The sequence below is a fragment of the Felis catus genome, chromosome C2, assembly GCF_018350175.1.
Source record: "Felis catus isolate Fca126 chromosome C2, F.catus_Fca126_mat1.0, whole genome shotgun sequence".
Lineage (NCBI taxonomy): Eukaryota > Metazoa > Chordata > Mammalia > Carnivora > Felidae > Felis > Felis catus.
Window position 1 is genome coordinate 110693144 of NC_058376.1, and position 72089 is coordinate 110765232.

The following is a 72089-nucleotide window of genomic DNA, read 5'->3' on the forward strand; positions in this document are numbered from 1 at the left end:
AAATCATTTCAGGGCCTTAGAAGAAAACCATATAGAAATCAGCATTGCCATTGTATATTTTTCATTCTGTAAGTAAAAGTAAGTGAAAAGTATTTTAGACAATATTTTTGTAAGTTTAATTGTTGGGAGCGTCTAATACTTGTGAAAACTGGCATTAAATAACACTTGTAAAATCTGTTTTAGGGTAATACTAATTAAATGTGAGAAACTTTTGTAGGACTTAAAAGATTAGGGATGGAAGATAGGAAGTGAGGTTTACATTTAAAAATGCAAAATAAAGAATAAAATTTTATTTAGAAAAAATCCAGTTTCCTAACTATGATTCTGCATCTTAGGATAGCCACCGTCTGATGGAATATCTTTAAGTTAAAGTGGCCAAAACTTTATTTTCTGTATACACGAACTTCCAAGTTAAATATTAGTATACAACTCATAAATTTCTACAACAGAAGATTTTGGAATTACACAAACACATATTTTAGGTCAATCCATAAAAAGTCAGATATATACCTGATTTAATCAAACCTTAAGTTAGCAAGGAGTTAAAATCCACTCAAAATAAACTCTGCCATTGAAGCTTAATAGTATATTCAGACCCAGCTAAAGATAGAATTGTTGAACTAAAAAATAGATAGGACTAGAGAGTCCTGAATGCAACACAGGAGAGAGAGCTATGATACCACAAAATACGGAGATCAAGTAAGATCTAATATATTTAAACAGAACTTAAGGAAAAGTGAGACAAATGAGATATTTGGAAATGTAATACATGAGGGTATTCTACAATGGATGAAAAAATACTAGTCAAAAGATTTAAAAATACCAGTAAGTCCCTAGCAATATTAAAAAAAAAAAAAGTCTATACCAAGACAATGTAGTAAAAGTGGCAAAACAAAGAACTTCAAAGTGGCCAGAAGAAAGGGTATTATGTATTAAGCTTAGCCCTAAGATATCTCTGTACTATGATCTTCCAGCCAGTGCGCTGACACTTTGTAATTTCTAAGGTTGACTATTTTCAGGTAATTGTAATAATACTCTAGGACAACATAGACCAAGTCTAGGCTTCCTTCATGGGATAATCTGTCAGATATTTAAAGACAATTATCACTTACTGACCATATATATTTTTTTTCAATCTTCAGATTCTATAATTAGCTTACAAATAGCAGAAATTTAAGGGTTTACATTAATCTGTCGCTGTCTTTAAGCTGAATATTCTGTTGTTAAAGCACCCAGTACAGAACACAAGTGAACACCAGTTTCTTGGCAAGGTCTGGTCAGGGCAAAGGTCAGAGGGAAGAGCATCTTCTTTGCTCTTACCACTCTATTTCTATAAAGTCACCTTGAAAAGTTGGCTGTTTTGTGGTAACCACATCATACTTGTACTTGTCACACTTGGGTCAAAGACAACTAAAGATTCTAAGTACTTTCCAGATAGGGTACTAAGTCATACCTTCTAGACTTGAGAGTTACCTTGGGGAAACAAGTGAAACTTGAGATTGTCAGTTTCCTGAAACAAATGAAATAATTACTTTCACAAGAATGTAGCTCAGTGTCTGGCGCGCGCGCGCGCTCTCTCTCTCTCTCTCTCTCTCTCTCTCTCTCTCTCTCTCTCTCTCTCTCTCTCTCTCAGCAGAGGGAGGGGCAGAGATAGAGCGGGAGAGAAAGGAAATCCCAAACTGGCTCTGCATGGTCAGTATGGAGCCTGGCACAGGGACTTGACCTCAGGAAACATGAGATCAGGGCCCAAGCTGAAACCAAGAGTTGGACGCTTAACTGATGGAGCCACTCAGGTGCCCCCAAATCACTCAGTATATAGGCATTATTACTGATTATATTAATGGTCCTGTCATTCTGCATTCTGCAGAGTGACTCTCATAATGCCATTTCACTACCATGTGGTAGGTTGTATCATCTTAACGTGGGGGAAGTAGAACTCATAATGGCTAAAGGAATATACCCAGTAAAAGATCTGGATTGACCGTCACCACCATATACCTTTTAACATCTTTTCTGATACAGTCCATTTGCTGTTCCTTTCGGCTTTGTAGTGAATTTATTTCATAAAAAGTGCAAAATTCTTGTCCAAGTTAGCAGGTAAAATTACCTTTACAATCCCCCCAAATCAGTAGTCAGAACCAAGTTATTTAGACCCTTTCCCCATATCTTCCATTCTGCTTCTACACATTGCAACAAATCCTTCTAGGTTTAAGCATGTCATACTGCTGTAAGTGAGGGGATGTCAACACATAAGCACAGCTGAACTTGAGCAAGGCATCTGCCAGAAATATGTCACAGTGTTGTCACTGATAACTAGAATAATTTAAAATCTGTGGGATCAAGCTTACTAGATGATAGTTCAGTTTACTATTCTCCAAGAGGTGTTACTGGATTTTTTTAAAGATCAGCATTTTCAAAAGAAGCAAAATTTGAGGCAATATTATGGCCAAAGATATATGTTTTAAATAGGTAGGTCACGGTCACTCAAAAGGCACAAGTCTTCCTTAAAACAACTAGTTAAAGCTGTATACATATATCAAACCAAAGAGAAGATAAAATTTTAGAATTCATGTTTTTAGTATGTCTCAAATTTGGTGTTAGGGAAAGAGATCATTTGAATTTTTACTTGGTTTTAATACTAAGGTGGTTTGATAGGTTGTGGTGTTTGGCTTATTAACTATCAAAAAGGAGATTCTGTAATTAATACATATTCTTCAATATCACCTAAAGTTTTGAGCAGATTGTCACTGTTGCAAAACACGTCCTTTTATAATGTTCATTTTCAAAATTCAACTGGTATACAAAATGGGTGTGCTTAACCTTGGGTTTAATTGCTAATCTCTACCACTAATCAGACTAAAAAAAATTGTCTAGGGGCTCCTGGGTGGATCAGTGGGTTAAGCATCCGACTTCAGCTCAGGTCATGATCTCATGGTTTGTGAGTTTGAGCCCCGCGATGGGCTCTGTGCTGACTGCTCAGAGTCCTGGAGCCTGCTTCAGATTCTGTGTCTCCCTCTCTCTGCCCCTCCCCTGCTCACACACTCTCAATCTCCATTCCCTGCCCCCCTCAAAATATTAAAAAAATAAAAAGTAAACATTGTCATTATACTAAATATTCCCATTTGTGTGGTAACATCCTGGAATAGGTATATAAATGTCACCCAGGCAACTGTCTTCGCAGGGAATTCATGAAAGAGAGGAAAATCTTGGTGATAATTAGAGGGGCTTCTTTTACAATCAGAAAAAGGGGATGCTTTCTGAAGTGACTTAGCATTATTAAATATTTCTAGGTGAAGAACAGTGAGGGAAGAAGCAAAGGAGTGAGAGATAGGAAGAGATGTAAGGAAAGGAGTGAGAGATAGGAAGAGATGTTTGTGAGTTAGAACTTCTCTATCTCTTAAGAGGAATAAAGCAAGAAAAGTCATTGTTACTATCCCCTTAGTTTCCATTGGGACCAAATAAATGTGTGTAAGGCATTCAGAGTAGAATAGAAAAATCATTGGAACATTCATCCATGGAAGAGCAGCAAGGTGATGCTGTACCAGAAATCCTTTTTATATAAGGGTGACGGGTCATCCTAGTTCTGTTTCACTTCATGAAGAATCTGTAGATAAATGTTATATTCTAGAAAAGGTTTAATTTATGTAATTTGTGGCCTTTCATAATAATGAGTCACATATAAATAGGTTTCAATATGATTTATCTCCATTTAAATAAATGAGATCCATGAATTTAACCTTTAGTTTGTACCTAGACAATGCTGATGTTTTTTCTGAGGACCCAAAATGTTCATTTGTCCTTTAAGTTACAATTTAATATAAAGCTTCCGTTATCATTTAGAGTTGTTGGATGCCTGAAGTTTTCCCTTGGTTGCCTTCTGCTTGATAACGGTCTCCTAATACACCTTTGCAAAACCCCGGTTCAACTCTGACACTTAAACATACATCCAATCTTGAAACTCATTTCCTTCTCAACTTGGCAGCAGGAAAGCCTGGGGTGAGAAACGGATGAACAGGGCACAGAAAAATACCACTTAGATGATTTGCCAGTTTGCGATGATTACCTCTAAACCAGCCTTTGAAATGTCAGATTCCTCTATTTTCTTGTAGCTTCCCTTAAAACTTTAGAGAATGACATGATACTTTCCTGCCAAATTTAGAAAACATTGCTATAAATTCAAAACAATATCTTTTTCTACCAACAGGTAATCTTCAAAGATTATTTTTAATGGGAAAATACAATTTTTATTACTCCTTGTTAAACCACAGTTATGAAGTATATGAAAGTTTGCCAAAGGAAAGGAATTGAGAAGTTGTCATCTGGAAAAAGCAGTTTTCCTGTCTAAATATTAAACATTATTGATACAAATAACAATCACCTTGCACATGATGCCAAGAAACAAAATCAAAATTTGTGTAGCTCATTCCTTTGCATCCTGAGAGGGTGGGTTTTGAATATGCAGTTAAATTATACTTTAGAAGACTTGTTCAACAAAAGTTTTTCAGACTAAGAATGTATTCTGTTTTGTAATACACAAAGAATTACCTTTGATATCAAGAATAGACTTCAAGATTCTTACACAAAACATTCTGGAAAGATGGATAGTTCCTTGCTTTTCTGAACAGACCATACAACTTCATTTTGAGTTTCCTGTACTCTTTGGAATTACTTTAAAAAAAAGTTCTTAAGACCCATAACCATCACCTCTGCCTTTTCAGTAGATGAGAAATGAGAATTATTGTTCAGCCTGGCATTCATGTAGACATATCTGCGCTGTTGTAGACAGGAAAAAAAGTTCCCATCAAAGTTCATTGAAATCTTGTTTAAAATTATCTGCACTTGGCAACACTGCGATACTATGAGAAGATCTGCAACAACATTTGAAGCATGTGCTAAGGGAGGAAAAAAGCTTAAATATTACACTAGTAATAAGACTTATAAACCAATTTTAATTTTGAATTTCATCTTAATTGTTAGAGCCTCAAAAATAAGTCTGGCTACTTGGCCCTTGATTTTAATAAGTCATTAATTAAACTGTCATACTATATTGTTCTTCTCTTTCATTGGTCAAATGGTGAAACTGGAGGAAGATGTGTAGTTATCAGAATGATTTCCAGTCTATTTTCACTTTATCACCTCTGCTGCTCTACAAATCTGAAGGCTGTGGCAGGTTAGTTAAAATCTGATGTCTGAATTATTATGGAATCTTCTTACTCAGATATTGAATTAATAATGTTTTTCCAGAAGTAATATACTCAAAATTGGACTATCTGGAATGGAAATAGAGTTGATAATTAAGATGTTGAAAGAATTTGCCAATAAACTAATCACAGGTTTAGCGATTGAGATAAGTTTAATTGAAGTATGTAACAGGTGGCTTTAGCATTGATTTCTGCATTTATGACCAGAAAATTAGCGGACATTATTAAATGATTCTTCTATTGATAAGTTTATTCAACACATGTGAAGGAAAAACTGAAATTAAGATACATTTTTGAGCACTGCTGGGAGTCAGAGGACCAGGATGGTACTTGTTTTTCAGACGCTTATTGCTTCTGTAACCCTTTGCAAGTTTTGTTGTTGGTGGTGAATGCCTGTCCATGCCGACACTTATCCCAAACACCTTTGCTCCAGATCAGCTGTACCCCGTTTTTCTGAGCTTCAGCTTGATCCAACTATGGTTATGTTGACATGGGTTAGAACAGTCCAAATGAAGGGAACTTCAAATGTTCAAAGAGTAAAATGTCTGGGACAGTAGAGCAAAGGGTCTAAGATCTTAAGCTCCAGAAACAGGCCATGATTCAAATACCAAGGTGCCTTCTTTCAAACTAAGTGAACTGAGTCTGGGGGTCTTGGAGCCTCGGCTTCCTCTTGTTTGAGAGGAGGTATGGTGATATTAAAAACAAAAATGAGTAACAGATACCGGTGCTTATTATGTGCCAGGCACTATGCTAGATTCTTCATCCATTAAAGTACTTACCCTAGAGGTCTGTTGGGAAGTGTTAAATGAGATAACCTGGAACACAGAGGAGGCACTTGATAAATAGTTAACCTTTTCTACCACGATAACGTCTTAGCTGGTGCTGTGGCTCTTCCTCCGCCTCCTTTTCTTCTTCCTCCAGATAATAGGTCTAACCGGAAATAGCCTTCTCAATAGGGTTGCCGGATAAAGTACCGGGTACCCAGTAAATAAAATTTGAGATAAACAAGTAGCTTTTTCGTGTAAGTATTGAATGGGATATACTGCTACTCTATTGCATGTTCGCATGGGACGTGAAAAATTTACCTGAAATTCAAATTGAGCTGATGAACTTTTACTTTCTTTTGCTAATCTGGCACCCCTACTTCTCAAATATGTGTGTAACTTGTCTCAATCGTGGAAGATTGAGGATTGTTAACATAATTTAGTCATCAGCTCTGTTTAAAAATACATACCAGAACATTTCCTAAGTTTGGGAGGGCAGTGGCATCCGCTGAATCCCTAGGGAAGAGATGGGGAGTGTATCTCATTGGGTTATGACTGGTTTATGTACAACGTATTTCCTGGGTGAATAGAACACCTTTTCAAGGATATAGACTCTATTCCTGGCTATCTGGGTCACTACTTCCATGCAGTAGTTTTATGTGGATGACTATGCATGAATCAGGAACGATAAGAAATAATTATTAAAAATACATTGAAGGATTTAAACAACTGTTCTGAATTCATTAAGCATTTCAGAGAAATTCTCAACTTTTTATGTGGAATCCAAATTTTTACCAAACAGAATCTTGTGATTATAAAATGCATCTCTTTTAAGGAAACTTAAGTCTTCTGCTAATTTCTAACCTCATACAGAGGTAAAGCTGAAAGATAAACTTTAATGTTTTTTAAACCTTTTGAGTTTTTTTTGTCTACTCTCCATCTTTTTCTAAATTTTAATTCATGTATTGCAAAAAATGTTATATTCTTACAGCACGGCAGAAGACTATATATGAGGAAAGGGTGCTGATGTTCAAAATTGAGACACATTTCTACCCTTTCTTCAATGTCACACAATAAAGATAAGGCATTCCTCACACACTATTTGGAAGTTATTCTACCAAATGCCAGAGTTGAAAATTAACAGGATGTACTTTTATGTATAAAATCATCATTTTGAGCATTAATATCCGTCTAGGTAAGCACTTTTGAACATTGCCATGGTATTGCTGTTTTAATATTTCATTAATTTGTCAACTAGTTGTAAACCAAATGAACACTTTTTCTAAATAATAAGCTTAAAAAATGACAAACTTTTATATACTTCTTAAAGCTCTTGATAATAAAACATTTATCATTATTATCCCATGCTTCCCTTTTGGAAATTAGTAACATTTATGGCATTCTCAAATCAATTCCATCTTTATTCATTTGCATGAATGAGAGCACAATCACGAAGTGAATTAGTTTGGCCTCTCATGACACTCTCCCACATATCTACGACTTTGTTTCTTCTCCTTGACACTTTCCCAAACACTGGTGGGAGGAATGAGCAAATGAATATTGAAGCAATCAGATGGCCACTGTAGAGACCATAAGTTTCAGGGTGACTGGCAGTGCATAGTATTTACTCTTTTGCTAAGACAACTGTCTAGGATGGACTGAGGGAAAGAGTAAAATATTCATCACTGGAACCTCTTTTGTCACCTCTAAGAACTGGCTGGGGGAAAGCATTTTCTAAACAGTATAGGTTCTGTTTAGATTTCTAAAAGAAATGTCTTTGCTGCTATGTGAAGAAATCTCATAGCAGTAATTATTATCATCTGTTTGATATTTTATATTTCATAAGAACTTCTACCAAACATTTTGGGGGAATTATTAGCCAAAGAGCAAGAAAAACACCCTCTCCCTGTGAGACTCTGAATTAGTAAAAGGTTTTATTTGCTTTGTTTTTACATTTGTGTTAAATAAGATAGGAAATGAGAGATTTAGAATCTCAAGGGACATAGAGCAGTGAAAAATGTCTTTTTTATGTCTTTTTAAAATTTTTCCGAAGATGATAAAAATGAGACACTTACCCTCAGTCCTCTGCTGATGTTGGTGTTTTTATTTCAAAGAAAGAAGAGTGAAAAGTCCCTTGTTTCCTTCTCCCTTATTGGGGAAGAGTAGAAGGATCGAACAAGAAAATTCAGCCATCGATGTAATCTCTATGACACCTTGTCACAATTTCCAAGGTATAGGGTGGCAAAATATTTCTTCTATCCCAGGAAACTGATAGTGATTATATTAAAAATTGGCTTATTTAGGAGGCACTTAAAGATGCTGTCTGTTACTCTTTAAAAAGAAAATGCTTGAAAGAGTACCATGTTTAATTTCTCGAGACAGGAAGTTAAAAATGTTAATGGAGCATCTCAAACTTCATGAATTACGAATTGCATTTTAACAAGATTCCAGGTAATTTAAACTTTGAGAAATACTGTGTTAGCACAAACTGTATTATATTAAAGCCTTGCAACAAACCCATGAGGCAGATTATTGCTGTTATCCTTAGTGTGGTTTTAAGGGAAACTGAGGTATTAAGATGTTACTTAAAATAATCTGAAATTCATCAGGAATATAGCCTTTAGTAGTAATAGAAAGAATAATACAACAGTTAAGAAAAAAGCAGTAGCAGCATAATACACAAGTGGCTAAGGTTCCTGGCCCTGGAGTCAGACTTCCTGGGTTCAAATACTCACCAAGTATAAAATCTTGAAGTTGCTCAATATATGTGTCTTGTTTTCTCAATAGTAAAGTGGGTGTTTTGAAAGCACCCACCTCATGGTGTTGGGGGGGGGGGGTTAAATGAATAAATTTAAAAAAATTGTTTAGAACCATGCCCAGCATGTAGTACAAACTCTATATGTTAGTAGTGACGGTAGGAATCATAGTAATTGTAATAGTAACATGTTTTCCAGAGCTTACATATGTTTCATCAGATTCCTCTAAATAACCTGACTGTCCTCCCTATCCTGTGGTGGAGGGGCTAAGAGGCAGTGTGGCCTGAAGTCACACAGCTGGTGAATAGCATGCTGGCATTGAAACCTCAGGACCATAATGCTACTCGAGGAGTGCCTTAAATATAGGTCTTTTTAATGTAAGCTGTCTGTTTTTCCACCAACCTGTCTTCTCGCCAGTCATAATGACCAAGGACTCATTAATATTACTTGATTCAGAATGTAATTAGCAGAACTTTAGATCTGCCTCTCTGTTTTGCTCCAGCTCCTGTTCCTTCCCTCTTTGCTCTGGCCCTAGAGAACAGTCATTCTTTGCTTCCCTCAGGTTTCAAATCAGCATCAAAATAATAATAGAAGGTAATCGAATCCTGAACTTAGAGTTCCAGCCTCCCCTGGATTCTTCCTAACAAATAGCCTTGTAGCATGTCCCTTTCAGAGCTTTTTGAGGGAAATTTGCATTTTGATAGAGAACTCCTGAAGATGAAAAGCTTTAACGTAGGAATGACTACCTACTGACAGAGCACGGCCCTCTTGTACCTGATATCCCCTTGGATAAAACACAATTAAAGAGGAATAAAGTTTTTCTGGAGAGCCTGTGATCTCAGCCTGTAGGCAAATGGTGCCCCAGATAATAGCACACCTGCAAAAGGCTTTACAAAGCAGGGAAGTGGAACATAATAACCTACACATCTTGGGAGGTGGCGATTCTGATTATTTGAACCTCGCTGGTGGTTTTCATAACTAAATATTCACAAATTCTCTGTGATGGTCTATTAAGTTGAAAATGCTGCCTATATCTGTACATGATTGAATGTGGATGGACTTAAGCATGATGAGAGCGTATGGTTAGGCGAGCAACATAGATACTACTTGCTACCTTAAAGAAAAGGTAGTCTGAATTGACAAGAGGCAATACTCTGGGAACCCAATACTGTCCTAGAATGGTTGTACAATTTTAGGAAATCTGGAATTATTGGCATAATGGAAACATACACACATGTAAGTACCTTTTCTAATGTTTCATAATACGATGGACTTAGAGGTCTGGGGAAGTGATACATTTGGTTGGTCTTAACAAGTACATGTATAAAAGAGGCTTGGTTATGTTGGAAAACTCACTTAAAAATTTATAGAGTATTAGTGAAGTACGAGCTTTTTGTTATGTTAGATTGAGGTCTTTGACCAGACTGAAATTCTAAGTCCTTGAATAAGATGGAAACATTATCTGTTGAATCTTGAAAATGAAAGCCATCTACTGTCTGGATACTTTTTTGTTTGAAAGGATGAGAAATGGAATTAGGCTAGAGGTCTTCATTTTATAACTACCTCTTTTTAGAGCGTCAGAGGTTTCTCTCTCTTGGGTAAGGCAAAAGAGATACTATAGGTTGGTTAATGAGATGTATTGGCCTAAAATCAAAGAAATGAGTATGTGTATGCCTTTAGGGGCCAATGTTCCAGAAAGGAATACTCCCCAAAAGGTCTAGAAGATGTGCAAAAATACATGGCAACAAAAGAAAAAACAGCTCCTAACAAACCTGGTTAAAAAGAAAAAGAGACATTGGATCCAAGAAAATATGTAGTTAATTGATGATTCATTTTCACACAGTAGCTCAAAACTTGGAATAATGGAAAATCATGACTGGTTTTTCGTTTGCTTTATCTCCACACATTTTCTAATTTCTTTTGTGGAGCGAGTGGGAAGTGATATAGAGGTGGCTATTGGAGGGGCCAAGGACAGGCCACCCCAAGATGGGCCACGTTGGCATGAAGATTATTTTGAGTTAAAAGGCAATTGAAATCTGGCAGATTCAGGAAAAGCTTTTGAGCTCCCACTCAACTGCCTAAAATGAATTTAGATAGTTCCTTCCTGGAACTATCTCCATCACCATAGATAAACTATATTATGTGATTTGAACTAGGTATGGTAGACAGGAACCTAGCAAGACCTGCTTGCTTGATCAAAGTCTTCTATGTCCCATTGTTTCTGAGTGGCCCAGCAAACACTTGTTTACCAAGCATACACTCTTTTTGCATTTTCCCATGAACTGCATTCCTTCTCTTTGAAGTCTCAAACCCGTACTACCCCTTTCTCCTCAGGTGTGGATTCCCTCCAAGTTCACTATTATATTTGATTTTATCCTGTTACTTGGTTTCATGTCAATTTTTTTTTTTTTTTGTATTACTTTGAGGGAAGGAGAGTGAGAGACAGACAGACAGACAGATAGAGGATCCGGAGCAGGCTCTGCACTATGGAGAAAGTTCAATTTGGGACTCAAACACATGAACCTTGAGACCATGACCTGAGCTGAAGTCAGACCTTTAACTGAACCACCCAGGTGCCCATTTCATATCTGTTTGATTCTTAGTCTGGCTATAGAAGGAACTTAACAGGGGCAAGAAGTTCTTGTTCCTCAACACTGTAGTTACTAACTTTTAATGAGTTTGGAGTCTGTTCAACCAAATAGCTCTTTCTCACTCAAAAATTCTAGAAGGTTGTAAAGGGGATATTTGTGACTGAAAAATGACTTAACACAAATACAGAGAAATCTTAAACAGGTAAGAAACAAAATGGTAATTCATTGAACCATGGTTTATTCAAGTCTGTTTTGTCCAGTGTATGACTCAACGATGTTTAATACTTCTTGAGTAAAACGTATTTAATCCCTTAAAACTGCGTTTTTTTTTTTTTTTTGGTGTTGCAACTGTATAACACTTAGCATACTTATTAATGATCAGGAGAACATCATAAAAAACGCCGTTTACAAAAGTCAAAATATACCAGCACTTTACAAACAGAAATAGTCTGGGAATATTTAGCTCCTCAAAATTTCATACTACCTTTGTAATTAAAAAAAAAACAAACAAAACACTAAAATTGACCAAATTATATCACAGGGTCAGGGTCATGATCTCGGGTTCATGGCATTGAGCCCTGCCTCCAGCACTGTGCTGAGCATGGAGCCTGCTCAAGAAACTCTCTCTCTCCCCCTCCACCCCCTTCCCCTGTTGGCTTTACTCACACAGTTTCTCTCTCTAAAAACACCCAAGAAAACAACAGCAACAAAAAAAACCACTACAGACTTGGAGTGCAGGAGTGAATGAAGGATGAAAGTGTCAAACTGTCAGAATCTTAGGAAACTCAAGGGAGGATACATTGAAGTAATAAGGATGATTTCATGTACCTTTTATGTTAATGACAAAGACACTCAGTATATTGGGAGACCTACAGAAAAATTAACAAGGAAGACAAAATGAGAGGAATTTGGCCAAGATATATTTGAAATATTCATGGCAGTAGACAATAGCTTCTTAAACTGGATTCCTAGTACAACTCAGTAAATTCCATTTAATTATCCCTCTTTTAAAGTAAGCCCAACTGTAAACCTCACTATATTCATGGCTTAAATTAAGAATGCTTATGTACTAGTGTAACATGGAAATATTTCCATAAATATTCTATTGCTTAAAATAGTTCCAGAACTATGGTAACACTATAAAAATGACGTTTAGGCCCACTTCTCAGCAAGGAACATTCTAAAACAGTTAAATGTAAGACAATCTACCTTAAAAAGTTAAAGAAGAGAGTACCACTTGTAGCAACTGGGGTTTGCTTGAAACCAAAGCAAAAAAAAAAGTATATAATTTAAAATCTTCATGTACTTTGGTTTTATACAGAAAAGTATAGCCTTTTATAGGGAAGTTTAATTTGGTGAATGTGAATAAAGTTTTTAATGCGTGTGTGTGTGTGTGTGTGTGTGTAAAACCTGCTTGTTTCTGATGTCAGAACTATGACATCCATGCAATAGTCACTAGTTACAGTAAGAAATGAGAGGTCCTATAAAGGCAAGCTACATACCAAATCACAAGACTTACTACTGAAAAATACATAAATATAAAATACCTCAGTTTTTATATCGATTACATTTTAAGTTGGTAATGTTTTGGATGTATTGGATTAAATAACCTATTACTCTGATCAGTATCCTTTTACTTTTCAGTGTAGCTACTAAAACGGTGGAAATTAATATAGGTGGCTCAACATTCTATTTCTGCTATGTAATGCTAACTTAGACCATAGAAATTCTTAAATAAGAAACTCTTGGTTGCAAGGTTAGCTATTTGGACAGTTTTTTCCCCTCTCTGAGAAACAATGTTAGGTAAGTTTATGGGGTTCCTAAGAAAGTTGGGAAACCCTGCTTAGCCTTTATTGTACCAGAAGCATAATACTTCACGTCACTACCATAGAACAATAATTGATCAAGTTATTTACGTTAGAGCAAAAAAAAAAAAAAAACAAATTAATAATTTTAGGTGGGACAGCAGTGGCACTCATTCCTGGGTTGGAAGTGTTTGGGCCATGGTGTTGTATGTAAATGCATGTGTCTGTGTGTGGTCACACGTGTGTGTTAGGCATGACTAGAAGAGTAATACATGAATAGATGGTGGCATCTGGATTAATAAGAGAAGGTAGTTTCTACCTCTCTCTGGAACTGATAAGAAAACAAGTATTGATACTTCTATTTCGAGAACACAAGTCTAAGATGGAAGTGATGGGTAGATCCTATAGGATAAGATCGGGCAGAATTGTACTAGATCTCTCCCCCTTAATTTTTAAAAATGTAGGAGTGCTTCATACATTTATAATTAAGTATGAATTGCTGGCTTGATGAGGAATTACTTAGAAACCATTTTTAAGTTAGCAATTATCTACTTAAGTTCTTTGGCATAATGAACACCGAGAAGCAAATTTCAGGGAATTAGAAAATGCTAATTGGCCTGAATGGAAAAATGTTACACATAAGAAATTTACATTTCTCTGATTATCTGTATGCACAGTAATTAAAGTTTATTGAAAATCTCTAATCCAGCGGGAAAGCTTAAATCAGTAGTTCTCAGGGTTTAATGTGCATCAGAAATATCTGGGGAGTTTGTTAAAACATTGGCTACTGGGTCCCATGTCCAGTTTCTGACTCATAGGTCTGGCATGGGGCCTGAGAACTTGTATTACTAAATTTCTCAGGTGCTGCTCTGGGGATGGCAACCACATTTTGAGAACTACTAGGCTCATATTTTTTCGCAGTGATCGAAAAGCATATCAGTAAAAAGTTTCCCTTTATGTTCACCGAGTTTTACAAAAACCCATAAAAGATAATAGAAAAAAATTACATAAACAAACACCCATTCTAAAACTAAACATTATTACCTTAAAAGCATTGTTGCTTAAGGAATTCATCTCTCAAAACAATGTGTATGTAGTTTTTTGTTAACAGCTTGTTGTCTTTAAAAGCTGCTGTTTATTTCCAACAGAAAAAGGATGCCAAAATAATTCTTGCTGCATTACATGAACAAAATTAGTTTTAAACTTCCTATGTTGAGAAAATACACAATTTTATCATCGTGTGAAAGGAATTAAATTTCCTAAAGCAAAAAAAAATGTGATTTATATTAATGCCATTTTCTCAGTTCATAACCAAGACTAATGACACTTTGCTTCAGGACTTCATCACCACTTTATTGCTTGAAATTGAGGTTTTTGTGTGAGCTTAATAGTTCTAAGGTGAAATCACTTAAATCTCTAAAACACATGAAGAAAATAAACCTGTCATTTTCAAAAATCGAATTCATGAAAGTTACAGTGTTGTGCATTTTTACATGCATTCCCACTGAATAACTTTTTTAGAAAATGATACTGCGAAGCCATTTTGCATTCTATATATGTTAGCCGAAATATCATTTTGACAATCATTCCATTTACATCTACTTTCAGTGCTCAATATTTAGTACTTAACTGTTTCACTTCACAGCTGTTAACATCTACGCTGCCAACGTCTAAACTCACTCTTCTTATTCCAATTACTCTCTGATCTGAACTTAATCCATTTGCTCGTAATTATTTCCTCAATATAAACCTTTGTGAACTTGGTTCACAGACCTCGAAATCTGCCTTGTGTTTTCTTACCTCTGAGCCTCAGTATGAAATTTCCTTCTTTTTCCACTTGTCATACATATCCTAACTCAACTTCCTCCACAAAGTCTTTCCTTAATAAATTTGGTCCCCTTGAACACCCAATATCGGACATGTACTATTAGCTAATTTTGCCTGTGTTAATAAATAACTACCGTTTGTGTATTACTATTTACCAAAGCCTAAAACGAGTCATTGGTCTAGCATAATCATCCAAAGGATGTGTAGATACTATTACCATACCCGTGTTGATCTTGAAAATTCAAGCTCAGAGAGGTGAAGTAGCTTGCCCAGTCAAGTACCTATTCAGTAGTAGAGCTGAGTTTTTGCTCCAGATCTCCATATCTTGTAAAGTCAAGTAGCACATGTAACCAACCACCATCTTACATTACATGGCAGCTTCCAAATTAAATATGGGCTATTAAATTTTTTTAATGTGCAAGGATTATTTTAGTATACAGAAAAGCATATATACAATGACTTGTGCTTTGGTTGAAATTAAGCCAATTAAAGTTTTATATTTAAGAGGTATATAATTCTTAAATCTTAAAGCTCAAACAATTGTCTCTTATTTTTATGAATCTAATAATTTTGTGTTGCAACTTACTTAGGTAAATACCAAATTAGTAAACTGGGTAGATGAAATTTTCTGAGATAACATTTACAATGAAGTTTAATTAAATTTCCTTAGCCATTTCAAATTATAGTACCAGATGAATCTGACTTTTTTTAAGACCTTCCAACAACAGGATAGATTGGTACATCTATACAGCTATATTCTTCCAAGCATGTAAGCAACTCTTAGAAATCTAATGAAGAAAACTTCAAAATTCAGTAACTCCTATCCTCCTGAATGTGTATCTAAACATGTATGTACTTAACCCCCTGCCCCAACTAGTTATTTATCGGTTCATTTTTTTTCATCATTACATATTTTTACACTTGAAGGAGTTAACAAGATTATATATGGAGATAGCCACTTAGCAAAATAAAAAGGAGGTTTGGCAGGCAGAATGGCCATCTTGGCAGGACTGAGACCACTTGATTGAAGATTCAGAACCATGATGGATTCAGTGATGCTTTAAAAGTATGGACTGGAGGGGCGCCTGGGTGGCGCAGTCGGTTGAGCGTCCGACTTCAGCCAGGTCACGATCTCGCGGTCCAGGAGTTCCAGCCCCGCGTCAGGCTCTGGGCTGATGGCTCCGAGCCTGGAGCCCGTTTCGGATTCTGTGTCTCCCTCTCTCTCTGCCCCTCCCCCGTTCATGCTCTGTCTCTCTCTGTCCCAAAAATAAATAAAAGTATGGACTGGAAACAGGCTGGGGGAGTCTTTCAGGATTGTTTGACCTGAGCTGGCACTAATGGAGCTGGATCTCTTATTTTGGAAGTACAAATCTTCAAATTCCCTGTGCTTCATTTTTTTTTTTCTTACCATCTAGTATACTGAGTATCCTCATCTATTCACTGAACCATGTCTTTTATAGATTTTATTAAGAAATTTGAGTTGAGATTGTACACTACCCAACCACATTGTCATTTTTTTTTAAATTTTGAGATAGGGAGAGAGCATGCAAGCGAGTGCCGGGGGAGGGGCAGAAAGCAAGGGAAAAAGAGAATTCCAAATGGGCTCCATGCCATCGCCATCAGTGCAGAGCCTGAAGAGGGGCTCAGTCTCAGGAACCATGAGATCATGACCTGAGCTGAAATCAAGAGTTGGATACTTAAACAACTGAGTCAGCCAGGCACCCCCACATTGTAATTTTTAAAATCCATGTTATGTGAGATTTTTTACCCTGAAGGGATTTGCAGCCTAGGTGTTTCTTTACAGGTGTTTAGAAATTCATTTGTGCCTTTTCTTTAGCATATCTCCTAGTACTTGTCATGATCTTACACAGAATTATTGCTCAGATTATCACAGTTCAACCGTGAAAATCCCTTTAACTCCTTCATTGCTTTATGTTAGCAAAATGTCCTGGAACTATTCTTATTTTCATCCCAGGGAGCTATGCAATCTGCTTTTCTCCAAGGAGCTCTGATTGTAGTTAAGATTAGCATTAGAGGCCAATATTTGGGTGCTAAAGTTGAGTACCCAGTGAGGGCTGTTGGTAGACTCTAGATGCCAAGGATACTCCATGTCAGTAACAGCTAAAGAAAGTAAATATTTTGGGGTGCCTGGGTGGCTCAGTTGGTTAAGCATCGGACTTCAGCTCAGGTCATGACCTCAATGGTTTGTGAATTTGATCTCCGCCTCGGGCTCTATGCTGAGAGCTCAGAGCCTGGAGCCTGCTTTGGATTCTGTGTCTCCCCCTCTCTCTGCCCCTCCCATGCTCATGCTCTGTCTCTCAATAATAAATAAACAAAAAATTAAAGAAGGTAAATATCTTATAATTTGAGTCTACATCAGCTTTACTAAGCTTTAGTGAAATCATGTTTTAAATTACAGTCACATTTATTTTTTCTCTTTTTTGAGCTAGTCGTCTCTGTTCTTTTACCAACTTGAACATATCATGCTACTTACATGACACATCTGAAGCTACATATTGATTATAAATGTTCTCTAGCCCCTCTTTGAAGTGTACTGAGATCATGAACATCTCACTGTGGCTGCAGTCACTGTTTTCTCTCTTAGAACTTTTGTGTGTCTCAAGCATCATTCTGTAGGCATTACATTGACAAGATAATTAAAACGGGATTTGTAAGTCATTTGTTCTTACAACTTATTTCCCAAACAGTTTTATAAATGGTTAGATTCCAAATATTCCATAAAGGTCTACTTAACCCATATTGTAGGTTTGAAGCCATGAGACTGTGTCCTGAGCCACTGGGTTGGAGGGAAGAGATGGAAGAGAAAGTTTTATTTCCCTTCTTCCAGATATAGAAATTGGTCTTGAACACAATTCTGAAAATCCAATAATGCTTTGGGTGTTATTCAGTCTTTAATCACTTACTCATTTAACAAGTATTCTTTAATATCTGTTAGACACTATGAAATTGGGGACAGAAGAATTGAGAAGTACTACTCTTTACCCTCAAAATTCCAGAATTGTCACTGAGGCATAATTCTGACCAGCTGATGTCCTTAAGCAGGTGAGAAGGACAGACACAGCGCACATGCCCAAAATGTGGTGCTAGACAGAAGTACTGATGTTCTGTCTAAGATAATTGCCAAAAAACAAAGAGGTGGGAGTGCAGATCCCTGTATGTGGGGTCATTGTAGCAGGAAGTAGTTCTCCCCTACTCAAGCTATCTACGTGCATAAAACTATTGGACTCTCTATTCCACTGTCATCTTTTTTTTAATTCTTTTGCCTATATTGCATTTTCTTAAATTTTACAGTGTTACGTTTTAGTATCCGGTAGTGCAAGCTCTTCACTCCATTCTTTTATGGGCATATCTTGAATATTCTTGATTTTTTTTCTTTACATTTTAAAAATGTAATGTTTGTAATGTTACCATACTACAACGTTGGAATTTTTTCATTGGAATTGCCTCTCTAGATCTCCTGGCAGAGAATTGGCTTCCCAACAATACAGAATCTTTCTATCTAGGTGATTCTCAAAATGGTTAAGCACTCAGTCCTAGACGTCAACTCATTGGAATTGCCTCTCTAGATCTCCTGGCAGGGAATTGGCTTCCCAACAATACAGAATCTTTCTATCTAGGTGATTCTCAAAATGGTTAAGCACTCAGTCCTAGACGTCAACTCATCTATTCATGCCAGAACAATCAGAGTCGATAGTGCCTGTATGGAACTGGCCTTAAGGCATACTGAATGAATGTTTCTCCTCATTACTTTCGACAGGCAATGAATTTTTACTGTCCTTGAAAATAGCTTCTGTGTGTGCACAAGATTACTTAGATTTTTGCATTGATTTTTCCATTTATTAAAAACTCAGTTCTTTATTCTGTAGCTACATCTTGTAAATATGATTCTATTTCTATACCTAGGAAATACCTAAGACACTTTTGATTAATGTGTGGCTCTTCTATAAACTGAACCAAGTCCTATAAACATTCCAAGTCTAATATATAGACTTTATATATTCTATGTAAGTATTTTTATAGGTTAACAATAAAAACATGCCTAGTACTTCAGTAATTCATACAAATCTAATAAATAGGATTCTTTTGTTTGCTGCAATGTTACATATACTCATTTCAAATTAAAACCATGAGTCTTAATCAACTGCTCATTAACACAATTGGATTGGAATCAGTATTGACTTGCTTACTCTAATAGACCAGACTTTCTTTAAAGGCAAAAATATCTAATTATCAAATACATAAAAATAATTAATATTAAAAAATTAAGATGATAGCTTTAATTACTTAAATTGGTTAATTTTCAATTATTCAGGGGTTAAAAAGGACTTACAACCATAGGGAAATTGGTTGAGATTATACCATAACCAGTGATAAAGATTATTTTCTCATATCTTCCCTGTTTCTTGCATCAAGATAACAGAAACCTCATAAAAGCCAGGTAGGAAGATCATCTGTTTGTATTCCTTGGAAGGCTTTATGTAATATTAAAATTATCTGAGTTTTTTTTTTCTTTAGAATACTTGGGAGAAGTCACTTGTACAACTTCCTACACCTAGTACCGTCTTTCTAGGAAGATAATAAATTACTGAGTCACTTCTTCTAATCTTTTTAAAAAGAATTCAATTAGGATTTGCTGCATCTTTAAATAATTCTTTACAATTTAATATTGACAATTGCTTCTCTCTTCCTTAGTCAATATTTCCAGTTGATGATAACTATCAATTGTTTTCAAACTACCCATGGTTCAATTTGTTGTCCACTTTGTTTTCTATTTCAATGACTTCTGATACTACTTAAAAAAAATTTTAATGTTTACTTATTTTTGAGAGAGAGACAGAGACAGAGTGTGAACAGGGGGAGGGCAGAGAGAGGGAGACACAGAATCCAAAGCAGGCTCCAGGCTCTGAGCCTTCAGCACAGAACCCAACGTGGTGCTCAGACCCACAAACTGCAAGATCATGACCTGACTGAGGTCGGCTGCTTAACCAACTGAGCCACCCAGGTGTGCCGTGATACTACTTTTATACTTTGTGGTTATTCTTTTTCTCAATTTTATAAGTTATATGCTTAGGTCATTACATTTTTGTCTTTTGCAAACATATAAGCCTTGTTAACCATGAAAATAGCCAGTTATTTTCCCAGCAAAAGAGGTTTATTTGAGAATAGAAGAGGGACTGCAATTTGGGACATGCAAGCTATGGCAAACCACAGCTTCAGGTTAGTCTGGAGAACAAAGGAGAGGGAATGTTATTTTATGGAGAAAAAGGTAGAAATTTGAAGGGCTGTTTTGAATAGAAGTCTGTTGGAGTCAACTGGGAGTTTGAAATATGGTGGCTTTTCTTTGGCTGAGTTATGACAGTCTTTCATTGGCTGGAGTGTTACAGGGCAAGGAGAAAAAATCTACCTTCCTTCTGAGTGGGTTGTAGAGGTGTAGGCTTCTTCCTATTAGGAATTCAGGTTATGTCTCTTCCTGGTGAGTCTGCAAAGGGCTGCAACAAGGGGTACATTGTGAGAACTTTGTCTTCTGGCCTCCTGACTCCATTTAATTTTTTTTTTTAATGTTTGTTTATTTTTGAGAGAGAGGGAGACACAGAGTGTGAGCAGGGGAGGGGCGGAGAAAGAGGGAGACACAGAATCTGAAGCAGGCTCCAGGCTCTGAGTTGTCAGCACACAGCGTAAGGCAGAGATCAAATTCACAAACCGTTGAGATCATGACCTGAGCAGAAGTCGGATGCTCAGCCAACTGAGCCACCCAGGCGCCCCTCCTGACTCCATTTTTTTTTAAATTTTTTTTCAACGTTTTTATTTATTTTTGGGACAGAGAGAGACAGAGCATGAACGGGGGAGGGGCAGAGAGAGAGAGGGAGACACAGAATCGGAAACAGGCTCCAGGCTCTGAGCCATCAGCCCAGAGCCTGACGCGGGGCTCGAACTCACGGACCGCGAGATCGTGACCTGACTGAAGTCGGACGCTTAACCGACTGCACCACCCAGGCGCCCCAATGACTCCATTTTTAATGAGGTTTCCTTGATTCAGTTTCACAGCCTTTACAGCTTTACTTTCTGTATAAATATGTTTAGTTTTAATCCCACAGATTCTGAAATTATTTATCATTATCCCATATTAAAAATTATCTTTTTTGATACATGGATTATTTGGAAATATATAGGTCTATACCTGCTCTCTGTGACTCACATTCCATCTGTACTCCTCTATGCTTAGAGAACATGGTCTGTATTCTTTTATAATTCTTTAAAATATATTGGCAAATGGGGCATCTGGGTGGCTCAGCTGGTTAAGCGACTGACTCATGATTTCAGCGCAGGTCATGATCTCAGGGTACGTGAGATTGAGCCCTGTCAGCACAGAGCCTGCTTGGGCTTCTCTCCCTTGCTCATGTGCATGTGTGCACGAGCTCACGTGCTCTCCCTCTCAAACTTGGTAAAAAAAAAAAAATGACAACTATTTTATAGCCTACTACATAGTCCGTTTTCATAGGTATTCCATACCTGATTGAAAATGTTTATCCTCTATTATTGGAAACAAAATTCTGCATATGTTCACTAGAATAGAACTGTAAAAGATGATAAGTTCCTTTTTTTGGAGACAGAAAGTAGAAAGCTTTTTATTTATCCTGACTGTAAGCATTAGTTTTCTGAGTAAGAGATGGATTACTTACTTACATAGCAAACTTTGTGCTAATTCTCCAATGCCTCATTTCCCTTTTGGGGCAATATGGTGAGTGTACCTATCACCTTATATATTAAAGTAGGGGCTCTTTAGAAGAGAATTGGAAAATTATGAATCTTGGGGCTTGTATAGGGACTAGTGTAGAGGTGGTTTTCCTCCCCTGCTGAAGGGAGAGAGAAACCTTTCCTCTCTGGGAAAGGAAATGGGGGAGGTCCCCAGGTGGTTAGAACCCTTTGCAATATGAACAAATAAATGGCTCCAGGAAAGAGAAATTGAGAAATATTTCCTGGATATTTCCCTATCTTCAAGGCTTGTATTTCTATTCATTCTTTAAGGCTAGTTTTCTATTTCTATTTCTTTAACCCAAGTTGCAAGTCATGTTTACTCAACAACTCTGACCATGCAGAAATAGGGGGTTATTACTTTCCAACCACAGAAACCCTGCCCTCTCTTGATACTTGCCTTGGAAACCTGAACTTAGGTGGGAAACTAGCCCCAGTTGCAAGTTGCTGGTTATTGTTCAAAAGGCATGCCTTGGGGACTCAGCCATAATCAGCTTGGGGATTTCAGATGGATCCCTTACCCCCACTACTCCACAACATGTCCTCCTTTTAGCCTCTACTCTGCTCAGGAGGACTGGAAGGGATGACACGGAATGGTGTTTGGGCACTCCCTCTACATTTTGGAAGCAGGAAGTCAGCGCTCTCCTGACTGTACTTCGACCTACACCATTCCCTGCTAAAATACTGTAAAATTTTAGGTAGTAAGTAGAACCTTGAAAAATAAAAACAAAGTTCAGTGATTGAACTGACGTTACGCAAAGCTAAAATAAATGAACTGCTTAATTGTTTGAATTGATAAAGGCTGATGTTACATTAGCATTTCTTTTAATGACATCTTTTTAATGTGTTTTTCCCCCTCTGTAGATAAGACAATAAGCACAAACTCAATAGAAACTGAATTCAAAGGCATAAAGTTAGACACTAAGAACAGGAAGATTCAGTGAATAATGACCAAGATGATGAAGCTACAAATCAGTGAATAAAAATAACTTCTCTCTGAAAACAATAAGCAACCAAACACCATTTTATTACATTGACAAAGTGACACTTCTTTCCTAATCTGCATTTCATGATAAACACATAAAGACACCAAAAAACTCCAATTTCATAGCATTTCAAGCAACACAGGTATAACTCTAAGAGATCCACACAACTGGATTTTTTAAATCCTATTTTATATGATTTATAAAAACAAAGACAATTTGGGTGTTTGTAAAGTTTTAATTTTTTCTATTATGTATTCATGGAACAAATATTTAAAATAAACAGTTTAACATCAAGATTTTTAATTATACTGGAGAAGTACAGCAGCTTAACTGTATTTTTGTCGTGGAAATTATGCAATCAAACAGCACTTCTGTTGAAAGGTTTAATTGGTTGTTAGTAATATATAGACAATCCATTCACTTGAGTTATAGGTCACGTATGCCTGATGTATTTTGATCAGACTTATGTATTCAGACCTAATACTGGATTTTGGTAAAAGGCCTGGATGCTTTCTCAAATGTTTTATCTGAAGGATAACATTTTTCTCGAAACCTGATAAAACTTGTTATTAATGTTTTTATGTGTATTAAATTTGAATTTATACCCAGAAGATCCCTAAGCAGATATGTACAACTGAGGCATTAGGCAATAGGTCAGTCTATATGTATTTGAGAATGACATCAATAAGAACTTGATGATGCTTTAGATTAATATGCTTTATGAAAATTCTGTAAAATTTGTGGAACATTTTTCTCATTTTTTTTGGCAGCCACAACAGAATCTTCTTTGACTTCCCTTTTTATTTCCATTAGATTATGTGAAGTGAAAATAATTCATCACCGTGTGTTAAACTTCAAGGGAAGATCTGTGACTGATAGGTGACAGAATAGATACTAATGCATTCCACCTTGGTTTGGTTGATGTAATAATGTTTTAATTAGTATATAATATACAATCATGTCATATTTAAGCTATTAATACATGCTTGGAAAAACAATCTTTCCAGAGTCATTGGACTAAATTAGTGTTCTTCAGACTTGTAGCCTACATGAGAATCATCTAGAGGGCTTGTATAGATTGCTTACAGAATGTTAGTTTAGCCAAATTTTATGTGAGAAAGGGACAGTAAATATACCTGTGTAAAATTTTGGAATCGTGTGTAAAATGGAAATTAGATGCTAATGAAAATCTAAGATTACATACGCTAGGGAGTCAGAATTTACTCTCTAAGGTGTAGTAATTATACCTATCTAGTAGTAGTTGGTGTGTTTTCCCATTGACGTGTGTTTTTACTTGAGAAGCATGCACCTGTCACTGTTGTTAAACTCTGAAGAATCTTGAGAAATGTTTTCCTTCCATTCCATTTTGATTGACTTGGCACCCATAGGAACATGTGGAAATGATTTGGAATTGATGAACTGATTGCTCTGTCAGTGAACTACTCCCTAATTGGCCTCATTTTTTCAAATCTTTTTCTATATATTTGTCTTTAGCAATGATGTGTCCTTTAGATATATCTGATAAAGTTCTTCTTATCCTCTTATTCTTTAGAGGGAAAAGGATGGAAGATTAAATACATAGAGGAGTTTTCAAAATATTAAGACAATTTTTAAAATTATCAGTACCAATTGTCCTTTTAAAAAGATAATTAGCTTTATAAAAGTGTGCTGTCCTTTGCTTATAACAGGTTAGATATAATGTGATGGAAAGAGCTAAACAAGATTAATCAGAAAAAATTTGAAAACAATGAATTGCAAAATCTTTCATTTGTATATACATGTAATCTATATTTTCTTCGGACTTCAGCTTAAAATTACTCTAGTAGTGACATGATTAGAAATATTTCTGGAAGAAGCAGTTAAGAAAGCCTGTCAATTAGCAAGAACATCAACCCAAGAATAGTGATCTCAGGGGAAAAACATCCCTTCCTTAACATCAGATAAAGTGATAACCTCAGAAATAGAATGGGAGTAAGGTATAAGGAATCAGATAGGAAACATTTCTTGGAGAGAGGTTTGTTGGATTTTGCCATGGTGAGGCTGTGAAAAATGTACATCTGAGATTATGTCAGTTTACAAAGATCTGGCAAGGATAATTTAGTCCTTGTTTGCTCTGGTGGCAATATGGCAGAGCTTCCCAACTTGGGTACCTTGGCACACTTCAGTGCCTAGTGGTTACAGATGTGTCAGCATAGTGATCTCTTCAGCCTTAGCAGTGCTTGTGTAGATGTGGGACAGCTGACCTCCAAAGCTGTCTCCATTCTTGAGCTGGCCCTGCCATAACCTCAAGCTGCCTAAATTATTACCATTTTCTATGTCTGATACACACAGACGCGCATGCGCGCGCGCACACACACACACACACACACACACACACACACACACGCATACATACATTGAAAAAGTAGATAAGGAAGTGAGGGCAAACTGGCTGTGGCATCTGTTGAGGGAGCTGATCTGGCTGGCTAGGCATGTGTTCCCTTCCTCCCTCACCACTCTACGTGCATCCCTCCTGCAGCTACGACCTTCACTGATGGAAGAAGTCTGTTCTGTTAAGGGTCTGTCAGTAGCTGTGCTCCCTGCTACAATTTCCAAACAAGCTCCCAACATCCATTTATAGGATAATGTAGGGTAGTCAAGCTTCCCAAACTCCAGACATCCCTAAATGAGGTGCTGTATGTGGCAGTCTTCTTTTCTTAAAAAAAAATGTAAGTAAGGTGACTCCTTGAGTTCCCTTTTCTTGAAGTCAAGCCAGTCTACTTGCTGTCTCCTGCCATGCTAATTAATTTCTAGTTTTGTGGCTTACATGTCTGGACTGTCCTCCTCTCTCCAAACTACTATGCACAGAGTATTTCTTAAATAACATCTAAGAAATGTGAACCATACAGAAAAAAAGACTTTAACTGAATGAAATAACTTAAAATTTCTGTTCAATGAAAGACACTAAGAACAAAGTAAAAATACATGCCTTAGGCTGGGAAAAATCCACAAGGAGAAGAAAAACTAATAAAATGGACAAAGGAAAGGAACAGACAGTTCACATAACAGGTAACTGAGAAGCATCTAAAAAGTGCTTAACTTTAAGCAACTTAAAACAATAGTGAGATTTCAGTTCACAGTATACAATTGGCAAAATTGATACAGTTACCAAAAGTAACAGAGGATGTGAAGAAATAGAAAGTTTTCTATATCAGTACAAACAGATTGGAGGATGCTTTGACAGCTGGTAAAGTTGAAGATGAAGACAGTAACAGTTTCACCTTTAGATATCTATTCTTGAGAACATTTATACCTGTGCAAAAAGATGTTCATTTAGCAAAAATCATAAACAACTGGACTATTTAATCATATAAATGAATTAACCTAAAATTCTTAGGCCTTTAAAGTGTTTGAAATTCAAGTGTATCAACATACATAAATACCAAAACAGAAGGAAATGGGAAAAAACACAATTATATGTACTGCATGATACTACTTATGCAAAGTTTTGAAACTCCCAAAATACATAGATTTTGTAGTAATGTAAAACACATGAGATCCAGGGGCATAATCATGTATGGGAATGATACACAGTAGCTTTGCAATACTGTTTATTTCTGAGGAGGGAGGGTGGGGGGAAGAGAGACCTGGCTATTAGTTGAAACTATAACATACCATCTTTAAAAAAAAAAAAAAACTAAAAATATTCAAAGTAAATATTTAATCTCCTTGAGCATTTTACTGATACTGTATTCCATAGTTGTCTGTCTGTTTACAACGTTTCGATTAAACATTTTTTTAAAAGATAGAAATCTAAAACTAGGCTTAATTTTAGTTGATTATAGATACAGATATGTATGAACACAGATCTCTACATAGATACATACCTGTTTCTAGGCAGACATCTATAGATATCTTTGTATATCTCTGAAGCTTGGTAATTTGCTTTTTTTGATGTAGGTGTTTTGTAGATTAACTTCACCATGAAAGTATATATCCTTTAAGGGTTGAGGGTGTGATTTCTAGTTCTCTTCTTTCCTCTTCAGTGAGCATTGAAGTGCACTAGGCATCTTGTATATATATAATAAATGTGAACTGTACAAAATGTACTCATTAAACTGGAAATCCTCATATGCTAAACAAAAGAGTAACAGGTTTGCCACCTTGCCAGTTCCCAAATGTGTTAAGGTAAAGTTTCTTTAACTTTCTCTTTTTAATGTTCTTTCTCTTCTTTCCTAAACCACTGTCTCTTTCTGCCCCTCAAACATCCATCCAAATACGTCAAAATCAAGTAAATCAGCGTTTCATTACAAAACCTCTCTGTTCCACCCTCCAGCTTAATAAATAAAAACTCTTGGGATGAGCATAGAGGAAACCTGTAAATGTTGGTTTTGACCCAGAAGCATGTCAGATCCCTGTTTAGATGTTTTTGCAAGAAGGAGTAGGTAGGAAAAAAGAAAAACAAAACAAAACACCCTGAATTAAGCACCTAATTATTTAGGTGTAGAAGCTAAACAACTTGAAGGACTATCTAAGAAAAATAATTTTTGAGAAAAAAGACTAGAGAAAGTCACAGTTGTCTGCATTGAATTGACATCTTGCTGGTAAAGTTTCAAATCTTCCAATTTATAATCCATCAATGTTTGGAGTTCTATACTTTAAGTAGTTGATGCATTGTTTTCTGTGAAGCAGGTCAAAGACTTTTGGGAGAGTAAGAATCAATTTGAGAATCTTAAGGTGTTGCTAGACCCTAGCTCCAGAAAAAGAGACACAAATATACGAATTTTCATATAACTTTAGGGAGGCTATAGGCCAGCTGAAGCTTATCGCTGGAACCCTTAAGATTCCACAGACTCCAGGTTAACATACTTGCCCTAAACAATTTGAGTAAGTGGTTGTTTAAAACGAATCTAAATATATGTTCTTACTAGAGAAGTACTTAGAAGATTTAAATAAATTGTTTTTCATTTACTGGAAAAGATTAAATGATACTATCATTTCTGCAGATTATCCTGTAGTTGTAAATTATAGAGGTTCCTAGAAACAAAATTCTACAGATAATTGTACAAAATTTATACTCTTTCAACTAGATTTCTGATCTTTAAAACTTTTCTATTTACTTATTAAGACAATTATGCCCAAGTAGAAACACAGTGCACTGAATTCTTTTAGGCTCATTGCCTGATTTTACTTAGACTTGGGATACATAATGATTAGCGATATTGAATTTGAATGAAGCCAATGCAGAGGAAAATAACTGGTTTTTACTAATAAAGCCACTATTTCCTTGGCGGGGTCCCTAATTAATGCAACTATATTGTAGTAAAAGCAAATGACCCTTCTAAGCTCAGACTTAAGCATCATTGTACCCTCTTCCTGCTCATCATCTTCTGGAGAACATCTTTGCTTAGTCTCTGGCTCCTCCTAGCTCCCTTGTCTATAGAAGGGTACCCCCTAAACTCCTTTTCTGTTTTCTATGTGCCTTTTTGGCTTCCCTTCCACTGAGATGCAGGTCTTTGACTCCTGGTCACTTACTTAATGTAGTCTATGGATCAGTTCTCCTGATTTACTACTTCTAATCAAGGGCTCTGGACCAGTGAATGACTGAGATTTACATATATATATATATATATATATATATATATATATATATATATATATATATACACATACATTTTTATATATATATACACACACACACACGTATATATGTATAAATCTAGAACCTTGTGCTTCTACATGTAGTACAAATGATTTAAAAGCCTGGATCTTATGGTATTAAAATAAACACAGCAACATTAAAATAAAAATCAAGAAATTAAGTGTGGAAAAGGGATATGGACCATATGGCTGGTATCTATAAGTAACTGAGGTCTATATAAAAGAGAACATGAAGGGGCAGAAGGAAACTGGTGCTGCAATGGGTATAAAAACTTGAGTTGCTGTTTACCACTTTTTCTATACTTTGAGCATTAGTATTTACATTATGTCTTCCCATAGAAGTTGTCACCTATCAATGATAGTGGTGATTATTAGTATTTATTGAGTAGCTCTATGTTAAGTGGGTTTAGGTCCTTATTTAATCTTCACCTTAATTCTATGAGATAAGTAACTATAAAACTGCCACTTAGCTATGTTTCATGGTCAGAGAATCTATCCATGTTGCCATGTTGAAACTAAGGTTTGAACTCAACACAGAGTTCACACTCGTATTTGCTATACTCTGTTATCTCTCTCATGGGAAATCAGTTCCAGTAGTTGCACCTCCACTCCCTTTTTCTATTCTCCATACGGTTGGACTTCTGACAAAATCTTACCCATCTTATGGATTTGAATTCCATCTATACCTTTTGACAATCCCAAGATCACTTCTCCAGCCTGGATCCCCCTCCTCCTTGAGCTCTAGACTGCTGACTGCTGTACTAATGATTCCAATTGGATTTCTAATAGACATTTCAAATTGATGATCTAAAAACAAAACACAAGCTCTGTTTCCCCCCCCTCCCCCCCCCCCCAACCAGCTGCTTCTCCAGATTTTCTTGTCGGATAAAATGGCGAATCTGATAATTGATCAGGCCAAAAATGTTAGAATCATCCTTGACCAAGTCTTTTTATATACCCCCAAATAGTACTTCCAAATATATCTAGAATTTGACCACTTCTACACCACCATTGCTACCCCTGCTGGTCCCAGCCACTCTAGTCGTCTACTTGGCTGATTATAATGGCCTCCTAATCCATGTCTCTGCTCTCTGTTTTGCCCAAATATGCTATTCAGGGGGAATCTTTTAAAACAAGTCCAATCACTGCTATTTAAAAATGCCTCTAAGGGGCGCCTGGGTGGCGCAGCCGGTTGGGCGTCCGACTTCAGCCAGGTCACGATCTCGCGGTCCGTGAGTTCGAGCCCCGCGTCAGGCTCTGGGCTGATGGCTCAGAGCCTGGAGCCTGTTTCCGATTCTGTGTCTCCCTCTCTCTCTGCCCCTCCCCCGTTCATGCTCTGTCTCTCTCTGTCCCAAAAATAAATAATAAAAAAAAAAAAAAACGTTGAAAAAAAGAAAAAGAAAAGAAAAAAAATGCCTTTAAAACAAAATGCACAGGCATTCCATTTCTCTCTGACTTAGACCCTGGCATCATGGGCTCTCATTTACTCATTCCACTTGGCTTTCCTGTACTTGAGGCTTGCTTAGATCTCAGAGCTTTAGCATTTCGTTCTTCTATCTTGAGTAATCTTTCTCCAAAGTACAGTCTTTCTCCAAATATCTGTATGGCTAGTTTTTCTTCTTCCTTTACAACTCTGTTCAAATGTCAGATTTTTCCTAACACATTCAAATATCAAACCCTCTCCTCAAACTCAGACCCCCCCTTCTCCTTAACCTGCTTTATTTTTCTCTATAGAATAAAATACTCCTATATATATACATACATATATATACATATATATGTATATATACATATATATGTATGTATATGTATATATACATATATATGTATGTATATGTATATATGTATATATATATAATGTATTTATATATTAAAATGTAAACTCCATGGTGGTGGGGGTTTTCTTTGGCACACCTTCAAATCCCCAGCTCCCAGAGCCATGTCTGGCACATAAGATTTGTTGAATTAATGAATTTAAACTTCCACCTACCTGCACACGATGGCCCATGTTACTGACTTCCCAGGAGTATGTTTGTGTATATTTTTATTAACCACAAAAAGTGATTCACCATGGAAAGCAATTCTTCAGATGAAAATAAGAAATGAAATGACTGTTATTTTTGACCAAATATTAGTAATTAATAATTAGAATAAAGTGTGGAAAAGTTGAAGCACACTATACTTTTTAAAAATTCAGCAATGTTTCTCTCAGTCACTGATAATTCTACCTGCCGCCATTGTCACACTGATGCTCTGGGCTGCCCAGGCCTCTTGCTCTCCTGCCATGATGTTTCAGGTGGCTGCAGTCTGACACCGCTCTGCAAAGAAATCTCCATTTCAGTTTCTCCCAGAGTTTCCTCTCCTATATGGTAAAAAGGGCCTCCAAAAGAATATTAAAGGGAATAGAGAAAAGCAAGTACTAAATGATACACACTCCTTAATGCTCAGAAATAGCTTTCCCTATCACCCAATCTGTGGTAAGGGACAACCAGATACATTCTTCATTTATTGAGTATTAATTCATTTTTAGGTCCCCAAATTTTACAGTTGTGAAGAGGGAGTGGAAGTTGTTCAATCAATATGAGAAATAATACTGGCAAAGTTACATCCTCTTGGGGAAAAAAAGTGTAATAATGGTAAGAGATCATACTGCTAATACTTACCTTAGAAATTTGAGTAACTCTTTAAAAGAATATTGACTCCTCACCATACACCAAGGCTTGTTCTAGGCATAAGATCAACTTCCTGCCTCGTGGAGCCAACAATTTAGCAGGGAAGACAAAAAAACATAGTTATCCCAATAATGGATTCAATTTGAAATAAATCACATTAAGACGTGCAGGGATAAATACTAGCTTTACCAGTAAATTATGTTGTCAAACTTGTTGAATATATAATTCTGAATGAAAAGTGGGTTGGAATAACCTGTAACTTAAAATTGACAATAAACAGATACTCAAATATGGCACATATTAAATGCATTAAATCACTTCTTAGATCAATAACAGACTTAGGAAATATCAACACAAGGCACAAGGTGAAATCTATACACACCGTGCTATTAGAAAAGCACATCATGGGGGCGCCTGGGTGGCGCAGTCGGTTAAGCGTCTGACTTCAGCCAGGTCACGATCTCGCGGTCCGTGAGTTCGAGCCCCGGGTCGGGCTCTGGGCTGATGGCTCGGAGCCTGGAGCCTGTTTCCGATTCTGTGTCTCCCTCTCTCTCTGCCCCTCCCCCGTTCATGCTCTGTCTCTCTCTGTCCCAAAAATAAATAAACGTTGAAAAAAAAAATTTTAGAAAAGCACATCATGATTATAAACATTGCTTTCTCAGAGGGCCCTTTTTCACCAAATTTCTAAAGCTTTTTGCTTCCATTATTTTCTATCACAGCACTCAATTTCAATCCAGATGCTAATCGCTATCTATTCTATCATATATATATATTTAAATATATGTATACGTATAAATATATATAAATATATATGATATGATTTATATATGATGTATCATATCAGATATCATATATATGATATATATGATAAATTATATATGATAAATATAAATATATATGTTATATATATATATATAATTTGCTATCAATTTTTTGTATTGCTTACCTATTGATTATCTCTTCCTGTATTAGTGTCCACTTCTCAAAGGCCGGAGGATTGGTCTCTTGTTTTCCTTTGTATTTTCTTCAATCCTGAAGAACAGGGTGTGGCATGTAGTTGTTGTTTAATATTTTTTCAATAGGAAAATTATAATAAAACATAAAGCAAGCCATCCTGTTATATTCCGACTATGTATATATATATATTGCTGTGTGTGTATCAAACATTGAATGCCCAGTTCAAGGAATTTTTGTTCCTATAAAACAGTGTACAAAAAATTCATAAGCATCTACCAGAGTTAAATGGCTGTCTTCCACACTTAAACAGTCCAGTAGATTAATCAGTACCTTTACAGCACCTGTGGTGGAAGTAACTGTGTTTAAATAGTGCATAAGACAAATAAAATCTCCCGTACAAAATTATATCCAGTTTTTAAAAGCAACATTTATACTTCTCAAAATTTTTTTGCATTGCAAAAGCAGCTTGAAGCTGACCAGTGAGCCTCAATACTAGAAATACATATGAGGAGAGATCCACTTGAAAATTCTTGAATAATGCTCACTGACGTTAGATTCTTACTCTGGGTGTTCATATTAAACAAGGCCATGGGCACTCCTGACCTTCTGTGCTTGAGTAAATGGCAGGCTCAGAAGAATGAGCCTTCACAGGTGTGCTCTTGATAAAGTATCGTCCCACTATGCAGCCACACAACTGTTAGCCCAGGATCCAAAAACTATGCCAAGTACGCATGGCATACGGTTTTGTGACTTTACCTTGATAAATTAAGGGAAGGTGTAGGGTGGAGAGATTACTGATACTTTACAAGAAAATACCAATTTTATTTTTTTTTTAATTGTTTTTTCAACGTTCATTTATTTTTGAGACAGAGAGAGACACAGCATGAACAGGGGAGGGGCAGAGAGAGAGGGAGACACAGAATCAGAAGCAGGTCCAGGCTCTGAGCCATCAGCCCAGAGCGGGGCTCAAACTCACGGACCGCGAGATCGTGACCTGGCTGAAGTCGGACGCCCAACTGACTGAGCCACCCAGGCGCCCCAAAATACCAATTTTAAATACCTTTAATAGAGAGAATATAGCTTGTAAGCTCAATTTGGATTGTTTAACTAGGAATTCTTTCTTCCCAGAAATACTGTGTAAAACCTTACATAGGAAGATTTTCTAGTTTACCTTTAAAGAAGTAGACACACACTCATGTTATAAAACAAGATTATATTCATGTAAGTTTCCTGGATCACTCCTATTCTATAAAGTTTATAGCAGTAAAATGTAGCTGTGCCATTTCCTAATGTCAAAGATGTAATCATGTTCTAAAGCATTGGTATCATTTTGTGACCATTTTCCTGAAAGCAAACCTTTGTGTTACAAAACAAAACAAAACAAAAAAACAAACACTGGGGGAGCCTGGGTGGCTCACTTGGTTAAGCATCTGACTTTGGCTCAGGTCATGATCTCATGGTTTGTGAGTTCAAGACCCACATGGGGTTTCTGCTGTCAGTACAGAGCCTGCTTAGGATCCTCTGTCCTCCTCTCTCTGCTCCTTCCCCCCACTCAAAAATGAATAAACATTATAAAAAACTAAACATCTTAGAAAAATATTCATAGCAGCTTTTTCATGAAAGCAACTCAGTTCAAATATTCATCATCTGTAGAACAGATGAGTAAATTACGATTTATTCAAAGAATTTGGATACTCTGCATCAGTAACAATGAAGCACAGCTCATCCATAAATTTTGAAGAAAAAGCCACAGAAAATGATGTATTAAAAAATCATATGGGTGAAGCACAAAAATATATAAAACTAAACCATCTATTGCCTAGAAATACATAAACATGTGACAATACTATTTTAAAAAAAAAGCAAGAAAATGAGTAGCACATATTAGGTTAGTGGTTCCAGAGGAGGATAAAAGGGGATGCAAATCAGGAAGGGGCAAGCAGAAGGGTTCTCTGACTCTAGAAATGTCCTATTTCTTAAGCTCAATGATAAATATGTAGATGTTTATTCCATTACTATCCTTTAAACTGTACCTCTATTTTATATTCCTTGGAATATAAGCTGTAACTCAAAATAAGAAGTAGATAAGAAAAAAGAACTCTAGTGAGAGTAATATGAACCATAAAAAAAAGGACACTGTTTGTAAACTTTAAGCATGAACAGAAGTGGCGTTAGTCCCTGTTTATCTTTGTGGTATAATACAAGTGAACAGTTAACAAACAAGTGAGAATGATTTTTTGGAACATACTGTTTCATAGATGTGTCCTTTGATAGTTATGTCGTTTGTTAATCTTTCATCTTTGCTAGGTTTTTTAGCAGGCTAGCCTGTGAACAGAAAGGAGAGGATGTGGTTTTAAACTCCTCTATAACTGCAGTAGTATGTGAGTTTTCAGTTTTCATTCCATTTATTTTTTTAAAAAAACATGTAAGATGGGGTGCCTGGGTGGCTCAGTCGGTTGAGTCTCTGACTTATGCTCGGATCATGATCTCACAGTTCATGAGTTCGAGTCCTGTGTTGAGCTCTGTGCTGACAGCTCAGAGCCTGGAGCTTGCTTCAGATTGCGTGTCTCGCTCTCTCTCTGCCCCTCCCCTGCTCATGCTCTGTCTCTTTCTGTCTCAAAAATAAATAAAACATTAAAAAATATTTAAAAAAACATGTAAGTTACTACCAATGTGTATACATCACTTGAATCATAGACTTGCATAATTTTGTCCCAGCATCAGATAAGATGAACAGATTTTAGCCTGTATGTTAAGCTCTATAACTTGAGAATGGAAAACAATGTAGCTATTTCTTACATCACTTAGCATATCTTTTCACTATACTGAGTAAATGTTTCTAAATTATTCAGAATTAAAATGTACTTAATTTTTTATCTGTTCTGTTAGCATTTAAAGTAGACTTACTTTCATGGCTTGCAGGAATCTCTGTAACCCTTACATACATAGCCATTTCACTCAGCAGAAAGTATCCTCTGTAATAAAGCTCTAGAAATGAGCTTGGGAAATCACAGGATGATATATGCACAACATATCTAATATATATAGCACAGCAATTTACACATAATAGGTTATAAATAAATAACAGTGGAGTTGAATGTATTTGAAATTTACACCTAAATAAGCACAAGTTTTGTTTAAACTATGGATGAACTTAGAAAAATTTCAGAAATGCATATAAAGCTTGAAATGGTTTTCTACAAAAGTTTCTATTTTTCTTAAAAAAATATCAGAAATTTTAAGATTATAAAAATTTTAAAAGACCTGCCCTCACTAATCATTAAATGTCAAATATAGAAAAGTAAAATGAAGAATTAAAATCCTTTCTTAGAGACTCTGGAGTTGAAAAATTTGGATTTTAGTCCCAGCTATTTTGTCTTCTTGGGCAAGATAGGTTTTTTAATCTTTACTTTTTACCTTTCATTGGGGCAAAAAATAAGGGGGATGATTTTCAAACTGTGCCTAAAGTAGACTGATGGTATTACCAATGAGTTGAGTTAAAAAAAAAAAAACAGCTGGATTTAGTTCTTGCTCCATCATTTATTAGATGTAGGTTACTGATTTAAGTTTTTAGTTTTCTATGAAAAACTTAAATATGGGGAGATTTAGATGAAATATATAGAAGTTGTGGTGTGTGTTTTTTTTTTTTTTTTTTTTAACTAAAATTCTGTATAGGTATGGGCTGAAACTTTAAGAACCTCAGCTACATTTCTCACCCACTTGTGGTCCAGACCACCAACACAGATCACTTTTCATGCTGATACTATAAACGTGAGATGAGCCTTTTATGCAAGACACTGACTACAGGTGACTTAATAACCATATGCTCTTAAGATGCCTAAATCTTGTGAGTTTGAGTTTTGCCATTTTATATTTCTTATTTGGCTGTTTCTTGCTGTCTTAATGTGTACTTTTAAAATCTTAATAGATCTTTCCTGACTTCTTGATGTTGCTTTACTCTCACAGTTTAGCTTACTTCATTGCATCCACAGGGACTCCTACCCTGAAATTAGGAAACAAGAAATACTGATCAGGATTTAATCAGATAGAGAGTATGGTATATCCGTTGAAATTCCTCCACTTCAAATTCCTCCTTGCATGTTGCAAGTCAATAAAATGCTTGTGCCTGCTACAGTTTGAATGATATATAACTATCTGCTAACTTTGAGATTAATTTTAGCTTAACTCTTAACTCTCAAACTGTGGACACAATCCTACAAAAACTAAAATCTGTGATCCTGAAGAATTACCACTCTCTGCCTGATACCCCAGTGCAGTGTTTTCCAAAACACAACTTACTTTAAAGCTCACGTGTCCGATTGTTGATGTCTGTCTCTTTTCTCATAAAAGCTCATCAACCTAGAACATCCTGTCTTTTACATACCATTCCCAGAGTATTTTTTTATGTCCATTTAGCTGTACTTACCCTTTAACATAGTCAGGGACACTCCCATATATTGGTAGTGGGGAAATAAACATGTACAGGCAGGTATAATTTTCAGGACATAGGTGATCAGTGAAGTCTGGCCTCTGCCTCCCTTTCAGTTTCTATCTCCTACCAACTACCCATGTTTGCTAGACCTCTTGCCTTTTTTTCTTATTCAAACAGGTAGACTTTATTTTTCTTTATATATATATATATATATACGTACATATATACGTACATATATACGTACATATATACATACATGTATGTACATACATGTATACATATACATATATGTATATACATATACATATATATGTGTGTTTATATGTATGTGTATATGTATGCATATATATAATTATATATAATTTGTAAAATTGGTTTCCATACAACACCCAATGCTCATCCCAACAGGTACCCTCCTCAATGCCCATCACCCACTTTCCCCTCTCCCTCACCCCCCATCAACCCTCAATTTGTGCTCAGTATTTAAGTCTCTTATGGTTTTCCTCCTCCTCCCTCTGTAACTTTTTTTCCCTCCCATTCCCCTCTCCCATGGACTGCTGTTAAGTTTCTCTGGATCCACATATGAGTGAAAACATGATATCTGTCTTTTTCTGCCTGACTTATTTCACTTTGCATAATACTCTCTGGTTCCATCCACATTGCTACAAATGGCCAGATTTCATTTTTTCTCATTGCCAAGTAGTATTCCATTGCATATATAAACCACATCTTCTTTATTCATTCATCAGTTGATGGACATTTAGGCTCTTTCCATAATTTGGCTATTGTTGAAAGTGCTGCTATAAATATTGGGCTACACGTGCCCCTATGCATCAGCACTCCCGTATCCCTTGGGTAAATTCCTAGCAGTGCTATTGCTGGGTCATAGGGGAGATCTATTTTTAATTTTTTGAGGAAACTCCACACTGTTTTCCAGAGTGGCTGCACCAGTTTGCATTCCCACTAACAGTGTTAAGAGGGTTCCCATTTTTCCACATCCTCTCCAGCATCTACAGTCTCCTGATTTGTTCATTTTAGCCACTCTGACTGGCGTGAGGTGATATCTCAGTGTGGTTTTGATTTGTATTTCCCTGATGAGGAGTGATGTTCAGCATCTTTTCACGTGCCTGTTGGCCATCTGGATGTCTTCTTTAGAGAAGTGTCTATTCATGTCTTCTGCCCATTTCTTCACTGGATTATTTTTTGAGTGTGGAGTTTGGTGAGTTCTTTATAGATTTTGGATACTAGCCCTTTGATATGTCATTTGCAAATATCTTTACCCGTTCCATTGGTTGCCTTTTAGTTTTGTTGGTTATTTCCTTTGTTGTTTCCTCCTTCATGAGGTCTCAATAGTTCATTTTTGCTTTTAATTCCCTTGCCTTTGGAGATGTGTCAAGTAAGAAATTGCTGTGGCTGAGGTCAGAGAGGTTTTTTCCTGCTTTCTCCTCTAGGGTTTTGATGGTTTCCTGTCTCACATTCAGGTCCTTCATCCATTTTGAGTTTATTTTTGTAAATGGTGTAAGAAAGTGGTCTAGTTTAATTCTTCTGCATGTTGCTATCTGGTTGTCCCAGCGCCATTTGTTAAAGAGACTTTTTTCCATTGGATATTCTTTCCTGTTTTGTCAAAGATTAGTTGGCCATACAATTGTGGGTCAAATTCTGGAGTCTGTATTCTATTCCATTGGTCTGTGTGTCTGTTTTTGTGCCCATACCATACTGTCTTGATGATTTCAGCTTTGTAGTAGAGGCTAAAGTCTGGGATTGTGATGCTTCCCACTTTGGTCGTCTTCTTCAATATTACTTTGGCTATTCGGGGTCTTTTGTGGTTCCATACAAATTTTAGGATTGCTTGTTCTAGCTTCAAGAAGAATCCTGGTGCAACTTTGACTGGGATTGCATTGAATGTGTAGATAGCTTTGGTAGTATTGACATTTTAACAATATTTATTCTTCCAATCCATGAGCATGGAATGTTTTTCCATTTCTTTGTATCTTCTTGAATTTTCTTCATAAGCTTTCTATAGTTTTCAGCATACAGATCTTGTACATCTTTGGTTAGGTTTATTCCTAGGTATTTTATGCTTCTTGGTGCAATTGTGAATGGGATCAGTTTCTTTATTTGTCTTTCTGTTGCTTCATTATTGGTGTATAAGAATGCAACTGACTTGTGCGCATTAATTTTGTATCCTGCAACTTTGCTGAATTCATGTATCAGTTCTAGAATACTTTTGGTGGAGTCTGTCGGGTTTTCCATCTAGAGTATCATGTCATCTACAAAACGTGAAAGCTTGACTTCATCTTTGCCAAATTTGATGCCTTTGATTTCTTTTGTTGTCTGATTGCTGATGCTAGAACTCCCAACACTATGTTAAACAACAGTGGTGAGAGTGGACACCCTGTTGTGTTCCTGATCTCAGGGGGAACGCTCTCAGTTTTTCCCCATTGATGATGATATTAGCTGTGGGCTTTTCATAAATGGCTTTTATGATGTTTAAGTATGTTCCTTCTATCCCGACTTTCTCATGGGTTTTTATTAAGGAGGCTGAATTTTGCCAATAGCTTATTCTGCATCAATTGACAGGATCATATGGTTATTATCTTTTCTTTTATTAATGTGATGTATCACATTGATTGATTTGCGAATATTGAACCAGCCCTGCAGCCCAGGAATGAATCCCACTTGATCATGGTGAATAATTCTTTTTATATGCTGTTGAGTTCTATTTGCTAGAATCTTGTTGAGAATTTTTGCATCCATATTCATCAGGGATATTGGCCTGTAGTTCTCTTTTTTTGCTGGGTCTCTGTTTGGGAATCAAAGTAATGCTGGATTCATAGAATGAGTCTGGAAGTTTTCCTTCCCTTTCTATTTTTTGGAACAGCTTGAAAAGGATAGGTATTATTTCTGCTTTAAATGTCTGGTAGAATTCCTCAGGGAAGCCATCTGGTCCTAGACTCTTATCTGTTGGGAGATTTTTGATAACTGATTCAATTTCTTCACTGGTTATAGGTCTGTTTAAGTTTTCTATTTCTTCCTATTTGAGTTTTGGAAGTGTGTGGGTACTTAGGAATTTGTCCATTTCTTCCAGGTTGTCCAGTTTGTTGGCATATAATTTTTCATAGTATTCCCTGATAATTGCTTGTATTTCTGAGGGATTGGTTGTAATAATTCCATTTTCATTCATGATTTTATCTGTTTGGTTCCTCTCCCTTTTCTTTTTGAGAAACCTGGCTAGAGGTTTATCAATTTTTTTTTTTTTCAAAAAAACAACTCTTGGTTTCATTGATCTGCTCTGCAGGGTTTTTTTTTTGTTTTTTTTTTTTTTAGATTCTATATTGTTTATTTCTGCTTGATCTTTATTATTTCTCTTCTTCTGCTGGGTTTGGTGTGTCTTTGCTATTCTGCTTCTATTTCCTTTAGGTGTGCTGTTAGATTTTGTATTTGGGATTTTTCTTGTTTCTTGAGAAGGCCTGGATTGCAATGTATTTTCCTCTCAGGACTGCCTTTGCTGCATCCCAAAGCACTTGGATTGTATTTTCATTTTCATTTGTTTCCATATATGTTTTAATTTTTTCCCTAATTGCCTGGTTGACCCATTCACTCTTTAGTAGGGTGTTCTTAACCTCTATGCTTTTGGAGGTTTTCCAGACTTTTCCTTTGGTTGATTTCAAGTTTCATAGCAATGTGATCTGAAAGTGTGCATGGTATGATCTCAATTCTTGTATACTTATGAAGGGCTGTTTTGTGACCCAGTATGTGATCTATCTTGGAGAATGTTCCATGTGCACTCGAGAAGAAAATATATTCTGTTGCTTTGGGATGCAGAGTTCTAAATATACCCGTCAAGTCCATGTGATCCAATGTATCATTCAGGGCTTGTGTTTCTTTATTGATTCTATGTCTAGGTGTTCTATCCATTGCTGTAAGTGGGGTATTAAAGTCCCCTGCAATTCCACATTCTTATCAATAACGTTGCTAATGTTTGTGATTGTTTTATATATTTTGGGGCTCCTGTATTTGGCGAATAGACATTTATAATTGTTAGCTCTTCCTGATGGATAGGCCCTGTAATTATTATATAATGCCCTTCTTCATCTCTTGTTACGGCCTTTAATTTAAAGTCTAGTTGGTCTGATACAAGTATGGCTACTCCAGCTTTCTTTTGACTTCCAGTAGCATGATAGATAGTTCTCCATCCCCTCACTTTCAATCTGAAGGTGTCCTCAGGTCTAAAATGAGTCTCTTGTAGATAGCAAATAGATGGGTCTTGTTTTTTTATCCATTCTGATACCCTATGTCTTTTATTTAGAGCGTTTAATCCATTTACATTCAGTGTTACTATAGAAAGATATGGGTTTACAGTCATTGTGATGTCTGTGGGTTTCATGCTTGTAGTGATGTCTCTGGTACTTTGTGGTCCTTGGAACATTTCACTCACAGAATCCCCCTTAGGATCTCTTGTAGGGCTGGTTTAGTGGTGATGAATTCTTTCAGTTTTTGTTTGGGAAGACCTTTATCTCTCCTTCTGTTTTGAATGGTGGACTTGCCGCTTGGCTGCATATTTTTTCTGTTCGTCACATTGAAGATTTCCTGCCATTCCTTTCTGGCCTGCCAAGTTTCAGTAGATACGTCTGCTACTACCCTCTGTGTCTGCCTTTGTATGTTAAGGTCCATTTATCCCTAGCTGCTTTCAGAATTCTTTTTACCATTGTATTTTGCCAGTTTCACTATGATATGTTGTGCAGAAGATTGACTGAAATTACATCTGAAGGGAGTTCTCTATGCCTCTTGGATTTCATTGCCTGTTTCCTTCCCCAGCTTGGGGAAGTTCTCAGCTATGATTTGTTCAAGTACACCTTCAGCCCCTTTCTCTCTCTCTCCTTCTTCTGGAATTCCTGATACAGATACTGTTCCATTTGATTGCATCACTTAGTTCTCTAATTCTCCCCTTGTACTCCTGGATTTGTCTATTTCTCTGTTTGTCAACTTCCTCTTTCCATAATTTTATCTTCTAATTCACCTATTCTCCCTTCTGTCTCTTCAGTCCATGCTGTGGCTGCCTCCATTTTATTTTTCACCTCATTTATAGAATTTTTTAAATTCATCATGACTGTTTTTTAGTCCCTTGATCTCTGTAGCAATAGATTCTCTGCTGTCCTCTATGCTTTTTTCAATCCCAGCAATTAATTTTATGCCTATCATTCTAAATTCTTGTTTGGTTATATTGCTTAAATCAGTTTTGATCAATTTGCTAGCTATTGCTACTTCCTGGAATTTCTTTTGAGAGGAATTTTTCTGTTTCATCATTGTGGCTAGTTTTCTGTCCCTTATGCATTTTAAAAGCTTGTTGTGTGCTCTGCATCTGTGGGCACTGGTATATTAAAGGAGGGTCATACAGTGTCCAGGGCCTGGCCCTTCAGGAAGTGGTTTTTTTTTTGTTTGTTTGTTTTTTGTTTTTGTTTTTTTTTTTGAGATTGTTACTTATTCTTTGTTGTGTGGCTTTGGTTATTTTATTACCCTACTCGTAGTGATATTTTAGACCCTCCACTAGGTGTGCTTTGATTTGTTCCTTGGAATAGCCCTAGAGTTAATCCAGGCAATGCTGCATTGCTTATCAGTAGTAGCTGTCCACAGGGTCTGAGCTGCTCTGGTGGATACACAGTTTCTCAGTGCAAAGGGGCGTGGTTTGGTGTAATCTGGACCCACCTCCACTATGGGCCCCAGGACTGATCCCTGAGGCCCTGCCTTGGTGGTGGTGGGGGGGAGGAAGGGGAATGGTAATCTCCCAGTCTCCTCTCCATGGCCGGACCAGTGGACTCTGTGTGAGTCGTCCTCACTGTGCTGCAGGCACAGATGGGCAGTCCTTCTAGCTCCACCAACTCCCCTGACCCTGCACTTGGCTAGGATTCAAAGACCTGGTCCGTGTGCTATGGCAATGGGGAAGCACCTCAGTGCAGCCTGATATGTGGTCCCAGCTGGCTTTGTCTATGCCACCACATTCAGGGAGGACTGACTTCTGTTGCAAACTGAAAGCTGTCACCCTTGCTGGGAGTCCCCAGGGTGGCAAAAGCAGGCAGGCTTTGTCTTTTTCCACAGCACCCCAGGGAGACAGCAGCCTTTTCCTCCTTCAGACTGTGTCCTTGGCCCAGTCATTGCACCTGGGATTGGTGGGCATAGGCAGGTTCTGTACTGTCATGCAGCCCTCTGGGGAGGGAATCAGTTTTTCCAACTGCAGACTGAACCCCTGATCCACCACCATACCCAGGCTCCTCTCCTCCCCAGGTGCACAAACAGGGAGCCAGCTCCAGTGCAAAAAAAGCCCCACAGTGTTAGAGATCAGATCCCTCTCAGTCTCAGTCCCAGGTCTTTCTCCTGTCCAGGTAGAGTCCTACACTTGACTAGCTGCTCTTTCTCTTCCCTTTGTCTCTCTGCAGAAGGGGGTTCCTCCCCTCCATGCCCATGCAGCCGTTTTTTATCTCCCCCAGTTCTCAGTTACCCACCTATCTTCTTTCCAGCTTCCCCATTTTCTTCCTAGTATATTCAGTCTCTTTTCCTCCCAAGTTCTGGTGTTCAAAGTACTTTTTGGCTTCTGCACTTCTTTGAGAGTTGTGGGAAGTATGGATCCCCCTACTTCTCCGCCTTGTTGGCCCCTCCTCTGCTATTTTCCTTTCTTAGTCTTTGTACTTGCTGTTCTGCTTGGCTGGTCCATTTTTTTTTTAATAAACTAGGGTTCTCCACAAAAACAGTACACACACACATACACACACACATATTTTCATGCAATTTTTTCAGAATTTATGTGTGTGTGTGTATAGATCTATAGATAGATGAAAGACATTTATTGTAAGGAATTGGCTTACACGATCATAGAGGATAAGTCCCAAGATATGCACTTGGCAAGCTGGACACCCATGACAGATGATGGGTAATTCAGGTCTGAGTCTCAAGGCCTGAGAACCAGGAGAGCCAGTGGTGTGAATTCCAGTTGAAAAGCTAGTGGGTTCGAGACCCTAGAAAAACCAATGTTCAGTTCGAGTTTAAAGGCAGGAAAAGACTGATGTCCCTGCTCAAACAGCAGAAGGAGTTCCCTCTTAGCCTTTTCATTCTATGAGAACTTCAGATGACTGGATGAGGCCCACCCACATTAAGGAGTGCCATCTGCTTTACTCAGCAACTGAAATGCTTGTGTGATATTTTTTTGTACCATTCACATTCAATTTTTTCTAATTGAAATGTAAGTGACACATAGCTGACATAACTTTGTATTAGTTTTAGGTGTGCAGTCGAATGATCTGATATATATATATGCATGCATGTGATCACCACAGTAAGTTTAGTTATCGTCTATTACCACACATGGTTACACTTTTTTTTCTTGTGAAGAGAACTTAAGATCTATTCTCCTAGCAACTTTCAAGTATACAACACAGTATCCTCAACTATAGTGATCATGCTGTATGTAATGTTACTAGGATTTATAACTAGAAGTTAGAATCTAACTGAAATGTTAATCTACCCAGAAACATGCTTCTAGACACACCTAGAATAGTGTTGAACCAAGTGTCTGGGCATCCTAGGGCCTAGTCAGGTTGACACCTAAGTTTAACCATCCTAACACCTCAGGTAAACACCTCTTCCATGAAACCCTTTCTGTCTCTCCAGCCCAATGCAGCCATTGCTTTTCCTTGAGATGCTTAGGAGAACATTATCCTGCTTTGTATCCTTCAGAACCCTTACTATCTGAAATTACTCTGTTTAAAAATAAAGTGTATTGGGGCGCCTGGGTGGCTCAGTCGGTTAAGCGTCCGACTTCAGCTCAGGTCACGATCTCACGGTCCGTGAGTTCGAGCCCCGCGTCGGGCTCTGGGCTGATGATGGCCCAGAGCCTGGAGCCTGCTTCCGATTCTGTGTCTCCCTCTCTCTCTGACCCTCCCCCGTTCATGCTCTGTCTCTGTCTCAAAAATAAATAAACGTTAAAAAAAAAATTAAAAAAAAATAAAGTTTATTGATGTAGAAAATGCTAACGATGCACAATGCTAAGTAGTAAAAAGGATACAAAATTGTTCCTAAAATATTCAAAATGGTAAATGGTAATCATGTATTTATAGAAGCAGAGAAGACTGAAAAAAATATATCAGTATTTTATCTTTATGGTGGACTTCTGGATGATTTTTGTTTTTATACATTTTTCTGTATTTTCCATTTATATTCCAATAAACTATTAAAAATAAGTTATTTTAAAAGATATTTCATTCATGTCTCATTTGTGTCTTTAAAATGACCTCTCATATGTGTATTTATATACAGTACCACTTAGCAAGCACCTAATAAGCGGTTAATCATCAGGTGAAAAAAATATGGGAAATAATCTAGATTTTTTTTTGGATAACTGTTTTTTTTTAATAAGATTTAAAAGGCACAATTATAGTATCATATTTAATACTCAACATGCAATTCTGAGTATATTATATGGAATTGAAAATTACAATTACATGAATCATTAAAATATTTACAAAGATGTCTAACAATTCTTTTGCTCTGTTAAACATACATGTTTTACTAAGTACTGTTCTCCATAATTTTATAAGCAAAGAAGTATTTTAAAATAGTAATCAGTTGGTATAATCATACTTAATAATTGAGCAAATAAAAAATAAGGATAGTAAAATTAATAGAAAAACCTACAACCTACAAAGATAATAAAAATCTATAAATAGGAATATCAAAATATGGATGAGTCAAGACCCTCAAAATGAATTTCAAGATGATTTCTAAATCAGTTGAAAGCTTAAAACCTTCTCATACCTAAATAATGCATAGTGTATTTTAGGCCACAAAAATGATCATTTGATTTTCAAGACACTTAATTATGAATCCAAGTATTTCAATTTTGTTCAACAAACAGCAAAATGATTACTTTTAGATATTGTTCCTCTAAGTGACCTACTGGCATTTCTAATTTAGATTTTAGTCCAGCTGATTTCCAGATCTTCTAGACCTGTAATTTCTGGCTCATGGCCTAGAGCAAATAGAAGAGGGCCAACATGTATTAGTGGAGTATCTCAAAGTGTTCCATTCATTTCCCAACCTTAAGGCAGGTGTTCAGCCTGGCCTCCACTGTGCTCAGCAAGTAATGGGCAGAGAGGAGAAATCAACGTGATCCACCTTGAGAGAGGCCAAAAGTGTTGAGATAGAGAAAGAAAGAGAAATGTCCAAACTGACAAGCCAACAGGCAGAGACAGGAGCTGGTGCTGGTTGAGGGAGAACTGAGGAGAGGAGAGAGAGGAGGCTGGGCACCTGTTAAGCAACCTAAGAGAGAAGATGGTGAAAGGGGATTTTATGACAATTGGTTGTGTGACATGAATGATCTCCTGGGGTATTTTCCAAGAGAATTCAATGAAAGTTTGAGTTGCTTACCATGTAGTATTTAGAATGTTACATTTTGCTTCTTTGAATGTGATACTGTGTAGGAGATGGGCCAAAAGGACCACCTTTGTGGGACAGGAAGAAAGCTATGACCTCCATTTCACACAAACTTGAATTAAGAGTTTTATAGTCGGGGCGCCTGGGTGGCGCAGTCGGTTAAGCGTCCGACTTCAGCCAGGTCACGATCTCGCGGTCCGGGAGTTCGAGCCCCGCGTCAGGCTCTGGGCTGATGGCTCAGAGCCTGGAGCCTGTTTCTGATTCTGTGTCTCCCTCTCTCTCTGCCCCTCCCCCGTTCATGCTCTGTCTCTCTCTGTCCCAAAAATAAATAAACGTTGAAAAAAAAAAGTTTTATAGTTAAAAAAAAAAGAGTTGTATAGTTTAAGCACTAGGCTAATAATCTAGCATACAAATAACATCATAAAATACTATCATCTTTACATGTAAACACAGCTTAAATCTGATCACTTTGCATCCCTTCTAGGTGGCCACAAAGCCTTGACCATTCTCCTTGATACCCACTTGATCTACTATAAAAGAGCCAAAGTGCTTCTTTTAAAACGTAAACCGTATGACATCATTTCTCCGATCATAACCCTCCAGTGCTTGTCATCCAACTCCGTAAAATTCTCACCAAGATTCCATGTGCTGCTTCCTTGAGACTTCACTGACCTCTCTTGTGTTGGCTTTCACAATGAGCTCTTGTCTAAAACAGGTCCCTGCCCCATCATTCTCTCAATCCATACTTTTTTCTTCATAATATTTATCAGTAGCTGAAGTTAGATCTTACCTTTATGTATTTAAATCTTATCTATATCCCCTTCTAGCATGTGAGCTCCATAAAGTTAGGAACTTTGGTCTGCACTCACCTAAAGTCGCACTGCCAGACCAGTGTTTTTTATATATGAAGTTGAATGGGTGAATGACAGATGAATGCATTTCTAAGAAAACTTCCTGTCCACAGAAGTTGACAATGCCTACCATGTGCTAGGTACTGGGCTGGTTACCAGGAATATAAAAATGAGGTAGAAATGGCCCTCAGAGTGCTTAGTGTTAGAAAAGCCATAAATTACATAAAAGGCTAAATAATCACAACTGATTACATGTGTAAGCTAGTAAAAATCCAAGAAAAAACAATTTACATTGAACGTAAATTAAGCTCTCCCTTGAAATTTCAAGGCTATATTTAAACAAAGCAGATTGATGTTTCTGTAACATTTGCCATTTTTCTCTTTGGTGTTCTCTTTTAGGAAGGAAAAGAATAAATATACAGTGGTGAGATCAGGGCAAAAAGGGGTTAGAATCCTATAGTGTGCAGAGAAGTTGAAGCAGGAAGTTTGTGAAAACAGAGAAGCAGAGCACAAGAAAAGAGGACTTATGGTGTGTGGATGGGTAGCTTTTCAATTGACCATTTCTATATGCTCCATGGAAACACAGTTCAAGGACCTTGGTTTATGCAGTCCCCTACTGTTAGCCCCCACAATGGTTGTGGTCTGTAATGCTCTAATGACCCCAAAATAATGACTTCATAATGTATAACATCTTATTATTTATCAAGTGACTTGGAAGGTTTAACAGTCTTGATGAAGATAAATCATTCTCACATAACTTTTAAAATGTCAAACTTTCACACACATTTATATATTTTTATGTAATTACTGTTCCTCAGAACATCCCTCCCTCTCCTCATATTTTATTCTGAATAGAGAAATCTGGGATTGACCTCATCAGACACACTTCTCCCCTACTTTGTCTATTACCAGATGGTTTATAAAAATATAACCAATTCTCAAAATATTTTTTTCTATTTAATGTTTAAAATTTCCTTTTAAACCTGTTTCTTTTTTTTTTTTTAATTTTTTTTTCAACGTTTATTTATTTTTGGGACAGAGAGAGACAGAGCATGAACGGGGGAGGGGCAGAGAGAGAGGGAGACACAGAATCAGAAACAGGCTCCAGGCTCTGAGCCATCAGCCCAGAGCCTGACGCGGGGCTCGAACTCCCGGACCGCGAGATCTTGACCTGGCTGAAGTCGGATGCTTAACCGACTGTGCCACCCAGGCGCCCCTCTTTTTTTTTTTTTTAAAGATACTTAATGAGGTTTTGGTAAGAACTTTATAACTGAGAACTCTTAAGTGAAAGTTGAAATTAGAAAGATAAACATACTTGAGAAAAACAATACTTTATATAATATGCATTGTGGATTTTTTGTGTTGTTGTTGTTGAGGTGCTTTATCTAATTTTGACAACTCATTCTAGGTAAATTACAGCAATTAAATGTTTCTTTGACAGTGTCTGAGCCCTGCTCTTGATCTGTTTCTGGTTCTGTTAAAAAGCTCAGCTAGAAACTCTTTTGATCAGTGTCTTCCTGTCATTACTAGGGTCTTGCTGCCATCCTGCAACCTCTTGTAAATTTACTTTCCCTTTATCCTCTTTCTTTCTGTAATAGCTTACCTTGCCTGTGCATCTCCACTTTCTGGAAGTTGCTTATGCTTTGCATATCTAACCACTCTCTGGCAAGTCTCCTGCATGTGGTCACAGCACACTTGTGCATTTCCTCATCTGGTTAGACTCTCAGCATCCTGAAACTCCCTCCTTACCATTAAAGCCATATGTGTCTGTGACCCCTACCATGAAACCTCCAAAAACATCACCAGTCAGGGAGGTCTCACTTTCTGCCCAGGATCAGGGAGAGTTGTGTCTTTTTCTAATGTAGTTTCCTCCTGGATGCCATTAAAAACATATTTACTATGCATTTATTAAGAATTTACCATGTGCCATGCTCTATTCTGTCTCTTTTCATCCTCACGATAATCCTCTGAAGGAAGTACTATTATCAGCATTTACAAATAATTTGTTTTTCAGTAATTGTGGCTAGAATGGACCAGAGTAAAATTACCCCAAGTGTCTTGGTAAACTGACTTCAGAAACCAACTGAAAAGACTTAGCATTTTTTACACTTTTGTGCTTATTTTTTAAATTTCAAATTTAAAATTTTTCAGATATATTTTTTTGAGAAATGTAAAGATTCAAAATGACCTCCCCCCAAATTTGTGGCTTCTCTTTATTTAACATGTTATTCTATAGCAAAGTAAGTTCTCCTTAATTTAGAAGGTGTACATTTCAAAAAAAAAATAGAACTAGTTTTAACTTATTGAAGCAAACGACTAAAAAGGTAAATTTAAATACCTATGTAGGGGTGTCTGAGTGGCTCAGTCGGTTGAGCATCTGACTTCGGCTCAGGTAGTGATCTCACAGTTCATGGGTTTGAGCCCCACATTGGGCTCTGTGCTGACAGCTCAGAGCCTGGAGCCTGATTTGGATTCTGTGTCTTCTCCTCTCTCTGTCCCTCCCCCATTCATGCTCTGTCTCTCTTTCAGAAATAAATAAATGTAAAAAAATAAAAAAATAGATATGTTAGGCATCTGTACAGCCTGATTCATTGGTATGCAAATAACAAATGATTTTTACTTATGAGGAAAAAATATAAAATCAACTGAATCACCTGTAGGAAGCCTAGTCTGGGTGTGTGAATCCAACAGTGGGATTGGGGGAATGGCTGAAAGTTTAAAAATTAATCCTTTTAATGTTGTACTAAAAGCTTTAGCCTTAATTAACTAGAACTGAGTTTTCACTACAGCAGTGTTTAAGATTACAATTATAATAAAAACAACCAAAATGAAATTGCATGTAAGTAAAAATGTTTTGATATAGTAACTGCTATTATTTTCTCTGTATTTTAATTGCCTTTCCTCTTTCAAGCAGTAATAAGCAGTAAGGATATGCAGCACTTACTTTCCTCTGGGAAGGGATGACTTAGCAAAAGCAGCAGGTGAAGCAAATTCTTGACTTTTGAAACTAAAAAACCAAGGACCAGCCATAAAATAATCTAGAAGGATGTATGATCAGTTCAAGCCTGTTTTTACTATCCCTAAGATTAAATCAAGTTTGCTAAATGAAACATAAGAGAGGGAAAACAGGGAGTTAGATGTTGGTCAGCAAGCATACTGCTTCTTGTCCCCCATTTTTGGACAGATGCAGGTCTGGTGATGTAGAAGGTAATAGAAGCTTTGCATGGGTTGAGCTCTTGGTTTCATCAACCTAATACATGTCAGGGTAAGGGTCAGCCTGGTGGCATTCCCTTAAACTTAGCCAAACAGAATTGGAGGAGAAGTGGCTTTGGAGTGTCCAGCAGAATAGCCTGAAGCAGCCTCAGGAGTTGCTGTGCAGCCCAGGGTGGTGGGAAGAATAGCAGAATCTTTTCCTACATGGTCAGGAGTAACACAGATACAGTGTTAGCAACCAGCAAGGACAAGGAGGGGGCAGATGTGATGTCTGTGGCACAGTTGCCTATTATGGGTGAAGAAGGGTCATGTTTATACCCCTTGTTTGGGAGAACTGGGCTGCCCATTGGTAAAATTTCTGGTTCTGTACATTTTCCCAGGAAGCCAGTTCATTCTTTCTCACTTATTAACTCCTGCCACCAACACTGCCCTCTTTGAATCTTCCCAGAATTCTAATTCTGTGGAGAGTTAACCAAAGGTATCTCAAGATTCCAGACACCACAGAGACCCCGAAGGTTTCAGAGAGCTATTGATAGCTGAATGAAGGTACACACCTTGTGTTCTGCCACAGAGAATGTTAGAAACCAACACACTGAAAAAGTAAAATTACATTAAGTTAAAAATCAGGTTTTATATGCCAAATCATGACATACTGGCATATCCAACTGACTGTGTTATTTACACCTAGTGAGGAGTAGATGGATGACAAAACTGCAAATGTGTCTGAACATGAACAAGATGCTCAGGGGGCACCGGGTGTCTCGGTTGAGTGTTTGACTTTGGCCCAGGTTATGATTCTGCACTTTGTGGGATCGAGCATCACGTGGGGCTCTGTGCTAATAGCTTGGAGCCTGGAGCCTGCTTCAGATTCTGTGTCTCCCTCTCTCTATGCCCCTTCCCCACTTGTGCCATGTATCTATCTCCCCAAAATAAATAAACATTAAAAATATTATTTAAAAGATGCTCAGTATGCTGATGACATCATATGTGTAGAAGATATCATGAAGGAATTGATTTTATTGAATCTACCCATTTTAAAGAAATAAAAGTCTAATATCTTTCAAGTGGTTCACAAGAACTGGGACTGATAGATGCTATGTCAGTTGCCTTAAAATGTCATTTGGAAGTCAACAAAGAGTTACAAATCCTAGAAGGTAGACCTCCCTGATGTCCTAGGCCAATTACAAGTCATGTGCAGCCATTTGGTTCTTGGTGTTTTGTCTCTAGTGCTGTGCCTACAAACTACCTAGAATAGATTTAAAGTAAAGAAATGGACAAACAAATAGTCTAAGAAATTGAGATGAATACATCTATATAGATGACAAACACCTTAGTTACATAAAGGAATATTATTGAATTTAAAATTCACACACGTGTATAGCCTAGCACTACGGCATATTGATGCAGCTATAATAGATAAGCTAATACTTGTGAAACTTTAAAAGGGACAGGAAAAATCAATGAAGAGTTGCAAAACAGTATGATAAATGTTTTCTACAAGTGTGCTCCATAAAGGGAGGGAAGGATATCATGATCAGATACACATGTTCAAAAACACCCTATAATTGATGTAGTATTGAACTTGAAGGGAGACTAACCATTGCCACAGGTAGGACTGTAGGAATTTAAACTTGCACACATGAGAGACTTTGGTAGTGGTGGTGAAGGGAAGAGGCTAGGTGTGAGAATGAGTCCATAAGTAGCAATGACTGACCCTGGTTATTAGCTTGAAATGGAGGAGTCCAAGAAAATACATAGAATTTTGGCATGCGCCACTGGGCAGTGTGGAGGAAGATAATAAGGTTTTTTTCAGAGATGTTGGATACAAGTCTGCAGGATATCCCAATGCAGCTGTCCAGGGGAAAGTCATATATATGGGTTTAGAATTCAGCTTTATGTTTTGGTCAATAGGTAATAATTTGGGAGCATTTTGCAGTTCAAGGTTGGGATGTGAATTTAATTATTTTCTGTGGACTAAGTATAGAATAAGTGTATTCCAGGGTTTGGATCCTGGGCATCAGAACCAGAACTCCCTTGTTCTCAACCCAGCTCCAAGACTTCTTAGGAACATTTCTGAACCCGTCTGTGGATTATTTTTGTCATCTGTAAAATGGAGACTGCTATGATACCTACCAAACAGCTTGGCTTAGAGAATTAAGTGATTGGATACATGTAAAATTCTTAGTGCTTAATAAATGTTGACTATTAATGTTGAACAGCATGAAATTGCCATTTTGAAAGTCAAATAGTCAAATATTAACAATTTTATATTATTTAATTTTTTATCTGTCAGAGCCCAAATCTAGTATATTTCGGCTTCCCTAATTTAGTCCCATTTGAAGTAACTCCATTTAATCTACCTTTAATGATGTAAACAGGTACCACAATCATCTGGGACTATGATTGGCTTAATGATGTAATTCTTAGAGTAAAATTTAAAACTTCTGTCTGACTTTGCCTATAATCTCCAAATTTATTTCAATGGTAGAAGCAGAATGGTGTCTTATTTATTTCCACTAAGAAATAACAACCAAAAAACTTGACAACCGTTACTGAAATAAATGTTTTGTTTAAACACAGTTGCATAGTGAAGATAATCATTAGTATCAGCACCTTTGGAAAGGATTCAGATATGCTGTCACTGTTGGGGGGCCGGGAACCCAATTTACCAACTAATCTCTGGGACTTGGAAAGCTAAATTATTATGGAATTGCAATTCAGGTCTTTATTCACCCACTTACCATCTGCTTCCTTGAGGCCACATTCTAAGTAATTGAATCAAAAGATGAAAAACATGAACCCAACATAAAAGATCAAGCTGTCTTGAAGCAGTATGCATTGCAATATTATATTAAAGAGTGAAAGTGAATGTGTGTCCTGGTGGTATTTCTATAAATCTGAATATTGTGATGAAGTCATCCCAAATCTCTTGTGTAATAAAACACTGAGGCTTGAGGTTCTATTCATAGGAGAGATCATATAAAATCAAAATTGGGAAGCTAATCCAAGTCCTCGGTGTCATCAGATACGTGTTGGAATTCTAGCTCAAAGGGCCGACAAATTCTGAAATGTGTTTAAAATACCACAGGGGGTGCTTGGGTAGCTCAGTCCATTAAGTGTCCACCTTCAGCTCAGGTCATGATCTTATGCCTTATGAGTTCGAGCCCTGTGTCAGGCTCTATGCTGACAGCTCAGAGCCTGGAGCCTGCTTCGGATTCTGTCTCTTCTTCACTGTCTACCCCTCCCCCCACTCATGCTCTGTCTCTGTCTCAAAAATAAACATTAAAAAAAACAAAAGTACCGCAGAAAAGACCTGTGTGGTCGGGCTGGATTTTAAGGGAAGGGGGTTGCAAAATATTTGCACACAACATGAAAAGTAAATGTTAGAATACGTGTTTAATACTTAAAGATGGTTGACTTCTGAAAAGGAATCAAAGATAGGTGCTATTTGGCAGTGAATATAACAAAAGAATGTTTTGGAAAAATATTTTCCTACTGACTCCTCTTTGGAGGATTTGCTAATTCTGATCCCTCCTATTCTTCATGTCTTAATAGTCTTTAATGAATGCTACTTTTCCCTTTAAAGGCAGTGGCTTCATTTATCATGTGACTTGGAATTTTTGTGATTTTTGTTAAATTATCTAGCCTTTTAATTTTAAAAAATGTTTATTTTTGAGAGAGAGCATGTGCACGTGTGTGAGGTGGGGATGGGCAGAGAAAGAAAGGGAGAGAGAATCCCCAAGCTGACGCCCAGAGCTGGATGTGATAAGGGGCTTGATCCCACAACCTTGAGATCATGACGTCAGCAGAAATCGAGAGTTGAGACGCTGAACAAGTTGAGCCACAGAGGAGCTTCTCTAGCCGTCTTTATAAAAGCAAAGTACAGAAATCTAGAATTAAAAAGTAAATGCTGAACTGAAAAAATCTTGTTCATAAGAGGAAAAAATACCGTTCTTTATTCTACTAGTGCCAGGTAATGAATGATTAAAATGTCCATTGGAAAGGGGCTTCTGGGTAGCTCAGTCAATTAGGCATCTGGCTTCAGCTCAGGTCATGATCTCACGACTGTGAGTTCGATCCCCATGTAGGGCTCTGTGCTGACAGCTCAGAGCCTGGAGCCTGCTTCAGATTCTGTGTCTCCCTCTCTCTCTCTGCCCCTCCTCTGCTCGTGCTCTCTTTCCTTCAAAAATAAATTTAAAAAAAATAAAATTTTAAATGTCAATTGCAAAGTAATTCTATGAATTCTCGGACGTGAGTTATAATTGTCAGTATTTTACTAATATAGCAAGGTTTAGTTACATGTACTTATGGATTTCATTTGTATTATAAATATCCCTGTTATGTATTTAAAAATGTTTACAGAAAAGTAGACTTTTAAAGCTTATATACGGTCAGTTTTAATTTATATAGCTCTTTATGAGCAGTTAATGGCTACTTCTCTGATTTAACTGGGGTGAAGTCTAATAACGACTCTTTCTCCTCCCTCAATAAGAAAGGATAGCTACAGAAACTCTGTAGCAAATATCACACTTAACAGAGAAGGTTTTGATTCATTACTATTAAAGTGAAGAACTAGAACAGGAGGACTGCTATGAACACTATTATTTAATATTGTGCTGAAGGTCAAAGACAATGTAATAGCCCAAAGAGAGCAAATACAAGAAATATAAAATTTATCCATTATGATTAGCCTTGGTAGCATATACAGAAAGACCTCAATACCTTTAAAAAGGTGGTTTCTCTCCCTTATAAAAATAAAAGAAAAAATCAGAGATAGGGGTAGTCAATCAGGACCAGGGTAGCAGTTTTACAGAGATCAGAGATCCAGACTCTCTCTTTTCACTCCTCCAGTGTTGCATATTGCTTTGTAATCCAAGGTGTAATTGCTGAAGTCCCAGCCATCATGAAGGAAAAAGTGGAAAAAAGTGCTCACCTCTTCCCATTTAAGGAGGCTTCCCTGAAGTCCACAGAAGGCTTTGCTTTAAATCTCAATGGTCAGAACAAAGTCACGTCTGCACATTTAGTTGCAAAATTGCCTGGGAAGTGTCTTTTAGAAGAGTGAAAATGTGCCCAGATGAAAATTGTGATTAGGATTATGACAGAGAAGGGAGAGCAAAGAGAAGGGAGGCAGAGAAGGGAAGCAAATGTTCCATTCCTTCTCAACGTTAGGATTGTCTACATAGAGAATTGCAAAGGTACTCTAGTGTATTTTCAAAACGAAGAAGAAACTTCTTCAAGGTTGCTATATATAGGGTCAACATGTGGTCAATTGCTATATAAGCAGTTAGAAGAACAGCAAAACCAGATATCATTCACAGAGACAAATTATACTACATATAGAAATAGCTATTGAGATAGATAATTTTGTGGAAAATTACAAATATTGAAGAATTAAAAATAGCTTAAAATGGTGATATATTTTCATGAATAAGAAAATTCACCATTATAAAGAAACCTATTCCCACTAAATTTATCTATCAATTTGAAACACATTCAGTAAAAGTCTCAACAGTGTTTCCAGTGTTTGATGAAAATTGAAATGGTCTTAAAATTCATTTGGGAGAATGAATGGTAAATAATATCCAAGAAAAATTTGCAGAAAATAGAGTATTTGCCTAATAGATATCAGGAATTACTGTGATATTAAACCCTGGTATAAGTTATACATGGAATATTAATAGTGAATAGCAGCCTAGAAACAGACCTTTATACAAACTGAATCCTGGAAATACAACATAGCTAATGTTACAAATCAGTTAAAATATGATGCTGGGGCAAATGATGATACAAACAGAAGAAGAAAAGCTGTTCTATAAACTATACATAAAGTGGATTAAAAATATAAAATTAAAAACAAACCCTAAAGTTATAGAAAAAAATTTAGGAGACCATCCTTCATATACCAGGACATGGAAAAACTTATTAATGACCCACAAAGCATTAGCCAGGAAGAAAAACTGATAAATTGGACTACGCCAAATTTTTAAAACTTAAGTATAAAAGAAAATCACACAATTAAAATATGAGCAATAGAGCAGAAGACACTAATGGTGAACATTAATAACTACAAATCTATAGGAAAATGGGCATCAACCTAGTAGAAAAGTGTATTTGAACAGGTTGTGAACAATTGGCCAAAGAGAATTCTATGAAAACATGTTTTTTTTCCCCCTGCTAATCAAGAAAGGGCAAATGAATTGATGCTAGCATTTCAAACCCATCAGAATTTGGCCAAAAATTAAATATTTTTCTGGTTATTAGTAAAGCCATGAGGAAGAAGACTTCTGTTGAGAGGTACGTCTGTGCAAACATTTCAGTCCTCTGACAATAGTTAAAAAAAAGTGAGCTTATTCCATAACCCGCTTCTAGATATGTGTATATCTGGATATAAATCTGTGTCTAAGTGCACACTCTACAGATAATCTCGTGTGTGTGTGTGCACATGAAAACCTCTGCAATGATTTATTGAATAATTTTTCATAAAAATGAAAACATACTAATGTCTATCATTGGAAGACTAGTTAAATAAATGATTGCATATTCCACATTTATGAAATCAAATTCTTGGTTGTAATTGTCAAAGTGAGTGAAACGGATGTAATATGTGGTCACATTAAATTTAGAAAACAATTAAAAATAAGTCACAGGTAGTATATAGTACATACATATAAATACATATAAAAATAAGTACGTACAAATAAAATTGGCTGAGGTTTTGAAAACCTACATAACAGTTCTATACTGTCTTTATAGATAGGTATGTGACAAAATTTAAAGGGTTCTAAAGTTAGGCAGACCTAGGTGTAAATTGCCACTTCTTTCACATACTTATGCGACCTTATACAAGTTAATCTTTGTTGTGCAAGCTTTCCCATTTGTAAAATGGAGTGGGAGCCTATACTTGAGATGAAACTGTGTAACCCAAGTGAAGTGTTTGGCACAGTTGCCTGCTGCATAGCGAAACTGAATGCATGGAAGCTGTCATTACTTACTGCCGTACGTGTGTTTGAGGTCATTATAGTATCCAAGAATGATCTAGACTGGGTCCTCACTCAAAAAGCTTTTCCATGGGGCTCTTCCAACACTTGAGGCGAAGTCAGAAAGAGTAGAATTGTTTGAACATGGAAACCCAAGTAAATAACCAACTGAAATCCGTATTTCAACATATCAGGTGATTACATAGCATAGTTCCTTTCCTGCAAACATATCCTTTCAGAAGGAATTTTTAGTCATTTTATTTGGGGTAAAAAGAAAGGCTAGGAGAATTTGTCACAACTGCTGACACTGATGAAGGCCCTGTGTTCAAATATAGTCATATTAAGGATTAGGTCTTCAACAGAAAAATTAAGGGGTGGACACAATTCACTCCATAACAGATAATAAACTGAGCCAGGGAATGTCTTTTTTTGCACCCTATTATACATTGGGTATTTTGCATTCCGTAGATAAACAGCACCCCCCCCCAGTAGCCCCATTTTAAAGATGAGGAAACCTGGACTCTGATTAATGAATTTGCTCAAGGTTCAAATTGAGAATTAAACTCAAGCCTGTCTGATTCTAAAAACTCCAAGGGGAGCCTGGGTGCCTCAGTCAGTTGAGGATCCAACTCTTGATCTCTGCTCAGGTCATAATCCCAGGGTGGTGGGATCAAGCCCCGTGTCATGGAACTTGCTTAAGATTCATTCTCACAGTCATTCATTCATTCATTCATTCTCTCTCTCCACACACACACACACACACACACACACACACACACACACCTATGCTCTCTCCCACCCCTCTTGGTTGTGTGCTCTCTCTCTTTCAAATAGAAAAAAATAAGTGAAAAAACAAGTAACTTCAAGAAGCAGAATTTATCTCTGTTCCCTGCCACACATCTTCCATCTCTAACAAGGTGACCAACTACAGCATCAGTTTAAAATTTTCCCTGATGATTTGCTGAACTGAGTAAATACAAAGATAATATTAGTTCAGTAAAATCTCACAAGGGTTAAAAACCTCACAAGTCTGTAAAAAAAATGGCAGGTATTTATAAAATGGTTCTAAACCATTTAAACATAGAAAACTTGAGATTGTTCAGAGAAAGTGTTTAATAGGAAACTTCTTTTTACAGAAATACAGTTGAAAGAGGCAGGGATAAAAGTATAAACGTGAAGGTGCCTGTGGATCTCAGTAAGCAAAGAACATCCAGACTAGAGGCTGAATCGATGTTTTTACCTTGCAAAGCAAACACTGTATTTCTCTTGGATGAAAGCTTGGGAGTAGCCTGGATAGGGCAACTGAACATGTAAGAAAATAGAATGAATACAGTTTGGATTCTGATTTGCTTCTGCAGATTAGAGACCTGAGCTTGTACTTCCCAGTGATTTTTCTACTCCTGCAGAGGCTTGAGACATTCTATAGGCCTGTCTAAATCCAACAAGGCCAAGTTGAACTCAAAAGACTGTGAATCCTTTAGGGCAGAAACCATACCACTCATCTTTGTTTCTCTAAAGCCTAGGTTAATTCAAGGCACCAAGTGAGTGCTCAACAAATGAATGAGTGGATAAATAGGCCCCTAATCCAAGTTTATTTCATCTTCCAAACTTTTAGACTACTTATCTTTCAGTGCAACTATATATCCAGAGGACTTTGCATCCATGCAGCTAGGCCACTCAATGATTTTTAACTCTGTGCTCCTTCTTTCACACCCCACAGCCAGTTTGTTACATCTAAGTCCTTTTCTCTTCCTTTGATTTTCGCTGATTCAGTCTTCTCCTACCCAAGACGATTGCAATAGGGCCATATATAATTTTTCTGTTTTTTTTAAATACTTTAATGCTCCTTTATTTTAAAGAGAGAGAGAGAGAGAGAGAGAGAGGAAGACACAGAATCTGAAGCAGGTGTCAGGCCCTTTAAGCTGTCAGCACAGAGCCCAACGCAGAGCTTGAACTCAAAAACCGTGAGATCATGACCTGAGCCAAAAAGTTGGACGCTTAACCGACTGAGCCACCCAGGCACCCCCATATGAATTTTTCAATTTCTATTCTCTCTGTACTCATTCAACCTCCACACTAATAGAAGGGACTTTTTTATTTTATTTTTTAAAGATTCCCAATGGCATCCAATGTCTATAGGTAAGACTCATTTCTAGCATGGGTATACTACAGACACATTAGCTTTCTCTCAGCACAATATTCTACTGTTCCATAGAACTTTGCCTTTGCACATGCTGGTTCTATTTCTTTACCTAGCAAACTCCTCCTAAGTCATTAAAGCTCAAAAGTAGCTCCTCTGTGAAGCCTTTCCTGATTCTCCAGACACAGCTTATTCTCGTCTTCACAAGACTTTGTATATACCTGTTTTTTAGGGGTGATCACACTGTAAATTGGCGATTTTTTCCTTACAGTTTTAGTGAGATATGATTAACATACAATACTATAGAAGCTGAGGCTACAAAGCATAATGACTTACACGTATTGCACAATGGGTACCACAATAAATTTAATTAACATTTATCATCCCTTAGATACAAAAATTTTTATCTTTGTGATGAAAACTTCTAGGATTTACAGTCTTAGTGGCTTTCAAATATACTGTATAACAGTGTTAACAATAGTCTTCATGTTGTATATTCGATCCCTACCATTCATTTATCTTACCGTTGAAAGTTTGTACCTTTTGACCATCTTTGTCCAATTTCCCTTCCCCATCTCTGGCCTCTGATAACCACCAATAATCTGTTCTCTGTATCTGTAAGTTTGTTTTTTTAATGACACATATAAGTGAGATCATACAATATTTGTCTCTGCCTTATTTCACTTAGCATAATGCATTCAAGATTCATGAATGTCAACACACATGACAGAATTTCCTTTTTTATGGATGAATACTTTTCCATTGTATATGTATTCATACACAGACACACACACGCCCATATTTTCTTTATCCATTCAAATGTGAATGGACACTTAAGGAGTTTGCATGTCTTGGCTATTGTAAATAACACTGGAATGAACATGAGAGTGCAGATATCTCTTTGACGTAATGATTTTCTTTTCTTTGGATGTATACCCAGGAGTGAATTTGCTGGATCATATGGTAGCTCTAGTTTTAATTTTTTGAGTCTCCTCCTAAAGTTTTCCATAATGGCTATACCAATTTATAGTATAATCAACAGTGTACAGGAGTTTGCTTTATGAACAAGTCCACTTATTTTTTTATTTTATTGCTTATGCTTTAAGTGTCATATCCAAAAACTCATTGTCAAGACTCATGTCAAGGAATTTCCCCCCCCCCCCCCCCTGTGTTTTCTTCTAGGAATTTTATGGTTTCAGCTCTTAAATTTAAGTCTTTGATCCTTTTCAAGTTACTTTTTAGGAGTGGTGGAAGATTGGGTCTAGTTTCATTCTTTTACATATGAATACCTGATTTTCCCAGCCCCATTTTTTTTACCAGACTCTCTTTTCTTTAAGTATTCTTCACTCTCTTATCAATAACAATTGACCATACATGTGTGGGCTTATTTCTAGGTTTCCAATTCTGATCCTTTGACTAGATATTTGTTTTTATGTCAGTACCCTACTGTTTTGATTACTATTCCTTTATAATACAGCTAGAATCAGGAAGTATGATGCCTCTGCTTTTTTCTTCTTTCTCAGGATTGCTTTGTCTATTTAGAGTATTTTATGGTTCTGTATAAATTTTAGTCTTGTTTTTCTACAGGCTTAAAATTTCTGTTGGAAATACAAATTTTAAAAATTGTAAATTTTCATTTTAAAAATGCCCTTGGAATCTTGATAAAGATCGTTTTAAATTTATAGATGGCTTTGGGTAGTATGGAAATTTCAACTATATTAATTCTCATCTGGGAGCATGGAGTAAAACCTTTCCATTTGATTTCTAGTCTTCCTTGATTTCTTTGATTAATACCTTGTAGTTTTCAGTGTAAATACCTTTTACCTCATCAGTTAAATTTATTCCTAGATTTTTTTTTGTTTTGAAGCTATTATAATGGGATCATTTTTTTCTTTTTCAGATAGCTTGTTTGGTGTACAGAAATATTATTTATTTTTGTATGTTAGTTTTGTATCCTGCTGCTTTACTGAATGAGTTGATTACATATTATGTTATTTTTTTGGTTGAATCTTTAATTTTCCATACATAAAATCATATCATCTGCACATGGAAACAATTTTACTCCTTCCTATCCAGTTCTAATTTTTTTTTTTCTTCCTTGATTACTCTGAGTGTTCCAATACCATGTTGAATAACCATGAGGAGAAGGGCACCTTTGACTTGTTCTTGATCTTAGGGGAAAAGCTTTCAGCCATCTACCATTGAGTATGATGATAGCTGTTAGCTGAACATATATGGGCTTTATAATGCTGAGGTACATTTCTTCTTTACCTAATTTGTTGAGAGTTTTGTTTTGTTTTGTTTTGTTTTGTTTTACCATGAATGGATGTTGAATTTCATCGGCTGCTTTTTCTGCATCTATTGAAATAATCATATGACTTTCTCTCTTTTAATATAGTACATCACATTTATCGATTTATAAATGTTGAACCATCCTTGCATTGCAGAGATAAGTCCTACTCGATCATAGTGAATGATCCTTTTAATGTGCTACTGAAATCAGTTTGCTAGTATTTTATTGAGAATTTTTGTATCTATGTGCCTTAGAGATATTGGCCTTTGGTTTTATTGTAGTGTTCTTATCTGGCTTTAGTATCAGTGTAATTCTAGTTTCCTAAAATAAGTTCAAAAGCATTGCCTTTTCTCTTTTTGGAAGAATTTGAGAAAGATTGCTATCAATTCTTCCTTAAACGTTTGGTAGAATTCACCAATGAAGCTCATCTGGTTCTGGGATTTCCTTCATTGGGAGATTTTTGATTACTGATTCAATCTCCCTTCTAATAATTGGACTCTTCATATCTCTGTCTTCCTGATTCAGTCTTGGTAGATTATGTTTCCAAAGTTTTATCCATTTATTCTAGACTGTCCAGTGTGTTGGCATATAATTGTTCATAATTAGCTATTGTGATTGTTTTGTATTTCTGTGGTATCATTTGTAATGTCTCCTCTTTATAGTTTTGTTGATTTTCATCTTCTCTCTCATTTCTCTTGGATAGTCTAGATAAAGTCTTATAATTTTTGTTTATCTTTTTAAAGAACCAACTCATAGTTTTGTTAATATTTTTATTGTTTTGTTATTGCTGCTTTCATATATTTGTGTCATAATGTTTATTATTTATTTCCTTCTACTAACTTTGGGATGACCCTCTTTTTCTAGTTTCTGAGATAAAAAGTTAGGTCATTTGATATCTTTCCACTTTCTTGATGTATAGGTTTATTTAGCTATAAAATTTCCTCTTACAACTGCTTTTGCTGCATCCCATAAGTCTTGGTATGTTGTTGCCATATTTGTCTCAAGATGCTTTTTAAATTTCTTTTTTAATTTATTTTTTGATCCATTGGTGGTTCAGAAACTGGCTATTTTTAAATAGTTAACAACCATGGAAGACATTGGCATAGTAGATTAGATAGCTTGGTGGGGTTTATTGCTTTTCAATTGAATATGCATACTGATTTGACCAATAGATTATGGTAGAAGGAACACTGTACCAGCTTGGGGCCCAATCATTAAGGGAATGGCAGCTTCTAGTTTGGCCTCTTGGAGGTTCAAATTGCCCTATAAGATGTTTGACTACCCTAAGACTAGTCTGTTATGAGAGTTAAAACTAGCATGTAGAGAGGCTGCATAGAGAAAAACTGAGGCCCTAAGTGCATCAGTTTCACTTATTTGAGGCACACCGGCTGAAGTCCCAGACATGAAAACCCATTCCTACTTAGTCGTGCCTCAATTCCTGACCCACAAAATCATGAGTTTATTAAATGTTGGTGGTTTTATGCCACTAAATTTTTGGATGGTTTGTTATGCAACAATAGATAACTAAAACAGCCTTCAACATTTATGGGTATTTTCTTAGTTCTCCTACTTCATCAGTTGCTACGATGCCATATTTTCCCATTGTTTAAACACTGAGGCCTCAGACCTCTAACCATTTGTTACCTGCACTTATTTCCTGGAAAAGTTTCCTTCAGTCTTAAAGCTTTAAATGTCCTCCTTACACTATGTTTCTCTAACCTCTATCTATAGCTGTTACAGTATACCCAGTAGTGTCCTTGATATCTCCGTTTTAATGTAGGCATCTCAAACTTAGCACATTCAAATTTAAGTCCTGACCTTCTTCAGCAGCACAGTATTTTGAATAGTATTTGCCATCTGGGTGTATGGTACACAGATGCAATAAATCTCTTACATCAACATCATAGAGGTTACCTTTGATTTCTCTTTTTCTCCCAAATCTCATGTCATACCATCAGTAAACACTGTTGACTCTACCTTAAAAACATACTCCAAGATGAGTGATACTGTAAAACAAGGATGAGGACATACACGTTCCTGCTCTCAACCTGCCAGTGGCTTTTCATCATGCTTATAGGAAAATCTACCATGGGCGCCTGGGTGGCGCAGTCGGTTGAGCGTCCGACTTCAGCCAGGTCACGATCTCGCAGTCCGTGAGTTCGAGCCCCGCGTCAGGCTCTGGGCTGATGGCTCGGAGCCTGGAGCCTGTTTCCGATTCTGTGTCTCCCTCTCTCTCTGCCCCTCCCCCGTTCATGCTCTGTCTCTCTCTGTCCCCCCCAAAAAAATAAATAAACGTTGAAAAAAAAAAAAAGAAAAATCTACCATAACCTTTACCATACCCCTAAATAATCTAGTTCAAGTTGACTTCTCCAACCTCACATCCTTTTCATTTCCTCCCTTATTCACTTTGTCTACACATTGGCCTTCTTGTTGGGCTCAGGCATCCTAACAGGATTCCTACCTAAGGGCTGGAACTCCTTTTCTTGTGTTTTCCCATGGCTATCTCCTGAAATTCAAGTCTTGGTGAAAATGTCACATCCTGAGAAGGTTGTCTCTGTCAGCCACAACTTCAATAGGAACCCCGCTCTCCCTTGAAGTTGCTTTAATTTTTCATCATCGCACTTTTTACCACCTGCAGCTACATGTTGCCAACATTTATTTATTTGCTTGTTTATGCCAGCACCATTATTCTGTAAACCCTTTGAGGCCGGGTACTTTATCTTGTTCGCTCTTATACCCCCGACACTGGAACAGTGCCTGGGGACACTACACATTAATTGACTGATAAGCTCCTTAAGATTAGAGACTATTTTATTCATCTTTAAATTCTTCCACCCACTGCCATGAATAGTTCTTGATACAAATTAGATAGTCCAAAAATATTTGTGAGCATGTTGAAATTAAGTCTGGATGTGATTCATAACAACTTCTGAAGCAGTCTTCTTTTGATTAAAGTCTTTAATCAGGTAGTTTGTGAAAATAAATTTCCATAATTTCTGGGTAGCAAAGGTTCTGGTTTCCATCTTCCAAAGTGTCCAGCAAATCTGAATGTTTGTTCCTGTTGCTGACAGGCTCCTCGAATAAGGTTTACTTTATTTGTTTTGATATTGTGATATTTGACTATCTTTGATTACTTTTTTGTAGTCGTTTGGGAAGATACATGAGGCATGCATGCAAGTATTCTGAGTGAATCATTTCTTACATTTGAGATACAAATCTGAGTTAAAATAGAACGATGAGGGAAGGTGTATTCTCTTGAGACACACTTGGAGCATCTCATCTAATTGGTAAGGCAAAAGCAAGGCACATTCACGTATTCCAGACTACATAATGTACTGGAGAAAAGAAGTATATTTTAAAAATGAAAAAAAAAATTGAACTTCTCAAACACGAGCAGGGCTTCTACATGCCTCTTTTGAGCCATATGTATATTTTTAACTTCTTTCCAGATGAAATAAAATCTTTTTTTCTAGACATTTCTTAGTACTCTAGAGACCTGGGGATGCTCTTGATAGGCCTGTGATAGCAGAAACACATCAGCATGTCTGGGTCATTACTTTTCACTGATAGAGTTGTCCGTCTTAACCACTCTATCTCCTCTTTTGTATTTTAAACACTGCAGAAATAGGAATGCTAATTTGTCACACACCCCTTTTGTGTGCTGCCTTTATTTTGCCAACTAAATTATTCAATCAGTTTTGCATAGGGTTTGTTAATCCTCCCATGTATGTATGTCTTAATTTTTTTCCTGTTAGAGGTAAAAATATGGTGTGCTGTATTTCTAAATAAAGCGCCTTTTTGGCTGTTCATTGTGCCCTTTCCCTGAGGTATATAATTGGCTTCTTCAATCATAGATCTCAAAATATACCCCACCTACTGAGTCAGGAAAATGTAGCATTGCTAAGTTTAAATGCAACAATTCTATGCATTCGAATAAAATATTACACTGAGAAGATGTATTATCTTAGTCTGCCAGAAAGCCACTTTAGTGTTTCAGACAACAAATTGCTCATGGTACATTTTCTACTACAACATATTCCAGAACTGAATAAAAATAAAAGGTACGATTCTGACTGCTATCACTAACAATTTGCTTCTTTTTATGGCACATTTTAGATTTTCTTAATGTGGGTGATTTAATTTCACAAAGAACGTTTCATCTCCTTGTCTGGGTGTACCTTGCCTATCATGTTTCTGCGGTTATGAAAATGAACAGATGCCAAGCATAAAGGCTCATATTTTTGAATCCATGAATTATACTGAATTATGACTAGCAGCTCTCTGAAGCAGTGTTGCTTCGTGTTAAGGGCAGGTATCCTGGAACTAGATTGTTCAGAGGCACATCTCCACTCTGCCACCTACTAGGTTTGGGTAAATTATGTAACTACCTTGTACCTCAGTTTCCTCTGTGAAATGGACATGATAGCACTAAATTTATGGAGATGTGTTGAGCTTTACAAAAATAGGTGTAGTAGGTAAGTAATAACTAGTTTTATTTCTCAAACCTAATTTTCGGGGTGCCTGGGTGGCTCAGTCAGTTGAGTGTCTGACTTTGGCTCAGGTCATGATCTCATGTTGGTGAGTTTGAGACCTGCATTGGGCTCTGTGCTAACAGCTCAGAGCCTGGAGCCTGCTTCAGATTCTGTGTCTCCCTCTCTCTCTGCCCCTCCCCTGTTCATGCTCTGTCTCACGCTCTCTCTCTCTAAAATAAACAAACACTAAAAAATTAAAAAATAATTTTCTATCCAAAATATAATATTAGATCCTTACTATATATCCGAGATTGTATCAGGCACTCAGGGATACAACTGTGGTCGTGAAAGACATGGTCTGCCTACTTTCTAGAAAATCTGATTGAATTTTAAAACTGTATAAAAGGTACAAAACCTTTGTGGATCCCTAACCACTTCTTAGAACTACAACTGCTACCATCCTGTTCCATCATCTCTTGCCTCCAAACTGACCCTGCACTTCTACCTTTGACCCTACAATCTACTCTCATTGTAGCAGCCAGAAGAACCCCTTCAAACAGTGAGTCTGATCATGTCCTCTCTCTTTTAAAACACAGCAGAGGGGCGCCTGGGTGGCGCAGTCGGTTAAGCGTCCGACATCAGCCAGGTCACGATCTCGCGGTCCGTGAGTTCGAGCCCCGCGTCAGGCTCTGGGCTGATGGCTCGGAGCCTGGAGCCTGTTTCCGATTCTGTATCTCCCTCTCTCTCTGCCCCTCCCCCGTTCATGCTCTGTCTGTCTCTGTCCCAAAAATAAATAAAAAACGTTGAAAAAAAAATTAAAAAAAAAAATAAAACACAGCAGAGGCTCCCTTTTCACACAGGGTAGAAGCTGAATTCCTTAAGTGGGTTTGCAAGGTCTAGCATGACCTGCCCATTCTTCTCTGATTTCTTCTTCTGCTTCTTCATATTTCACTTACTCTGTCCCCACCCTAGTGGTCTCTGTGCCGCGTCTCAGCTCCCCCAGACATTCACCTCAGGGCCTGTGCACTGGGTGATCACTCTGCCTGAGACCCTCTTTCTCTAGAAAGCCATATGACTAATATCCTAACACCTTCAAATTTTTGCAAAAATACCTTCTTAATGAAGCCTACCCTGACTGCTCTTTCTCTTTTCCCATAACACTTAGCATCTTCGAGCCTAAAATATAGTTTATATATTTGTTATATTTTCTGCCTCCCCCACTCTCTCACCAGATTGTAAGCTTCACAAAAGAAGGGATTTGTTTTGTTTACAGACATATCCCAACAACATAGAACAATGCACTCAGTAAATATTTGTTTAAATCAACTTTTTCAAATATGCTAAGTCAGACTGCTGAAATGATAGGTTCTTTTCAAAATAAACGGGCAGGAAGAAAGAAGGAAGAAAGGAACTTTATACCTTTATTCTAGAGTCTACTCATCTAGATATGCTTTTTAAGCCTATATATCTTCTTTTAAGTATCTTTCAAGTTGCTATTTATCTAGTGTGGGATGATGTCATACTTTGGAAACAATGTGAATATGGTAAATGAATAAATTGGTTAAAATAATATTTTTAGAAAGGAAGCAAGGGAGGAAGGAAAGATGTGACTCAAATAATGAGACCAGTTGACTTGAGTCACTGGTGAGTTGGCAATTTCAATGCTCTGGACAATGGAATCAGGACACTCACTGGCTAACCTGACATGAAGATTACTTTGAGCACTAACACTTACTTTCATATGTAAGACTCAATATTTCCCAAAATCAATAAATGTTACTTATCCATAATAAAAACCAATGTATAATTCTGTCATGCAAATTTACCAACTCAAAGTTAATAATAAACGTTTTAAGGCTCTCACATTTGGATTGGAGCCCAAAGAGATGCAGTGTAATACAGCAGAAAAAGCATGCATTTAAAGCCATGTGGACCTGAGGTCATTTCCCACTTACCTCCTTATACTGTATGATGTTGGATAATGACCTTAAGTTCTCTGAGTAATATGACCACAAAAATTCCCATTCCACCATAAAAATCATTGGCAGAATGAAAAGAAATAAAGTGAATATAGTAACAAGCAATCACGGTCAGCTCAGGAAACTCCTAAGTAAGCCATTAATACCTACCAGGTATTGGGTAGAGGACTTGACTCACATCATCACAGTTAGCCCTTATAATAAGCCCATGAGATAGCAGTATTTTTTTTCCCGTCTTGTGGATAGGGAAATCGGAGCTTAGGGAGGCTGAAGGAAACAAGGGCTCATTCACTTCACCCTTTCCCCCCAATTTTTTAAAGGCTTCATTAGATTTTTATTAGCTTCAGGAGTACTATAAGAGTAGGCTATCAGCACGTCTGTTTTTCTTGAACAAAAAATAAAACTGAAGAAAGCTGTTGAGTAAACTTAATAGAAATCTAATCCACAAATGTTATGTTTTAATTTTTGTCACTGTGCCTTTTGTGTTTATAATGCTTATAACTTGAGCTTCTCAATTTATATCTTCAATTTTACATAGGTTACTTTACATTTTGGTGTTTACCTCTTTAGTTCTGCAGACTCGGAAGTTACTCATCACTCCCCTTAAGATGTCTTATGGACTGAAAGCAATTATAAAATTCACTAAATTATCTTGGAAAGGGGTATGATAGTGTTTTGTCCATTCTGCAAAATAATCAGAAGTCAAGAGAAATGACTTCTGTCAACATAAAGAACAGAATAGTTGAAAATATGGTTGTGTAAGGAAAGAAACACTTAGATTCAACTCCTATTACCTTAGAAACACTACTTTTATTGCTCTGTCTCTTGATAATGAGAGTACATGTGCTTTGAAAGTGATCCAGGTTTCTTTGAATAATATTCAAGTGTTTGTCCCTCAAGGTAGCTTTGAAATGATCTGGTCCAAACTCTTCGTGTTAGAGATGAGAACACGAGGTTCAGAGAACTGAAGTGTCATTGCAAACACCATCCAATCAGTAAGTGGTAGAAGAGAAATAAAGCCAAGGCTCTGGCCACCCACCTACCCACTCTTGTTTATTTCTACTTCCTGCAGTTTTCCCTGAAACATTGCTCAATAAAACTTAAAAATACAATTCTTGGGCTCAAGGCAGGCTTGTAATTGAACAGAATAAATGGAGACAAGCGTGATGGACAATGTCAGAATTCTGAAATACAAAATAAGGCCATTTTTCATTTTGGGGGAAAGGAAAAAAAAACACACTAAAGGTTTGGAAATACCTGAGAAACACCTATTGACTCTGACCAGCACAGATAAGATATTCAAAGTTTAAAGGACACTGAAAACTCAGGGACTGGTTTTCAGAATTTGCCTGAAGGTGAAAGATGCCTAGATGCTGGCCCTGTAAAGAGAGATAATTCAGCCCTAGAAGGAGTTAACTTCTTGTATTTAAAGATTTTCCAAATAGAATCAAATGCTTTATTTAGTCCCTTCAATCTGTGAATCTTTGTGGAAAGGGACTGGGGGCTTTCTTGTCCAATCCTAACGGCCTAGCATGTGTGATGCTCTCCCCCTCACAGCACCTAATAACAATTTATGGATTAAAGGCATGGTGAGGCATTGCCTCTAACACTCAGGTGGCCTGTGTTGGAAGTTGTCCCAACAAATGGTAATATCACAGCTGCTTATTACGGGTCTTCATTACATCTTCAACCATCACATTTGCCCTTTGGCCTTATCCCCAGGAAAAAAAAAAGCCCTGATGCAGAGGCCATGGGTGTAACTTCTCTGCGGGGTGCTCTCAGGCTGTCCTCGTTTTGCCCCCAATTTGTTTCAGAGGAGTCAGAAGAAATTACAGGCTGCCATAGGGTTCATAAGTCTGTAAATACTCTCTTTCAAGAAGCTCCAGTGTATCAACATCCAAATAATAAGTTGTGGGTGGGTGTGTAAAATAATTACTGTCCAAGAATATTTTCCAGATGATTCATTTAAAATTTTTTTCTGATGTGATGGTGTGTAAATGAGAATACCAAGCCCATCAAATTAAGCCTGGGAAGAACCCCATATCTGCATTTTCGATAAGCACCCTCAGATTCTAGTGCAGTTACTCTGTCCTTAAGGTATTTAAAATATATGATCCAATACGCACATATTTAATTAAGTGCTTTACTGATTTCTCTTTGCCATTTTGTAGCATAAAATCTTGTTCTCTAAAACATACTTCCTTGACAATAGTACAATCGAAGCTTTAAGAGCTCATTGTTAGCTGTTTGGTTTTAGAAAATGAAATGTGCAAATGCAAGATTAATTATACCAAGTAAGAAAAGACTTGTATTATAGTTACTGTTAAAATGGTTGTCAGGGACAATTGACCGGAAGAGTTAGGATATTACAAATGAAACCTGACAAATGGTCTCTTGAGAAAACCCAAGAGCAACAGAAGGAGAAACCATGGGCTTATGTGGTCATAAAATCAAAGTGAGATTTCCTGAATGTCAAGTCAACAAAGCAGGCAGTAACATTTTTATGGTGGATACATAATCAGGGATAAACCTGCATATTATCTGGAATGATATAATTTCCTTTGATCATTGAGTTCTTTTGGCCAAATTTATATGTCAATAAATGCCACATGTGAATACTGTGGGAATTATTATTAAAAGGATTTAAAAAAATATATAATCAGTTTTGAGGTAGAAACAAACTCATGTCAAAATCATTGGTATTGTTGCTGATACTGTTCTGACATTATTGATATCACTCATTGCTTCTGAAAACTCTTTATATTTATCCTGAGTATTAGATCATTTAGGGAATTTTTATAACCTTAGACTATACTGAAATTTGTTATAACTCCTAGCTTGTGTTTCATATATAAAAGTCACCCTCAGGGAATGTGGGAACAGGTGAAATCAAACTTTGTTTTGAGTTCTTCAGGGAAAAAAGATATAAGAATTGATTCCAAATTATGTTTTTTTTTTAACATTTTAACTTTATTTTTGAGAGAGAAAGAGACAGAGTGCGAGAGGGGAAGGGGCAGAGAGAGAGGGAGACGCAGAATTGGAAGCAGGCTCCAGGCCCTGAGCTGTTGGTACAGAGCCTGACGCAGGGCTCAAACTCATGGACAGTGAGATCATGACCTGAGCTGAAGTCAAATGCTTAACTGACTTAGTCACCCAGGCGCGCCCCGCCCCCCGCCCAAACTATGTTCTTTTAATTAACAACCATAATATATACGAAAAATCCTAACAAAAATAGGACAGTGTAGTTGACGTTAATTCTAAGCAAATTCCACAGCACATTATTCAAAAAATGATTTTTTGCTTGTTCTGTCAAAAAAAAATTGCTCAGTGGCACCTGGGTGGCTGAGTCAGTGAAGCATTTGACTCTTGATTTTGGCTTGGGTCATGATCACACGGTTTGTGAGTGTCAGCCCTGTGCAGAACCCCACTAACAGTTCATAGCCTACTTGGAATTCTCTCTTCTGCCTCTCCCTCTGCCCCTCCCCTGCTTGCTTGTGTGTGTGCATGAGAGTGCGTGCACATGTGTAGTCTCTCAAATAAACTTAAAAAAAAACAAAACAAAACAGGGGAAGACAGCAAAGAGTGCACCAAAACCCATCTCTTGGGTTTTTCATTTTTGTTTTTGTTGCTAGGGTTACTAGAGTTGTAATCAGGGAAGAACATTAGCTGAAGTGTATCTTGATTTCATCTTGAAAACATCACTCATTCATCTGAACATGACAGAATTGTGAGCTAGTAATAGCAGAACTGGGTAGATTCACCACTGGACAAAAGTTAGTAAATACCAACTAGTCACTGAGTGTCAGAAAGGTGTCTCTAGACGTGGCCTGCTGGACTGTGCCTTTGGCTTTTTCCAGAATGATCTAATTACCTGATTAGCAAATCACAGAAAATGGAAATGGAGATCTTATCTCTCCATTGACAGAATTTGAGGACAGTAATTTTTAACAGAAACAACAAGCAAGATTTAATAACCTGAAACTGACAAGATATGTGTAAAAACTATTTTGAAGCCAAAAATCATCTAAAAGTAGGATGGGAATAGCATTTACTAGCACAGTGTGCACAAAGGGCAGAACAGTTGTGCTCTGTGGTTTCATAAAAGTTAATGGTGTCCTCAGTTGCATTAGCAGAAGTAATAGGGAAGTGATTGCCTAGTTATACTTAATTGTTTTGGAATCTCACTTATTATACTTTAATCAATGCTGGGAAGCAGATATCAAACCTGAGTATATCAAGTAAGAACAGCCAAGGTGGTAGGTAAAACCCACTGTTTCACACTATGGATGCCTAAAGGAAATGGGGAGGCTTAAGTGGAAATGATTCAGTGTAACAC